This window comes from Canis aureus, chromosome 13 (assembly GCF_053574225.1).
Source record: "Canis aureus isolate CA01 chromosome 13, VMU_Caureus_v.1.0, whole genome shotgun sequence".
Taxonomy (NCBI): Eukaryota; Metazoa; Chordata; class Mammalia; order Carnivora; family Canidae; genus Canis; species Canis aureus.
This window is the reverse complement of record NC_135623.1, coordinates 48339370-48394739: the sequence shown is the minus strand read 5'-3', so window position 1 is coordinate 48394739 and position 55370 is coordinate 48339370. Positions and strand designations below refer to the sequence as shown.

The 55370-nt window shown below is 39.7% G+C and overlaps 1 long non-coding RNA gene across 2 annotated transcripts; it reads left to right on the top strand.

Moving 5' to 3' along the window:
• The first annotated feature begins 1711 nt into the window (after nucleotides 1–1711).
• On the top strand, nucleotides 1712–8985 carry LOC144282450 (uncharacterized). Of its 2 annotated transcripts, XR_013350890.1 has the most exons (4): nucleotides 1712–1868; nucleotides 3824–5372; nucleotides 7845–8199; nucleotides 8811–8985. It is a non-coding gene; the product is annotated as an uncharacterized LOC144282450 (long non-coding RNA). The 2 variants fall into 2 exon arrangements; XR_013350889.1 differs by lacking the exon at nucleotides 8811–8985 and having other exon boundaries at nucleotides 7845–8804.
• The last annotated feature ends 46385 nt before the right edge of the window (nucleotides 8986–55370 follow it).

The window sequence follows — 55370 nt, the reverse complement described above, 5'->3', positions numbered from 1 at the left end:
CCCCCCCCCCGCACCTCCCCCTTGGTAACCATCAGTTTGCTTTCTATAGTTAAGACTCTGTATCTTGGTTTCTCTCTCTCTCTCTCTCTCTCTCTTTCTCTCTCTCTCTTTCTTCCTTTTGTTTTATTTCTTATATTCCACATATGAATGATATCATATGCTATTTATCTTATTTCACTGAGAATTATACTCTCTAGCTTCATCCATATAGTAGCAAATGGCACAATTTCATTCTTTTTATAGCTGAATATATAATATATATTTATATATATATTCCACCTCTTCTTTATCCATTCATCTATTGATCAATGGATACTTTGGCTGCTTCCATAATTTGGGTATTGCAAATAATGTTGCTATAAACATAGAGGTGTATGTATCCTTTTGAATCAGTGTTTTTTTGTATTTTGGGGATAAATACCCAGTAGGCTGATTGCTAGATCATAGGGTAGTTCTTTCACGGTGCAAGAAAATTCTTTTTTCTCCACATCTTCGCCAACACTTGTTTCTTGTGTTTTTTATTTTAGCCGTTTGACAGGTGTGAGGTGCTATCTCATTATAGTTTTGATTTGCATTTGCTTGATGATGAGTGATGTTGAACATCTTTTATGTGTCTGTCAGACATCTGGATGTCTTCTTTGGAGAAATGTCTGTTCATGTCTTCTGCATATTTTTTAATTGGATTCTTTGGGGGTTTTTGGTGTTGAGTTGTGTCATGTCTTTTCTTTTTAAGATTTTATTTATTTATTTTGGCAGACAGAGAGAGACACACAAGCAGGGGGAGGGGCAGAGGTAGAAGCAGAGGCAGAGGGAGAAGTAGACTCCTCGCTGAGCAGGGAGCCTAATAATAGGTGATGGGGGGGGGCTTGATCCCAGGACTCTGGGATCATGACCTGAGCCAAAGACAGACACTGAACCAACTGAGTCACCCAGGTGCCCTAAGTTGTATCATTTCTTTATGTATTTAGGGTAATTACCCTTTATCAGAAATGTCATTTGCAAATATCTTCTCCTATTCAGTAGGTTGCCATTTAATCTTGTTGTTTCCTTTGCTATAAAGGAGCATTTTATTTTGATGTGGTCCCAATAGCTTATTTTTGTTTTCATTTCCCTTGGACTTTAGGCTAATTCTTAATTTCTTTAAGCCTCTGCTTTCTCAACCTTAAAAGTGGGCTCTGATCCATCAATTACTAATATTACAAGGATTGAATGAACCAACTTACGTAAAGTGCCTAAAACAATATGTAAGAGGCAGTCAATAATTTTAACTTCTTCTCCCCTTATTTTATGAATGATTAAGTAAAAGCCCATGAGGTATCAGAGTCTTGCCCAGAATCGGTCATCCAGTGAATGAATGGTAGAACTAAGGCAGAATTTTAAGCCCCAGTGCCCCTTTAATATTGTACAAATTATTACCGTTATTTTTTTTTTAGTTTTTATTTTCATCAACTTAAATATCATCTGTTACAATGTGAGGCTGAAAATGGGACTGACTCAATTCATTTTGTGATTACATAATAATAAATGTCACTAATAGAGGTAAAAATTATGGACTCTAAATTCAGAATTTTGATTCCTAGAACTGACTTTGGGGATTGTGGTGCCAGTGGCCATTTGGATCCCTTCCACAATGTTCACAACACATGAGGAAGCCTTGTTCTCACCCTCACCAGATGTTCCTGGGTCATGAGTGTGGACAATTATTCTTTTATGATGTAACGGTATCACCTGGCACCAGGAATCTCTCCAGGAATTCTCTTGGCCTTCATTGGGACTTATCTCAAAGAGCTCCCAGCAAGGATGCCAAACAGTCTCCCCCTTTTCCACTAGCTACTACTTGGCCAGTCTGGATCAATGCAACATAGTGGGTAAGAACACAGGATTGGAGTTAGCTGTCTGGGTTCAAAGCCAATTCTACCACTTACTTGTTAGGTGACTTGGGCAAGTTACTTACATTCTCTGTGCTTTGGTTTCTCCACTATATAAACTTAATCCCTATGTATAAAGTTTTTAGAAAAGTGGTTGGAACACAGTTAATACAACGTGGTTGTTGTTACTAGTATTATCAGGCTCCCTCCAATGGGTAGGTCTCTCCTGACTTTATAATCTGCAATACCAAAATATTTGTACCTTTCTTCTCTGTTGACTAGCATTTTACAATGCTTAATAGATGTTTTCTACAGGAGGTTCTCCAACTAGCAATTTAAACTCAATGCCTTCAGATTCGTAGAACATGTTAATTACATCTTCAATTATTTTTGAAAGAAGGAGGGCATAAGCAAACAGACAAATCCATTCTTTCATATAAGTCCTGATAATTTGATATTAGAGTGTACATACTTTGGGCAAATGAGTCTAGAACAAAGTGCCAAGATCTTCCTCCATGTGTATATATGGGTACAATTTTATTTTTTCAACCTAGAAACTCGATTTAACTTAATTGGCTGATATGAACAATAGTACAGCATAGGCTTTGGGGTCAGACTGGCTAGGTCTGAATCCCCATTTCATCACTCATTATTTGTTTGACTTGGGGAGACTTTATTAACCTCTTACCTCAGTTTCCTTATCTATAAAATGCAGATAATAATTATACCTAATGGCAGGATTGGTACAAGGATTAAAGGGGTTATTATAAAGCACTTAGCACAGACTCTGGTACATTGGAGTGCTATACACATACACATTATTTAATTACATAAATAAGGGTTAGGTATCATCAGAATGGCACAGACTAACTAGCATGGAATAGAATTATTCCAGTGTGAGACTTTGCCATATAATTCTCACAAGGTTTTCTCCAACAGCAACCATGAAGACCAAAAGATACTTTATCCATTCACCAGGATTACTAAGTCCCTCTTGTGACTTTGTAGGAATGGCTATGGACCCAGTCCTCTTATGTATCTCAGAAAGTCTTCTCTGGCCCTAGCATAAGCACATTGCCAGGCCTCCTAAGTGTAAAGAACATACTGGACTTGAGTATGTTACAATGTAACAGTGATAGCCCATATTTTTCTGCCTCCTGCCCTCATTTGATCACATAGAATAATAATTCCCTATAAATTACCCAAGAAACATCCTAGGGAGTTGCAACACAACACTGTATTTGTGTGTTTCATTGATTTTCTATATAGTTGTTCTATATTGTTTCTATATTGTTGTTCTGTTTTCAATTTCAGTGATTTCTGCACTTAACTTTATTATTTTCTTCCTTCTGCTTTTTTTTTTTTTTGGCTTATTTTGCTCTTCATTATGTAGCTGTCTTAGGAGGGGCCTTAGATTATTAATTTGAAACTTTCCCTCTTCTCTAATGTGTGATTTTAGTACTATAAATGTCCCTTTCAATACCATTTTAACTATGTCCCAGAAGTTATATTATGCTGCATTTTCACTCTTACTCAGTTAAATGTATCTTTAAATTCCCCTCGAGACTTCTTTATAGATTCTTGTTGTTTAGTTTGTGTTTGAGAATTTTGCCAATATATTGATGCATAATTTAAATATGTTGATTTCCTGAAGACAACCCAACCTTTGGAAATCGCGTAAGATGTTTCAAGCACCACCTGCCCAAATAAAACTCAAATACTTCCCTTCCCTTCATACTACACTGGGTCTTTCTGAGTACTCCATGCTCCCTTAGCCAAACTAGAAAATGTAGAGTTGGGTGAAATATCTCACATTTTCTCCTTGCCCCTTGAGCCCCTAATCATGCACAGAATCCTAATAATCATGCTCCTAAGATGTCCTGTAATAGTTTTCCTCTCCCATAGTCAGTATTCTGATCATTCTTTCCATTGTTTGCCTCCCCCTATGTTTTCAGTGGAGATCATATGAAGAACTTGGACTTCTGTTCTACCTAGCAGTAATGAGAGTTCCTACTTCTTCCCATTTGGAAGGTGCCAGAGGAGACCAATGGAAAGTCAGAACCTTCACCACTAACCAGCAGTAAAGAGGACACTTCTATCCATGGTGTCAGTGGAGGAAATACGAGGAACAGTAATAAGACACTCCTACTTCCCCCAGCAAAGAAGAAATCAGTGGAGGCCTAATGGGGAGCCAAAACTTTCATCCCCACCTAGCAGGGACCCTACAGGGGATGAGAAAACTACACAAAGAAATGGTGAAGAATAACTCTAGAATTTGGCAAAAAATGCATAAGTCTACAGATTCAAGAAGTTGAACATAATCTAAACACAATAACCTAAAGAAATTCAGTCCAAAGCACATTATCGTTCACCTTCTGAAAACCAAAGACAAAATATCTTGGATGCAATGAGAGAAAAATGACACATTACCTACAGGGATAAAACAATATGGATGACTATTTCTCTTAGAAACCACAGTGGCCAGAAATGGCACATTTTTCAAGTGATGAAAGAAAAGATGACATTACAACCCTACATGTGTATGTCCTGAACACGGAGCTGCAAAATACAAGAAGAAAATTTGTAGAATAGAAAGGATAGTCAAGTCCACAGTTAGAATTGATTACTTTAACATCCTTCTCTCAACAATGCATAGAACTACACAAAAAATTAGCCATCATCATCAATATTCTGCACTTAACTTCTAATCTAATGGGTATTAACAAAACACTTTAGTCAACAAAGTAGAATACAGATTCTTTCCAGTGTCCACAGAACATCTATCAAGACAGCCCACATCCTGAGCTGTAAAACAAAACTCAACACATTGAAAAGAATTAAAATCATACTGAATGTGCTCTCCAAATATGATGGAATCAAACTGGAAATCAATGACACAAAGATGAGAAAATCTCCAAACACTTGGAAACTAAACAAGAATCTATAAAGAAGTCTCGAGGGGAATTTAAAGATACATTTAACTGAGTAAGAGTGAAAATGTAGCATAATATAACTTCTGGGACACAGCTAAAATGGTATTGAAAGGGACATTTCTAGCACTAAAATCACACATTAGAGAAGAGGGAAAGTTTCAAATTAATAATCTAAGCCCCTCCTAAGACAGCTACATAATGAAGAGCAAAATAAGCCAAAAAAAAAAAAAAAGCAGAAGGAAGAAAATAATAAAGTTAAGTGCAGAAATCACTGAAATTGAGAACAGAACAACAATATAGAAAATCAATGAAACAAAGAGCTGGTTCTTTGAAAAGATCAATAACATTGACAACCCTCCAACAAGACTGACATGATTTGCTAATATTAGGAATGAAAAAGGGGATATTACTACAGACTCTGCAGACATCAAACGGGTAATAAGGATAACCAGGAGCTCTGCATATATACATTTCACAACTTAGATGTAGTGGAATGGACCAAGAAAGGATGTTTTACAAGAATTAACCATAAAAGACACAACTGGTAAAGCCACCAGGATGGCTCAATCAGGTAAGCATCTGTTCTTGGTTTCCATGATCTCAGGGCTGTGAGATCCAGCCCCACACTGGGCTCTGCACTCCGTCCTCCCCCTCTGCTCCCTCCGCACCCCACCTTTCAAATAAATAAATAAATAAATAAATAAATAAATAAATAAATAAATAAAATATTTTTTAAATTAAATTAAACTTAATGAAATTTAAGAACTTTATATTCCCCATAAAACACCATTATAAGAGTGCAGAGAAAGGCCATAAAGAGATTTTATAGTATATATATTTAACAAAGGACTTATATCCAGAATATATAAATAACTCCTTTGAATCAGGAAAAAAGAAATGCAGACAATTGAATAAGACATGGACAAGTGTCTTGAACAGGCTTTTCACAAAGAGGATTCTAAGTGAATGTACACACATGCATCCACACTAAAGACCCTAAAGATCAGTAGTTATCAGAGAAATGCAAATAAAACCACTACTCATCCATCAGAATGTCTAAAATAAAACCTGTGTGGGTCTCCTGGGTGGCTCAGTCAGTTAAACATCCAATACTTGATTTCAGCTCAGGTTGTGACATCAGGGTCATGGGATCGAGCCCCATGTCAGGCTCCGTGCTGAGTGTGGAGCCTGCTTCAGATTCTGTGCCTCCCTCTCCCTCCGCCCTTCCCCCTCCCGTTCGCACTCTCTCTGTCTCTCTCTTTAAAAAATAAAATAAGTGAAAATACCAAGAATAGGAGAGGATTTAGATCATATGAATTCTCAGAAATTAGTGGCAGGAATGTAAACCACTGAAGCCACTTTGAAAAATTGCTTGGCAGCAACTATAAACTGATTATATGCATAAAGCGTGATGTTGTGATTAGTACATTCGCCCCTGAGTATAAGCCTAACAGAAATATGTGTGTATGTAGGCAAAGTAACATGCACAAAGCATTCACAGCAGCATTATTTTTAAAACTGAAAACAGAACACAAGTCCACTAACAAGAAAATGGAGAAACTGTAAGTATTTATAAACAAAATATTATAAAGCAATGAAAGAGATAAATTACTGTGGCAGACACCATGATCAATATCATACACCAAATGTTAAGGGCAAGAAGCCAGCCTCAAAAGAATTTACACTCTATAATTTCATTTAATAAAATTTACAGATGGGCAAAAGTAGAGCCGTGTTTTGTAATTTGTGTAATGTCTTCAGAGAAGCACGAGGGAACCTTCCAGGATACCGGTAATATCCTATCTCTTGCTTGAGGTTGCGGCTACATGGTCGTGTGTACTTTTTAAAATTCATTGATGTGCTCACTTCAGACATGTGTAATTTGCCATGTGTATTTAAACTTCAATGAAATGTTTTGAAAAAATATCAGAATTTGGTCAGCTGGTAGGTGCAGGAAATAAGGAGTAGTTGTAAGTCTGTAGAGTAGGGCAATGGTGAGCCAGCCAACATGAAGGGCGGAGTGGGAAACAATCCTGCTTGGAGGCTCACTGCACGGGTTCCAGAGCTATAAGGTCTTGGTTTGAATACTGGCTCTGTCACTACTTCTAGGAGTTCATGCAAGTTATATGACCTCTCATGCCTCTGTTCCTGCAACTGTAAGAAGGTAATGATAATTGCAGCACTTGCTCTATTCGGAGGGTTAGTGCAATGATGAAATTATTCAATGTTTGTATAGTGCTTAACTTACTGCTTTATAGAAAGTACATTTTACACATGTATTTTTAGAATAAAATGAATATTGAGGGACCCAGTTTAGGAAGGAATTAGGGAATTCAGTCTTGGACAAGTTGAGTTGGAAATATATCTAGATCTCTCTATAGAGATAGCTATGATAGAGGTCATGAGCATAGAGGTGTTAACTGGAGCCCTACAAATGCACGAGAGTCTTCCAGGAAAAGCATATATTAGAACAATTTATGGAAAGAAGATGGAGCAGGAGGCAGAAAAAGTCACCCATGATGTGGAGGAAGAACGGAAAGAGAACTTCAGGGACAGTCAGAAGAGCTCACATTCACGGGAGCCAAGGAAATAAAGCACGTCACATAGGGAGAGGAAAGATATGATTGCATGGTTAGAAGATCCAAGGTTACCTTGGCCAGATTAATATCACCGCATCAGGGGTGGAAGGCAGCTCGGCGGACTCACACAGGAATGGAAAGTGAGCAAGTGGGGAAAGCAGGTGTGACTTAACTCAGGAAAAGCTTGGAAGAGAAAGAGAAAGAAACCGGAGAGAAGTTGGTGTTCGCAGGACACTGAGTGGTGTTCAGGCCGAAGGAAGGAGCAAAACGGCTTGTAAGAGGCTAAGGAGAAGAGGGGGGAGACTGGGGTAGGACTTTCTAGAAGGGCAGGCAGAGACAGGACAGGGCTTGCACTCACCGAACCTCTTCTCACTGATTGGGGGTATCCCCGTCTGACACCCACACTTAGGAAGCTAGCCCACTCATACTCCATGGTGATGGCTTTTTGTGGTTGCTCTTGGCAGCTTTCCCTCGGTGCTTGAACATAAATATCCCTACAGAAGAATATTGATACTTTATGTGGCAGAAGTCAGATCCTAAAGGGAGCAAAGGGAATTGAGGAGATATGGACGACGTGTTTCTGGATCTCTGGAGATGGTTTGCTGTGATGGTTGTCATTTCCTCTCCTGAAGTCACCTCACCAGAACCAGAGCCTGGCCTGGCCCAGAAAGGGAGAAAGAGGATTATCGACCATCATTTCTCACAGGCTTTCTGGGTCTTGAACTCCAATGTAGCCAAAGGGAGGGATGCTGGAGTCATTGGCAAACACCTGATCACCACTGAAGCTCAGAGGCTTTACCAACCAGAAGTGTGGTCAAGGTCTAACTACCAGTTGTTCATTCATTAGAATTATCTAGGGTTAATTGGCTACCTGACCCCATATAGCACAAACTTCGTCGGCATTTTGTTTTTGTTTTTTGTTTTGTTTTTCCCTCTGAAATATTACTTCATCCCTTTTCTGGTCACCACGGAACACTTTTGGTTTTATCTTCTTTCCAGAAAATCATCTTTTCCAACTCTCTGAAGGAACTCTGTTCAAAGTATTATTATAACATAACCAATGGTCCATTCAGAAATGTACAGAAAATATTTGATGGTCAGTATAGGGAACAGAGCTGGGTAAACAGGGAAGGCAGGGTATTTAGAGCAGAGCATTTTTTAAGTCTTTTACTTCCAATTCCAATACAAATAAGGCTATTGGTGTTGTGTTGATAATAATGCTATTTCTACTCTTTTTGAAACCTGGAGGAGTTCACACAAACGGATTTCTTTAGAGTCTTAATGCTTAGCCACATAAGATTTACAATGAGTTTCTATAAATTTTTGACCGTTTGGCATGAAAACCTTCCCAATATATTACATTTCCTTTTCTTGATACCCAGTGTAACTAAATCTCCAGCCTTTTCTTAATAGCTGTTTTGTTTATGCAGGTCTCCACAGATAGAGAGCTGCTGAGATACCTAGGACTGCTTGCTGAGGCACTTAGTGACCTCAGGTGGCCATACTTCCTGCACTGTTGTGGCTACTCTGTATAGGATTTATCTCTTATATACAGCCATGAGAACACAATAAAAACATTTACTCTCATTTTAAACATAATTAAAATTACTCAGTCATCTGGATTTCGAGCCTACAACAGATAAGAAGCTGTGGCTGCCCCAGTGTCTGTTCCTGGCAGCCATCCCATCTAAACCTCTGCTCAAAATCCATGTGGGCTCCATGCAAGGCACCGTGATAAGCACAACAATAAAGGTAGTAGGGTTCTTAGAATTGTGTCATGTTTTATAAAAATGCATCCTGCTTCTTCATTCAGTATACTATTTGATCCTAACAAAGAACCCGGCGAGGAATAAAATAACATTTATTGGGCATCTGCTGTGTACCAGGCATGGTGTGACACTTGTTATATTCATTATTTCATGTATTCACTCAGGAAATTTTCACGGAATGGCTTCCCAGGTAGCCAGGCACTGTTCTAGGCCAGGTAGAACAGTGCCAGGTACTGTTCTAGGCCCAGGGAGTAGTGTAATAAAACAAAATGGCCCAAGTTCCTACCATTGTATAGCTCATATTTTGGTGGAGTGACAGATCGCAATCAACTGATCAAATAAATAAATAAATAAATAAATAAATAAATAAATAAATAAATGGTGCTTCAGGTGGAAGGAGTGCTCCGGAGAAAAATAAAGCACGGAAATAGGTTAGGGATGTGAGGAAGGGGGGATAGCCACCTAGAGAAGGGCAACGGGGAAGGACTCACTGAGGTGGTGCCATCAGAGCAAAGAACTGATAGACATCAGGGAATCATCCAAGTGGATTATCTAAGGAACCAAGCATCCTAGTCAGAGGAAACAAGTGCAAAATCCCTGCAATAGGAATGAGATTTGAGTCCCAGGAGTAACAAGGAGCCAGTATGACAAAATAGAACAAGCAAGAGAAAGAGTAGTAAGAGATGATTATAAAAGGTCACTGACAGGGCTTTGGCTTTTACTCTCAAAAAGAATAAAACATGGGAAGGCTTTTGAGCAGAGGAGGACTTAAGATTTGACTATATTTAAATAGGATCCTAGTGATTGCTGTGATGAGAACAGACACGAGGAGCAAGGATAGAAGCAGAGAAGCTCATTGGGTGGCGTTTTCCTTGATCAGGGTGAGAGATGATGGTAGCATGAACCCAGGGCTGTGGTGAGAATGAGAGGAGGCCAGAGTCAGATGCCCTTTGGAGGTGCAGAGTCAGGGGCTATTGTGGGTGAATAGGATGTGGGAGTTGAGAATCCAGGACCATTCCTGGGTTGGTGGCCTGATCAATGAAAATGACAGTATTGCTATTGATGGAAATGGCAGAGATAATGAGAAGGGAGGAGCAGAATGGAGGAAGGCATAAGATACTTTCACGCATTCAGATGAGAACACAAGGAAACAGTGGGTATACAGGCATTTGGAGGTTTAATTTTTTTCAGGTTGGAGGCAAATGGGAGGAGATTAAATCCACAGTAGGCAGGAAGAAGATAGCTTTGGAGAAAAAAAAAAAACGTGTCGTTTTTTCCTTGAGATAGTTGCTTAGGAGAAGCTGGTGATGAGAGAAGGAAATAATGGCGTAGAAAATACATCAGGAAACTCATCTCAGGTGGCCTCAGACTTCGAGATAAAATAATTGGTAGGTGTCAGGAGCACTATAACCTCTCAGGCAGGGTTTACAAGCCCCTAGCTAATGGGCAAAGCCTGCCACTGCAGACATCACTAGTTAACCACACCCATCACCAGCACCCACTGCAGACATCACTAGTTAACCACAGCACTCTTTCCTGCCCATCCGGGGTGCAGCGTTGATCTCGTCGTCCTTGGTACCATGCTTCCCGGTCCAGGCCAGCGTGGTTTCCCAGTGAAACTAATGGCCGAATCTACTCAAGGGTGAGCTCAAGGGTTTCCCCTCTACTCACTTCATCCTGATAAAGAAGCAGCTGGGATCAGAACCCAGTACACACGGGAGCTGTCATGGGTACAGAGCAAGGTTTCCTGGGTGTGGGCTGCTGTCTGCAGTGGAAAGGTGGGAGGATGGAAGGCTCTTCTCCTCTGTGTTCTCCCTCTTTTGCTCTTTGTTGGAAGGAGGCAGACACATGGCCTCCTCTCTGAAGGCCAATACAGAACTTCTTTTTCAGTATTTTCTTGAAATTTTGCCCGTTCTCAATGGATGTACTTTACGTCCTTGGGCCTATAACAATCCATGGTTAGAAGAGGCAGAGAATTCCTCCGGGCAGTTCAAGAAGGGCATCCCAGAGGAAGAATGTTTTGAGTATTTGTGCACTAGATGGACGGATGAGAAAGGGAACATCTAGACAGGGAAGCCGCACATAAGGCTGCATGCACGGACAGGGTGGATGCAAAGAAGGCCTCGAGGAATGGTGGATGGTGGCCGCCTCACCGATAAGTGAGCTGCAGGGAGTGGTGGAGAGACTGTTATGACACTAGAGGCAGCAAGCAAAACCAGAAAGGTAGGTTGTAGTCGAACTGTGGAAAACACTAAGGCTGTGATCCAGCTGCAGCAACATGCTGTAGCTTTTACAAAGCTGGAGAACATATTTATTCATGGTAAATATGAAGGACTTTGTATACATAACGCATTTCACTCTGCAACCTCCCTGGGAGGCAGGGAGTTGGTGTTCATGTTTTACAGATGAGAAAATGGAGACACAGCAAGGTTATCTGATCCAATGCAACTCACTTAGTAACCGATAGAATTGGAATTTATAACTGAGCCATCGAGCTCTATAGGTTCCTTGGGACAAGCCCCGTGTGGGTTTTATTATTTTTATGACCCCTCCTTCCTGCTGTGAACAAAAACAAACAAACAAACAAACAAACAACCTATCATGGTGCCTGCAATATCTCAGGCATTCAATGATCTATGCTGGTATCAGCCAGAGACTCCTCTGTCTTACCTTCATCCTCCCCACGTCCTTAAAGAGCCTCATTTTATCATGGGGATTGTCAATTCTAGCAAAGTTTGGCTGAGTGCAGAGGAATCACTTGAACTGCAGTCATCACAACAGTCCCATGCAGTAGCCATCATCTGCAGCTGAGGCTCAGAAAGGTGTAAAAGCTCACCCAGAGTCAGTCAGTGCAGGGACCTTGAGGGATCTCCCCGGGGTCTGGCTGTCTCCATCACACACCCCTCACCACCCCCCACCTGTCTCCCTTCCCACCTTGTCCCTGCAGAAATACTCCTGCCTCCGCAGGCCCCAGTGACAGCTTGCTTCCTGATGGTCCCCTGCAGCACAGGATGGATTTGCTAGGCTCTAGCTGGGCTGTTTTGTGCAGTGACCAAGGGCACACATTTTGTTAGACATTCGGTCTGAATGAGGGGCTCAAGCCTTTAGTTTGTGGCTATGGAACAGAGAAAAGCTAACTGACCCAGAAGGGGATTGAACTTGTGACCCAGATTTCAGAGCACCAGGCTCTAACCGCTGGGCTGCAGACACAGCACCTCCAGAGGGAGGTTTTATGGGAGACTTGCCTTGCATTTTAAATCCTGGGCCCTTCTCTCCGATGCCCGCTCCTCAGTGCTGAAGATTAAGAAACTGAGGTTCATGCGAGAGCAGGGTGAGAAGAAAATAAATCATGATTTAAATTCATGCCTCTGGACGCGTAGCTTAGCCCACTGAACCCCTCTCGCTTCATCTCTGCCACCTCCATTCTGTGATTTATTTCAGGCGATGGCCCTCTGTGTATGTGTAAAAATCCCCCTGAATGCTTTCCCCTGAGGGCAGTCAATGCGTCTCTCTGAAGTTTAGCGCCAATGCTGATGTGTGCAAAGGGATGAAAAACGTACATTTTCAAGTTTCCCCAAAGCTCGGAGCCAAAAGAAAAAAAAAAGAAGAAAGAGAAAAAAAGTTGTCCATTCCCCTTTTTCAGCCCTCGCACTTCAAATGCTAATGAAAAGTGTGTTGTCTTGGGCCCTGAATAGGTCTAAAATGCTCTGGTTTGGAAGTATTTGCATACCCTCCTGAATGGGGAGGCAGCCAGCAGACGGGATTAGCGCTACACATCAACTCCTCCAAAAAGGAGCTGACAGGGCTGAAGAAAATAGAGTGTAGGCAAAAGCCCAACTGGAAGGTGAGGGGGGGATGTATCTTCTCTGGAGACTCATCCTTTCCTTCTTTCTCCCTCAACAAATACATACATACATACAAACAATACACAGAGGAGGTGTAAAGTAAAGGAATTTGCACCAAAAAAGTGTGTGTGGGGGGTGGGGGTGGGGGTGGGGAAGAGAATCATAACCTGTCACTCAAAAACCACTAGCAACTTTTTAATTTTGCAATTCAGCAACATGCATGCAATTTCTATTTCTAATTACCTGTTCTTTTCTTGAGGATAAGTTGACCTCTGGCCGTACGCACGCAGTCTTTCACAAGCTGGCACTGTTCTGCATTTTCCATGTTCATTTTATATCACACAATTGTTCTTTCCCCCATCTTTGGAGCTCCGTAAAGTGCTATTTTTATTGGCTGCTTAATCTTCCTTTGTTGTGTAACACTACTCTTCCTTAGTTACACGAGGTGTCTTCATGCTTACAGCCCTTGATTCTGATGGGTTACATCCTGACAATAAATCCTTCTAAGGTTTGTTCAAGCCCAAATGGCACGAATGTCTTCATAATTTTTCTGTTTTATCAATTGGTGGATTACTGACTTTCCCAGTTTCCCTTCAAACATACAATTAGTTTGAATGATAATTTTTGACCAATGTTTCAGTTTCTATGATCTTAACTTTTCAGATACTTTAGCATCCCTGAGTTGGTATCTTTTACTATCAATATCTTTAATATCTGTTTCTTTAATCACTAACAAGAATTAAAATGTTTTCACTTGTTTGTTTCCTATTTGTATTTTCCCTTGGAGGAATTATCTGTTCTTTGCTCATTTATCAAACGGAATGTGGACTTCTATAACCTTGAATAGGTCTTTGCAAGTATCAATATGAGCACTTCAGATGCAGATATATTGTTCTAGTCTGTTCTTTATTCTTGTTTTGTTCTTTAGCATGGTATAAGTGCATTCAAATCTCTATATTTTCAAACTGATCTATTTTGTCGTGTGTGGTTCCAATAAATATTTTGTGTGGAATTCTGAGCTTCTAAATGCAAGACAATGTACCAACTTAATATGAAGATGAAGGTGGAGGAAGTACTGAAGGGCACTAGTCAGCTATGAGCTAAGAACTAAAAGAAGCATGTTTCCAGGCTTGATAGCCTGGATTCTGTGGCATACCTGCCCCTCCTGCCTCTTCATCCTTTTGTGGAGCCCAGGGATCACCAGCCAGTGGACAATTGCAGGGCAGTCTGATTTAAGCTCTTAGGGAATCTTGCTTTCCAGGCACAGATGCCAAGGACTCATTTCTCTGGCCACTCTTTTGTTGAAATAAAAATTCGTGCAAAAGAAATTAACTATATTGCAACTAAAAAATTATTTCTTGTTACTAGTGAACCACAGATTAATTCATTAAAAATACTTTATCTTATAATGCCTAAAATAAAAGCCATCAGCTTGCATGAAAAATGCATTAGATTTATGACAACCTTTTGCCATTAGATCCTTAGAGGTGAATCGAAAAAACATCAAACTCTAAGAAGCAGATGGTTTAGGCATCTTCCTTTTGAGTGTTAGAGTTAAATTTTCTATCAGGGAAGCTGAGATGATACCAAAAAATTCCTTTTCCTCCTTACAAAAAATGACATACCTGGTTGTATTAAAGTAACATTATGCACGATGGAGACACTTAACAGGGAATTTTTAAATCTTTGTCCCAAAGAGATCTTTAAAAGCAAGACAACTATACATATAAGTCTATTAATATGCAGGTGCAACTCTTCTTTTTAAAAAAGGACTTATTTAAAGCCTTTCTACAACTATTAATTTGTGATTTTGTTTAATAATGCACATCATGCTCTATAATAGCCTCATTTTCGAAATTTTTTAAAGAAGTTTTTTTTTTTTTTAAGGAATCTTTTTTGTTTCCTTGTTGAAGCTCTTAAAACTTTGAGCCAAGTAGGGCTATGAACTTTGAGCCAAGAAGGGATATAAAATGAAAAATAATGCAAAGATTTTTTAAAATAAAGCTCTATCTACCTATCTACCTATGTATCATCTACTTGTCAAGTGTGTGCACATTACCACACATTCATTGAGCACCTAATAAGCCCAGTGTTTTCAAGGACACAAACAGATATCTCTTGTGCTCACAAAAATAAAAAGATAAATCACAATAAACACTAGCATATGCTACATACCAAATTAGTGGCAAAGGCGAGAGATGTACAACGGTGATAATCAAAATGTAGCCCACGGGCTCATGCCAGCCCCCAGAATGTTCTGGTCCGAGGTGATATAAATGCAGAAATTGAGAATATGCATTTAGAAACTTTCATAGAAATTTGACAGAGTGATATTATGTTTGTTGAACCCCATAATTATGTATCTGGCCTTGTACTTTGTATGGATTTGCTTTGTTAAAACCCCTTTATTCTAGTTGTTTATTTGTATTATATTTTGCAAAAAAAGACATGTATGAATGATAATCTTAAAAGCAAGCCTGGTCATTCACCCTGAACAACACTGAGACAGAATGTACACATTTACACAATGGCTCAGCATTCTGTCTGTAGTAGAAAACCCTACGGAAGAGCATGCATACTTTGTCAGAAAAGGAAGTTCTTCTGCTGAAACCATATCTTTTCTGCCTCGGAGCTTTCCTCTACCTTCATGTCTTTTAAGGCGGTTATCTTTCAAGATAATTATTATCACCATTCAGTTCTGAAGTTTAATACCAAGAGTAAAAGTCACATTTCCTGCTAAACAGCAAATATCCTGATGAAGTCCCAATAGTTTATTTTTTGCTTTTGTTTCCCTTGTCTCAGAAGACCTATGGCCCATCTTAACGAGATTACTGCCTATGTTCTCCTCTAGGATTTTAATGATTTTACATCTTACATGTAGGCCCTTAGTTCATTTTCAATTCATTTTTCTGTATGGTGTAAGAATGGTCCAGTGTCATTCTTCTGCATGTTGCTGGACAGTTTTTCTAACAGAAAGACTATCTTTCTCCCACTGGATATTCTTTCTTGCTTTGTCTAAGATTAAATAACTATGTACTTGTGGGTTCATTTCTAGTTTTCTATTCTGTTCTATTGATCTATGTGTCTGTTTTTGTGTCAGCACCATATTGCCTTGATCATGAAAGCTTTGTAATGTAACTTGAAGTCCAGAATTGTGATATCTCCAGCTTTGCTTCTTTTTCCAGTTTGCTTTGTCTATTTGGGGTCTTTTGTGGTTCCATACAAATTTTAGGATTGTTTATTTCAGGTCTGTGAAAAATACTGTTGATATTTTGATAGGGATTGCATTAAATGTGTAGCGCTAGCATAGACATTTTAACGTTTGTTCTTTTGATCCATGAGCATGGAATGTCTTTCCATTTCTTTGTGTCATCTTCAATTTCTTTCATCAGCCTTTTATAGTTTTCAGAATATAGGTCATTCACCTATAGGTATCTTATGGGGTTTGGTGCAATTGCAAAGGGGATTGAGTCTTTGATGTCTCTTTCCGCTGCTTCATTACTGGTGTATAGAAATGCAACAGGGGTGCCTGAGTGGCTCAGTCATTTAAGCGTCTGACTCCTGGTTTGGGCTCAGGTCATGATGTCAGGGTCCTGGGATGGAGCCCTATGTTAGGCTCCACACTCAGAGGGAAGTCTGCTTGAGGATTCTCTCTCCTTCTGCCCCTCTCCCTGCTCATGCTCTCTCTCTTTCACAGAAATAAATGATGAATGAATGAACGAATAAGTAAGTAAGTAAATAAATAATGAATAATAAATAAATAAATAAATCTTTTTTAAAAAAGGAAATGCAACAGATTTCTGTACACTGATTTTGTATCCTATGAGTTTATTGAATTCATCTATCAGTTCTAGCAGCTTATTGACAGTCTTTTTGGTTTTCTATATAGAGAATCATATCATTTGCAAATAGTGCAAGTTTTACTTCTTCCTTGTCAGTTGGATGGCTTTTATTTCTTTCTGTTGTCTGATTGCTGAGACTAGGACTTCCAGTACTTTGTTAGATAACAGTGACAAGGGCAGCCTGGGTGGCTCAGTGGTTTAGTGCCGCCTTCAGCCCAGGGCCTGATCCCAGAGATCCGGAATCGAGTCCCATGTCAGTCTCCCTGCATGGAGCCTGCTTCTCCCTCTGCCTATGTCTCTACCTCTCTCTCTGTGTGCCTCTCTCATGAATAATTAAATAAAATCCTTAAAAAAAAAAAAGATAACAGTGACGAGGCTCGACATCCCTGTCTTGTTCCTGACCATAGAAGAAACACTCTCAGTTTTTCCTTATTGAGGGTAATATTAGCTGTGGCTTTTTTGTACATGGCCTTTATTATGTTGGGGTATGTTCCCTCTAAACCTATTTTGTTGAGAGTTTTTATCATGGATGGATGTTGTACTTTGTCAAATATTTTTCCTGCACCCATTGAAAGGACCTGACAGTTCTTATCCTTTCTTTTATTAATGGCATGTGCCATGTTGATTCATTTGTGAATATTGAACCACCCTTGCAACTCAGGAATAAATCACATTTGATGGTGGTGAATGATTCTTTTAATGTATTGTTGGATTTGGTTTGCTAGTGTTTTATTGAGGATTTTTGCACCCATATTCATCAGAGATACTGACCTATAGTTCTCTTTCTTAATAGAGTTTTTTTTTTTTTTTAATCTGGTTTTGTTATCAGGGTAATGCTGGCCTCATAGAATGAATCTGGAAGTTTTCTTTCCTTTTCTGTTTTTTAGAATAGATTGAGAAAAATAGGTATTAACTCTTCTTTAAATATTTGGTAGAATTCACCTGTGAGGTCATATGGCCCTGGACCTTTTTTTTGGAAGACTTTTTATTACTGATTCAATTTCTTTGCTGGTTATTGGTCTGTTCAAACTTTTCTATTTTATCAAAATAAAAAGCTTCTGGATAATGAAGGAAACAATCAATAAAACTAAAAGGAAACCTACTGAATTGGAGAAGATATTTACAAATGATATATTTGATAAAGGGTTAGTATCCAAGATACATAAAGAACATATAAAATTCAACACCAGAGATGCCTGGGTGGCTCTGTAGTTGAGCATCTGCCTTTGGCTCAAGGCATGATCCCACAGTTCCGGGATCGAGTCTTTCATTGGGCTTCCCTGAATGGAGCCTGCTTCTCCCTCTGCCTGTGTCTTTGCCTCTCTCTGTGTGTCTCTTATGAATAAATAAATAAAATATTAAAAATAATAATAAAATTAAAAAGTAAAAAATAAATAAAATAAAATTCAACACCAAAAAAACAGATAATCTAATTAAAAACTAGCAGAAGACATGAAAAGACATTTCTCCAAAGTAGACATACACATGGCCAATGGAAGCATGAAAAGATGTTCAACATGACTCATCATCAGAGAAATACAAATCAAAACTATAATGAGATATCACTTCACACCTGTCAGAATGGCTAAAATCGACACCAGAAAGAACAGATGTTGGTGAGAATGTGGAGAAAGGGGAGCCCTCCTGCACTGTTGGTGGGAATGCAGACAAGTACAGCCACTGTGCATGGAGTTAGAAGGTATTATGCTAAGGGAAATAGTCAGAGAAAGACAAATACCATACGATCTTACTATATGTGGAAGGTAAGAAACAAAACTAACAAGCTCAGGGCAAAAGAAGAGAGAGAGAGAGAGAGAGAAATCAAGACACAGACTCTTAACTATAGAGAGCAAACTTTTGGTTACCAGAGGGAATATGAAGTGAGGAGATGGGTTGAATAGGTGATGGGAGTAAGGAGGGCACTTGTGATGAGCACTGGGTGTTGTATGCTAAGTGTTGAATCACTATATTGCACACATGAAACTAATATTACACTGTATGTTAACTAACTGGAATTTTTTTAAAAACCTAAAGAGAAACACGTGAGTATCTTATAAAAAAACCTCAAGGAAAGGAAAGCTAAAAGAATGCTGGAAGAAAAATTTAAAAGATAACCTGTCAAAGTGTGTTCTATCATTTTTCCAACTTATCGGGGTACAGAAATCACTCAAAGGGCAAATTCCCATTTTCATATTTGCCTGACAAGTTCCTATAGAGTTAAGGAAAATGAATGATTAAAGGCTTATACCTTTATAAGGTAAAGATACATATATGTGTATATACATAGATTTTTATATGTTAAGTATTATATATTGTTTTATATATTATTTAGTATCATATATTATATGTTATATAGTTATTATGGTACATGTATAATATTTTATAATACATGGGTGGTATATAATAAAAGTATAATTAATTATAGAATTTTATAGACTGTTAATATTGACATAAGCATAGATTTATGAAAACTTAGAACTGAAGGAGACCTTCAAGGTTATGTCAAAGTATTTTCCAAAATATGTTACATGGAAGTATTGTGAATGGTCCTACAGAAGGAAAAAAGCTTCTGAGCTTAAATAAATTTGGATAGTTTTGAGTTAAATCCAGTTGCTACTGCTGAATTTCTCAGAGTCTTTAGTAACATTTTGTGAACAAAGGGTCTCTGCACTTTTGTTTTGCACTGAGTCTCACAGATTATGCAGCCAGTCCTGCTAGGAAGGCTGACCCTTGAAGGGAACTTTTGCACAAAATCCTGAGGGAGGTAAGAAGAAGGCTGTGAAACTAAGGGGGGCAGAGGGAAAAGCATATGCAAAACCTCCGAATGGGAACACGCCCAGTGTGCTCTGGGCACAGCAAGGGGGATGGAAAAAATGAACAAATTGGAGAGGAGAAGTAGCTGAAGTCACCTTGGTTTGAGGTGGGGAAGAGGGGCTGAGCCGACAGAAGGGCCCTGAAAGGCCACTATGAGGATCTTTAGCTTTTCTCTGTGTGAGAAGGAAACACAGCACAGGAAGGTTTTGAGCAGAGATGCAACATGATCTGATTGACCTTTAAGTAAGACCATCTTGGCTATAAGGTTGAACCACCAGAAGTGTGAGGGTGGGGAATGGTCAGGAAGAACATGGAAGCCAAGGCTAGGAGACCACGCTGGAGGCACTGCACTGGTCTAAGCAAGAGACGGTGGTGGCCCAGAGGAGCCACAAGCCATCCCAAATGCTGAGTGGCTGGCTGGGATGTCAGAGAGCGTCCAGGTGACCACAGGAGTTTGGGTTTGCAGCGACAGAAGAGAATTGCCAATAATCAGGAATCAGTTTTAAGGGTTCTATTTGGACATATTAGCTTAGAAATACAGAGTGTCCACCTGGATATAAACCTAAGGGCTCAGGAGATGGCGTGACTGGAAAATGTAAATTCCAAAGTCGTCAATTTATGGATTGTATTTAAAGCCATGGGATTGGATGACATTCCCAAGGAGGGGGATGGATCAGGACAAGTAGAGCCCAGACTGGAGCCTTGGGAAATGTGAAAAGTGAGGTGACCAGGGAGATGAGAACATACTTGCAAAGAAGGCTAACAATTTTTGGCAATATCAAGAATTAGGATCATTTCAATCATCCTTATCCTTTTCTGATACCCATAATATTGGTAAAAACCTACCTGGTAAAAGTTTCATGGCATGATTTAGGAATCTAGAACAATCTATGGTCCACAGTAAGGTTCAATGACTTATGACAATTTATTATTCATATTTAAGGATTGCTCTTTTTATTTCACCAATGAGGAAACAGGTTTAGTGATTTCCAAGCAGGTGTAGCTGATAACTGACAGAATCAGAATCACATCCAAGTCCTTTTGTCTCCAAAAATCTGTGCTTTTTCTGTTGCTTGCCCTAGGTGACTTTGCTCCCAAATAGTCTTACCTGTGCCAACCAGGAAATAAAATCTAAAACTCACAAGCGCCTATCACTTGTGGAGCACTTTAATGTCCAAGAAACAGATTGGAACAAGAGCGGCTACACAACCATTCAGTACAGTTGTCAAAATGACCTGGGTGGATGTGGGTGGGCTCTTTCAGGTGTATGGTTTCGGTGTGGGATTTGGGGGATTTTTAGCATTGGTGATTAATAGTTACCAACTCACCAGAAGACATGAGCTGTTGGTCAAAGCTCCTTTTTGGGGAGTGCTCGTCTGTATTTGTTTTCAGCTTTATGAAGATATGATTGATAAGTAAACATTGTCTGCATTTAAAGTGTACAGTGAGACTTTTTGGTACAAGGAAGGTATATCATTGTAGAGAAAGCTTACATTCTATCAAGGATTTTCCCTGGGCAGGGAAAAAAGAATTTTTCTCATTTCACCTTCTCTCTCTTCATTCCTTTATTCTCTTCATTCCTTCATTCTCTTCACTCATTCATTCATTCTCTTCATTCCTTCATTGCTCCATTTCTTTCTTCCTCATTCATTCATTCATTCATTCATTCATTCTCTTCATTCCTTCATTGCTCCATTTCTTTCTTCTATTCTCTCTGTTCCTTCCTCCCTCCTTCCCTCCACTATTTCTTCTTTCCTTTCTTCTTCCTTCCTTTCTCCCTCCCTCCCTCCACTATTCCTTCTTTCCTTTCTCCTTCCTTCCTTCCTTCCTTCCTTGTCTCTTCTTCCTCTCTTGCAGAGAGGACTTGGGTTCGGATCCAAAGCAGCTCTACACAAGGTTATGAAGAACTGCAGGGCCACTCACTTCAGTGTTTATACAGAGAAATAACCCTGCCAGAAGTAGCAGATGGTGAAGTTTCTGGTGTTTCTTTGCCTGGTCAACTTCCACCCTGACGTGAACAAGATGGCTTTACTTCTACTTCCCTACAGACCCCTCTTATACCCCCTACTCTGTTATACAGATTTCCTCACAATGCAAAAGTAGAGCATTTCCCTGGAATCTTTTATAAGCTGAAATGCTATAAGGGAAAGAAGGAATTACCACTAGTTTATATGGAAAAAAAAATTGAGCTTTTCCTAGCCCTCCAAAATAACCTCTCTCAGGCTTTTCTTATATTTTAGGACACATCTTGCTGAGGAATAAATGAGTTGAGATAAGAGGCACGGTTCATGGAGGCCTGAATGCTGAGATGCTATGGGTAGTTCCCAGGGCAGGAGGCTGACCCGGCCTTTTGCACCGCGCCTGTCACAGCTTGCCGCAACGCAAATGCTGAATGGTATCTTCCCTCTTCATCTCGTTTCATAAAAGCAAAAATCGCCTTTGGACTTAATTCGGTTAGTAAACAGGCACTAATGTAGGTCCTTCCTGAAAGCCAAGGGGCATAAGGCAAACTCGCAAAAAGCAAAGGATACCTATGTCACAATTCATCTACTTCTATGATGCGTATGCCACCGGAGCGAATCAGCTGAAGGCTTGGGACTCGGTGTTTCAAGAATGAAAAGCCTTGTTGGAAAAGACAGTGAGGAGTCCAAGAAATGAGTAATGCAGTGGAGTGATTGCGAGGGTGGAGTCTGGACACAGAGTGCACAGGATCCAACTTGGTCTGGCACTTACCAGCTTCACAACCAGAGACAAATCGTTGAACCTCCCCGAGGCTCTATTTCCACGTCTCTAAAAAAGAGGGATAATAGAACCTCTTCCTCGGGGTTGTTAGGAGGCCTACATATGTAGCAATTAATACATGTGGCATGTGATCCTGATCCCGCTTCCCGAAGCACTTTGTCCAGAGGTCTGCAGGGCAAATTCCTTTATCTCCTCCAAGAATCTGGATATCATCTTTCCAGTGAGCTAAACCCAGACCACCTTATTTCAATCACAATACCCTCGACACCATCCTCGGACCCCTGAGTCCTCTGTTCCAATTTTACTATTTTTATAGCACGTATCATTTTCCACCATACTATATAATTTGCTTGTTCATTACGTGCTCCTTACTAAGCTGGAAATTCAATATTTGGGACTTAAGGAGATTCTAGTTTAAAACAGCTGCGTCTGATTACATGTTTGGCACTTACTGGAGTGTGACATTAGCATGTAATGACTGAGGTTGGCTTCGTTCAAAATAAGTCCTTGAACACTAAACCTGCACAATATCTGTTCCTGAAAAGCTAAAGGGATTCTTCCCCCAGAGACCTGTGTGCAGAATGATATACAGATGTTAGTCTCAGACACTCCAGCAAGGCTGCCTCTTCTGGACATGGCTCCGTACGACCTGTATAACAACATAAACTCTGGAAAGAACATAAGAAACAAATACCTGAAGGCACTGGAAAGCATCCTCACACACACAAAGGCAAAGTCTGGAAAGGGAGTGACTATTGGAAAAAGGAAATGTCGTTGGGTGGGTTCCTATTCTTATGACTGCCCATGGTTTACTGGCCTGAAAACCTAGAGGATAGATTTGAGAGCAATTACAGAAGAAGGGAGGTTCCCTGGGTGAATGGGACAGAGAGACACAGCCATAAATCCTGTATATAAATTTTGCTTAAATCCCTGGCTGATCTCAAACCACACATGGATAGCGAAGGGGCAAACTCCTAAGGGCTCATTTATGGAAAAAAAAAAAAGAACTGAATTAAAATTTCAGCTACTGCTCACTGCAGGGAGACCAAAGTTTGCAGATGAGTTCACTGAAATTAACTGTTTGATAAGACAAACGAACAAAAATCAATACTCTTTATAGGAGCATAGCGCTATCCAGAGTTCAGACATTGCATCATCTACGATTTACAGGATACAACCCAAAATTATTTGACATTTAAAAAAGGACATTGTAAAAAAAAATAAAATAAAATAAAAAAATAAAAAAAATAAAAAAGGACATTGTGACTCATAGTGAAGAGACAGCCAAAGGAGAATGACTTTGAGATAATGCAGAATTTGGAATTATCGGACAACAATTTTAAATCATCTGTGATCCTCATAACCGATTAAAGACAGAAAATATCAGCAGAAAAATAGAAATCACAAAATTCAAATGGGAATCATATGACTAAAAAAGGTAATGTAAGCAATAAGAAGCCACTGGGTAGATTGAAGATGAAAAATAGTTAATTCAAAAATAAATCAATAGAGATACTCTAATACAAAGAACGGTGATTTTAAAAAAAGCAGGTCTGATTTCTCTCAGGGATGATTCTTGTTTTTGTTTGTATGTTTGTGGACTGGACTGTGGCCCTACCCCATGGAACTCTGTTACAAGGACCCTTCAGAAGCCATGGGATGACTGATGCTGGGGGGTTTACCCTCGGGGGCTCTCAGGCCACTGAATGAGGCTGGAGCCAGTTCACAGGCCGTGTTAGGATCCACAGCCTGGATGCACTTCCACATGCCCATTGCTCAGTGCACACAGGTAGGTGTGACTCCCGAGTCCCTTGGCCTATGGTGCTGGTGATGGCATCACGTCCCATGGGGCTGCAGCTGAGTCTTCAGGGGGTGGGGTGGTTTCTAGGTCTGTAGCCAGAGTCACAGTTGGTGAGTCAGCAACGTGGCTGTGGGCCTATGTTCCCAGGATGGTTCTTGTCATCTTAGACTACGCCAGGATTTCACCATCTTAAATGTGAATCCCAAAGGTCCCTCAAAGGTTCTTTGTCCATGGATAGAGGCCACGTTAGTATTGTTTAAAGGGGGGCATCTTATTAGGCCATCTTATTGTCCTCATTCTCTGCAACCTTGGTTTCTTGATCTAGCCTTTTCTATGGTATATTCCTTAGGTTTTCCCACAGAAACAGAATGAGTAGAATGTGTATATACACAGAAGGAGATTTACTGTAAGAAATTGGCTCATACAATCATGAAAGATGACAAGCATAAATCTTCAGTGTGAGTCAGGAAGCTTGAAACCCAGGAGAGTTGATGGTGCCGGTGAAATCTACATCAGTCTAATGGAGAATTCCTTCTTGGTGGGGAAGCTGGTCTTTTTGTTCTATTTGGACCTTCAACTGATTGGATGAGGCCCACCCACATTACATAGGCTGATTGGGTTGCTCAAAATTCACCAATTTAAATGTCAGTCCCCTCCAAAACATCATGCAGGTTGACACATCAAAATATATGACAACCTGTATCTTCATTTTTCAGAGTCTTAGTGTCACCTGGTAACAACACTTGCATTATCCCCATGTCTGACACCAGAGGAAGGGAAGAAACTCTGGGGCTAGGTTCTTATTAAGTCGTAACTCTCTTTTCATTGATGTTAGTTATACAAAATGACCGCCCTAAGATGGTTATGGCCACACTGACAAAATCAAATGGAGATTTAAGGTATTATCGGATCAATCTTATCAATTTCAGCAGCCTGTTTAGTAAATTAGAGTAAGAAGAAAATCATCTTTTTTCTCAAAGTTGTGTCTTGGTTTACATAGTTCCTGTCACAGCTTTGCTTGATGGATATACCCATTTTTTTTAAGCCATAGATTTTATTAGCTGGATAGCGTCATAATTTTGTAGCTTTAGCCACCATTTTTACTAGGAAGAACATTTTCAGGGGTTAGATAATTCTTTCTAGAGTACACAAGGCCAAAATTGAATCTTGTATTTTACTGTGTGAGATCAAAATTTATATGGAAGAGATCTATACATTACTCTTCATACTGTGCAAGTTGTTGATTTTGTTTGCTTTTCTTCATAATCTTCCTAAAGCTTGTTCCCCCTCACTCCATAAGTAATCTGCCTGGATTTGAGATACGTTAATTTAGTGAAAGGTATACTTTCTTTCATGAGAGCATCTGACACACTCACTTGGAGTGGCCCAAAGCCGATGTGTTGTTGACCCTGCTGTGGTGTAATCTGACTCATTTATCAGTTTTTGCTTAGGAGGACCTGGAGGAGAGCTAATTTAGAGACTGGATTATCTCTGGCCCTCAGAGCCAGATGGCAAGTTCCTGTGAAGGTGGGAAATGTTGCTTCCAGGCATTAATGGAAAATAATCTCCACACCTGCCACAGCCTCTAGAGAAGACTGATAAAACCAGAACATTCTCCATCCCTCCCCCCAACCCATGGCCCCAAACAAACACTCTGCAGCCTGAATCAACTCCAGCATGAAATGTAGACGTTATCAGTCCCTTTGCTTACAAGTCCCATTTGACCCAAACTCTCTCAAACAGTGACTCTACACTTTCAAACAGAAAATTCGGGTTAGCTATCACTTTCCATCCAGGTGCTTAAGTAAGTCTTTTCTTCTTGTTGTTGTTGTTATGAAATAGCGTGGTCAAAGGCAGGGAAGGATGAAGAATGGGGAAAACACTCATATGTTGGTTTACAGGAGTATTATTAAAGAGAAGGAATTACTTTGCTTCAAAGGAAGAGATTTACAATACCTGTATAATGTTTCTAAAAGGGATAATGAAAGGTTTGACCAGAGTCCTACTTCTTGCACTGATGGGTTTTTTGACCTGTGTATGCATATTCACACACACACACACACACACACACACACACCTTTGTAATATGTGGATTCTATATATTTTGCCTGCCCCTTGGGGTTGTTTTTTTTTTAAGATTTTATTTATTTATTCATGAGAGACACACAGAGAGAGATCACCAGAGATACAGGCAGAGGGAGAAGCAGGCTTCATGCAGGAAGCCTGATATGGGTCACCAGAGACACAGGCAGAGGGAGAAGCAGGCTTCATGAAGGAAGCCTGATATGGGACTTGATCCCGGGTCTCCAAGATCAGGCCCTGGCCTGAAGGTGGCGCTAAACCGCTGAGCCACCTGGGCTGCCCTCCCTTGGGGTTGTTAAAGAGTGATTCAGGGATGCCTGAGGGGCTCAAAGCATTTGGCTCAGGGTGTGATCCCAGGTGTCAGATTGAGTCCCACATGGGGCTCCCCATAAGGAGTCTACTTCTCCCTCTGTTTATTTCTCTGCCTCTTTGTCTGTGTCTCTCATGAACAAATAAAATCTTTAAAAAAATAATGATTTATTCATTTTCTCACTTAATAACTATGTTTGCTGGGAGGGATGAAAACATGGAGAAGACATGGTCTAGTTTCTGAAGGAGCCCATCTTCAAAAAATGATTAAATCATGTGATAATATGGATAGTAACTCAAATTATTTAAGAAAGTTGTTATTGCATTAATATGTTTTCATAAACAGGGGCCTTTTATTTTCATCTAGAAATGCCAAATATGGGCATATTCAGAATTCTTGGATCCAGATGGTTTATAGTAACATGTTGAGTTGACATTTATTCAGAGTTTTTCATGGTTCTATCCACAGCATCTTATCACTTTTAACACTAATGTTTCTTTTTGTGCTCCTTTGGCTTTTTTAAATTAATAACAAAAACTTGGTGGAAGCATGGGAGAATGTGGGCTTTCAAGCTAGCCAGACGTGCCATTGACTCTTGGTTTCAGCAATGAGTCACTGGGTGACCTTGAGAAAATCACATAGACTCTCTGACCTTTATTGTCCTTATCTATTGAATGGGGAGAACAATCTTTAACTCTCAAAGTGTTTTTTATAAGACTTATTTATGATTCTGGTTCTTAAAAACACTCAAGAGGATAAGTGGTTCCATAAATGATGAAAATAAATGGTGGTCTGATTTTGCTTCATAAAAAACCTGGTTATTATAACATGACAAATCAATTGAAGACCTCAGACAAAATCATACCTTTCTAAATCCAACTCTAGGGAATCATCTCAAGAAGACCTTTAAAAAAATTTTTAGGATTTATTTATTTATTTGAGAAAGAGAGAGACAGTAAGCAGGGAAAGAGACAGAGGAAGAGGGGGAGGATCTTAAGCAGACTCCCCACTAAGTGATGAGCCCAATGTAGGGTTCAATCCCAGAGCTCCGAGATCATGACCTGAGCTGAGATCAAGAGTTGGACAATTAATGGGCTGAGTGACCCAGGTGGCTTAATTTTTTTTATTTGAATTTTAGTTAGTTAACATATATTCAGTGTTGGGTTTAAAAATTTTTTAAATGTCATCTATGAAAGCCCTAAGAGATTTTTGTCATAATAAATAAAGACGTCTAGGAAGTCATTCATATGACATCTTTCTCAGCCTGCGAGGGCAAAACAAAATTTTATAAATCCAACAAGGGGATGAGGACATCAGGCTGCTGCTATTTTTTTTCCTTCCAAGGATAGCTCTTAATCAGAGTGCATTCTCCATTCAAAATAATCTGTGAAGACTGGCATGAAAATGCAGATTCCTAATTGAACAAAGACAATTATTTCCAGATTGAAGTACAGTGGTGAATAGCTCTGTGCTCCAATTATCGTCAGACTTTTATTTCAAATGGGAGGCTGAAATCACAGATGAGTTAGCCTTAATTGGGAGAAATGGCTGCAATTGTACTTTTAATACCCTACTGTAACATCGTCTATGTAGGTCACCTTTTCTCATGTATACATGACAGTGCCCTGTTTGTGTCCATTTGGGGCCACAAGCTGTAATGGCGAAAGGGATAGCCTTCCCTCAGACAAAGGTAAAAGCACACAAAAGTTAAGCAGAGACATAAAACTGTAAAGCTTTTAAATAAAGGAATTGAAGATTACATTATTTTTAAAGCGATGTGTAAGATCACAGACTAATGTGAAAACCTAACTCAAGATGTATTAGTTCAAGCAACATTTTCTTTGACCCTGGCTTTTCTTTCATAATATATCCACTTAAAAACTATCAGAGGGTAGCCCAGCCATGAATATATGGTCCGCTCAAATTAGGGCAGGTCTAACAGATGAAGAAAAGATTATTGAAAAAAAAATAAGAATATGCAAAATCTGTGCTTCTCAGACAACCCATGAGCACTCTAGGAGTGTCTGCTGAATGGCTGAGTCAGAAGTGCTGATGGATTGGGAGAGATGAAGGTACAGAAACGTTGTTATCCGTGATTCCTCCCCTTACGCTCTTTTCTCACTCCAGCCAATTACTCTCAACTCAAGTACTCTAGCCAGTTGGGTACTCTTCTTTCAGCCAGCCAGATACTCTAGCCACATCACCAACTATCATGAATCATTTGCACTTGTGTAGATATTCCCAGTTTTCTTTTTTTCTTTTTCTTTTTTATTTATGATAGTCACAAACACACACACACACACACAGAGAGAGAGAGAGAGAAAGAGAGGCAGAGACATAGGCAGAGGGAGAAGCAGGCTCCATGCACCGGGAGCCCGACGTGGGATTCGATCCCGGGTCTCCAGGACCACGCCCTGGGCCAAAGGCAGGCGCCAAGCCGCTGCGCCACCCAGGGATCCCTATTCCCAGTTTTCGAAGGGATTTTATGAACTGCATTTTATTTGACCCTCATCCTTCCAAGCTAGGTGTGGTAGATATTATCACCTCTTTATATGAATGAAGAAACAGGCCCCATCCTGGCTTAGGGTTACAGAAAGAATAAGCTTAGAGCTGGAATTAGGACCTAGCCTTTGATTAATGCTAACTAACCCAAGATGTAACATGTCACTGGAGGAATTGCAAATGACTTCAACACCTTGGCCTGGGGACCACAACGTGGTCCATTTATCAGGTCATAGAAACAACAATAAGAACTCCTGAGCTAAAAAAAAAAAAAAAAAAAAAAAGAACTCCTGAGCTGTCTGTTGTCTTATTGCCTTAAGGTTTACAATTAGCAAGATATTTATGGTTATTCCCATTTTGCAGATGTGGTAACTGGGACACACAAAGGATAAGCAACTCTTCTAAAGTTGTACAATATTTAAGTGCTGGAGCCAGACCCCGAGCCAGACCCCAACCCAGACTCACCAAACTAGGTTTTTATTTCTATCCCTTCTGCTGCTATTCATGAATATATTCATCATTCAACAAAAGTCACAGCAGCAGACAAAATAGAACCAAATCCCTCATAGGGATTTCCCCCCAATAAATCTCTTACACTTTATTAATTATTTAAAGATTTTATTTTATTTTATAGAAAGAGAGTGGAGTGAAGGGCAGAGGGAGAAGGAGAGAAACTCAAGCAGACTCCATGCTGAGTGCAGAGCCCAATGAGGGGCTTAATTCTATGACCCTGAGATCATGACCTGAGCTGAAACCAAGAGCCAGACGTTTAACCAACCAAGCCACCCAGGTACCCTTCTCTTGCACTTTAAATTCCAAGTAGCATCTTCTTCTCAGGGGACTTAAACTACATGTATGACCTCTCATATCAGCCCTAAACTTCAGTGGTTCTGTCTTTCTCTCTGCTGAGGTTCTTTGAGCCCCAAATAGCCAATTGTTTACTCTAGCCAATTGCAAATATGATATGACTAATAATAATCATTAATATAAGTTGATCTCTTAACACGTGCCCAAAACTGTGCTACATGCTTTGTTTTCAATCTTTATTACAACCTAATGAGGAATGTACTATTTTATGTATGAGAAACTTTGTTTAGAAAGAGTAATGGATTTATCCAAATTCAAACAGCTGGTAAATGAAGGGACCTACCATTGAAGTTCATCAGCCCAAGTATAGAATCTAAACTTTTATTACTGTATCATCTCCGGACAGGGTCTTCCAACTACTCTGACCCATTGGCTTCATGCTTCTCGGCTACTTGATGCCACTCTTCAATATTAACAAAAGATTTTGACCGAACTTGTCTTTGGCATTCAGCGAGAAATTGGGGTACCCTCTTTATGGTTAGACTTCCAACCAACTTCCCAGGGTCACACAATTCCACTTCTCTAGGAGAGAACTGTTCTTATTTCTCTGCAAATATTAGCCTGATGCCTGGCTAGTGTCTTCGTTACCATATTTCATCATTAATTTTTTATTAATTTTAAGTAACAACTGTTTTATAAAATATCATGGGGTATAGGAAAAAGCACTAGATTGAGATCAGAATATTTGAGTTCTAGTTCCAATTCTAACACCAATATAATTCAAGACGTTTTCAGCTACAAATCACAAAACTCCAATTGAGCTAGCCAAAGCAAAGAAAGGTTTGCTGTCTAAACAGGAAAGTTCATAGGGTGGCTCTAATTTCATACAAGACTGTCCAGAGATTAAAATAACAGCACTGGGACTCTCTCTCTCTCTCTGGGCATCGATCACCTCTGCCTGCTACTGTTTTGGCTTTATTCTTTGGTAGACCCTCCCTTTAACTCTATGCTATATTTTCCTTAACACTGGAGATCACAAAAGAAGAGAAACTGTCTCTCAATGTTCATATAAATCCCCAAATAAGGGGATTTGCCCTTTTTGGGCAGGTGCTTAACCATGAACCAGTCACTGGGCTCAGGATAATGATGTATTTTCTCATGGACCGGCCAGAGACATGAGTGCATCTTTGCAGTGGGGAGGAAAGGACCAAGTGATGAGGCAACCTGTCAGTAGGAAACATTTCTTTCTGCAACAAAAATGCGGATGCTGGGCAAGCAAATGTAACAATAAGTCTGTCCCACAACCCACAAGGTGTTCTGAATATAATACACACCCATGCTCCTCCACAAGACAGGCATCATCAAACCTCATCTATTTGCCACATTCAGCTCAAAGTCCCAAACTTCTGGGTATAAAGCAGTCTTCTTCATCAGGTCCAGATGGGGTTTGGAGAGCTCTCAAGTTGTGAACATGTGGGGACGTTGGGGAAAAGGACCCACATAGGGAGGGCATGGAAGAGGAGTGACTTATGCATCTCTGCCATCTTGATGTTCCTGAGTCATATCCTTTTACAATAAACTGGTGATCTAGTAAGTTAAATATTTCTTTGAATTCTGTGAGCTGCTCTAGTGGGAGAACCTCTAATCTAGTTGGCCAATCAGAAGCACAGGCTTGTGACTGGCATCTGAAGTTGGGGTGGGGCTGAGGCAGCCTTGTAGGGACTGAACCCTTAACTTTAGAATGTATTGCTATATCCAGGTAGATAGTATCAGAATTCAGTTGACTTGTAAGATCCCTAGCTGGTGTCAGAGCACTGCTTGTTATATGTGTGGTCCCCCTCCCCCATACTGGAATTGGGTCCAGAAACCCAATTTAGTTGGTATCAGTGCAGTGGGATTTGCTAGAATGGCCCTGCCTGACCCACAGAAACATGTTATTTGTGAAGAGAAAAGATGATAGAATGGAGAATGAGGAAATCTGTGATTCCTGAGTGAGCGCATGGTCACCCATGGTGTTGAGCAGCAGCTGTGCTACAATCAGTTGCTAAAGGTAAGAGTTACCAATGGACTTTACCTATGGATCCACCTCCTAGGACTGTTTCCCTTCATGCGTGAGGAAACACAAACTATTGAGAAAAAAGCAAATATTCTATCCTTTAGTTCCTGTTATCCATAACAGCTAAATTAAAAGAAAAAGCTTGGTTGGACCCTGATGTTGGACCAAGCTCAGATTTCAGTGAATCTGAGCTTTGGCCACTAGTCTCAAAACTGCCCACCCAAAGTAAAAATGAGGCAGGTATACAGAAAATACCTCTAAGATCTCTGGTTACCGAGAAAGTAATAATGTGGGCAAAGGGCAAAACAAAGAAACTATGGAAACCAGAATTTTTGAGTGAAGGAGCTGTTCTATTTTAGGGATTGTTAATATTAACTTCCCAAGGAACTTTTCCTGATGTGGATTCTGAGGGTAAGTAACCTGGGAGCTGTGTCTTTGGTTTTGAATGTTGCAGAGTGGAGGAGCATGTTTGGGCTGATGCAGGACCCACAGCTCACAGATGGCTACATGTGGTTCAGACATGCAGGAGGTTGTTCCTGAAGGAACAGCCAGTCTGGTGGACTGGCTAAAAGCTCCTGGAGGGGCACCCAGGGGGCTCAGTCAGTTAAGCATCTGTCTTCAGCTTAGGTCATGATCTTGGGGTCCTGGGATCAAGCCCCATGTTAGGCTCCCTGCTGAGCGGGGAGTCTGCTTCAACCTCCGGGGATTCTGCTTCTACCTCTCCCTCTCCTCCTGCTCATGGGCTCTCTCTCTCTTTCTCTCTCTCTCTCTCAATAAATAAATAAATAATAATAATAATAATAAGCCACTGTAAGGTCTGTTTGTCTGAGAAGGAAGGCTGTCCTTCTCCCCCATGAATGCCAAGTGGAACATACCCGATGGAGCAGCTGATATGCTTCATAGGCAAGCCATGTGGGACTGGCTTTATAATGACCAGGATATTACCCACTGAATATGCCTGCAACTCTGGTCCTGGGGAATGCCCCTTTCACCTGTGCACCCCACATAACCTTATTGGGGTAAAACCAAAAAAAAAAAAAAACTACTCAGGAAGCCTTAACCAATTCGGTGCCTCAGCATCCCCTCCTGTGTCTTACAGATGCTAATGAGAACATTGGGCTAATTAACAAACGAATGGGGAACAGTCTGAAAGTGGAAACTTTTAAAAGGTTATTAAGAAATAAAGGTAGATAAATCAAATATTGATAGAATCAAAACAAAGAGGAAACAGAAAGGGGAGTCACATGACGCATCCCAGCAAGTGGAAATCTTTAGATGGTTATTTAAAAATGGGATAAATAAGACAGACCTTGATGGGGTTAAAGCAAAGCTTTAAAATCAGCACCAACTAAGGTTAGGAGTCCCAAAGGGACCCCCAATCCAGATTCTCCAACCTTAAAGGGCCTCTAGCAAGTCCTCTATACTTACCTCTGTTTGGAGAAATTTTAAAAGCCAGAAAGGAGAGATTACTGTGAGAAACCTGACCAGCAACTGAACAAAGGTTGGGCAGGTTAACCAAGTTAAAAGTGGACAAAAGGACCGGAGTCCCTTGGCTCACCCTCTCACTGGGGACCCACTGAGTAAAATGGTGAGGGATGGAGAAGAGAAGTTTCCAGGGCTCCTTGATATGAGAATCCTTTGAATTGTGGTAATAAAACCACTGGTGAAGTTCTGACTTATGCACAGTGAGATTGAGAGAATATGGAAATGTTGGTAAGATTATAAAAGTTGGAGTATTTAAACAGTCTCTGTGTAAAGAAGTTTTTATCTGATAGTCTTATGGGAATGGTCATTATATCTCAGTGCAGGACATGTCCTCTATTCAGTGTTGTCAAACAGAAGACATGGAAAGCTGTACATGCTAATGGGAGCAGTAAGTCTGCCGGAGCCCTCACAGTGTGACTAGAAACTGAGTGCTGGCAGGTACAAGTTCTCTGTGTGCTAACCTTATGTGGAGCCTAGCATGGGGTTTTGGCGAAAGCTGTGGTCACTTCCCAGCAATGACTGCTAGCTCTTTAGACTAGACAGTTACCATTTGAGGGACATTTCCCACCTTGCTACCAGAAGTTAATTGAAGATACTCCAATGACTGAAGCACATAAAATGATCTTAAAACCTGAAATAGTCATTATATCTAGGATGATATCAGAGAAGCACTCTAATAGGGATTATAGTGCCCAGCAAGTTTCTTATAAAATGGAAATGATTTTTCCAAGATCATGATGCCTGGGGATGACAAGGAATTACTCTTGAGCAGGGAGCCTCATCTCCCCTAGAACTGTCTTTGAAACTGCCTGAGGTGCTGCTGGATTCTATCATCAGCTGGGCAGTGTCCTAAAACATCTTTCAATCAACAAAGAACTGCTTGGCTTTTGAACAGCAGTTCCAAGGTAAGTAGACGACATGCTGTTTGGACTCCGGAGAGGGGAAAATGGCTGGAGATGGAGTTGTCACCAATGGTCAATGATTTAATCAGTCATGCCTATGACATGAAGCCTCCATAACAATCTAAAAGGACGGGTTTGGAGAGCTTCTGGGTTGGTAAACACATGGAGATCTGGAGAGTAGTGCATACAGAGAGGGCATGAAAGCTCTACCTTCTGCCCATACTTGTCTTATGCATCTTTTCCATCTGGCTGGTCTGAGCTTTTATGGTAAGTTGATAATTCAGTGAGTAAAAAAAGCTTCAAGGGAGTCTGAGAAATATAGTTTCTAGCTTTCCAGCCTCTATGTTATCAGGAAGTACAGAGCATAGGGTTGAGATGGATGCTGAGGGCCAATTCACTGTTAATGCCAGAGACGGTTATTAATAACCTAGGATTAAAATGAAATCTTTCTACTACTTTCATGTTTTCCCTAGATAAGTCTATGGAATAATTTCCCAATTGGGTTTGTGCAACACTATTCTGCAGATAGTTATGCCATTAAAATACATCTGGGCAGCTCTAATTTATCCTAAGTAAAAACATGCTTCTTTACTACAGGACTTCTTGTGGGTCTTTGATATGTGTGTAGATTATCTATTACCACAATAATGTTAGTAACTCACTTCATAACTTGTGGTTTAAAACAATACCATTTATTATTGCTCTTAAGGCTACCACGTGGCTAGATGCTGCTGCAGATCTTGGCTAGACTTGCTCATGTATCTGGGAATTGGCTGGTTGTTGACTTCTCTTAGCATGGCCTCCGCCATGATGACAACATCAACTTGGTCTGCTCTTCATATTGCATCCTCTAGCATGTTAGCTGGGAGAGAAAGTCAAGAAGCAAACACAGAGTGGAAAAGCACAGCACTTTGAGTCCGCTAACACGCTGTTGTCCAAAGTGAGTCCCTTAGCCAAAAAAAAGGATGGAACAAGGGGCAAGGGAATGTACTCTACCTTTTGATGAAAGGACCTACAAAGATCTCTTGTAAAGGACATGGATGTAGGGACAGCTGAATATTTGGGGGCATGAATGTAAGCACTCTATCATGATATGCTAATATGCATTGTACTTCTTTAAAGGAGGGATAATACCTAAAGCGTTTTCCAAACTTATTTGACTAGGGAATACTCTAGTCTATCATGGGAGAAATCTCCTGGGAACAACATTTCGGAAAAACAAAAGTATTGCAAAGTTACCTTGTATCTATCTATCTATCTATCTATCTATCTATCTATCTATCTATCATATCCTTCTCCGCAAACACATATCTACATTTTAAGAAAAACAAGAGAGACACCTGGGTGGCTCAGCGGTTGAGCATCTGCCTTCGGCTCAGGGCATGACCCCGGGGTCCTGGGATCAAGCCCCACATAGGGCTTTTTTGCCTGCTTCTCCCTCTGTCTATATCTCTGTCTCTGTCTCTGTCTCTCTCTCTCTTTCTCCCTCTGTCATGAATAAATAAATAAAATCTTAAAAGAAAAAGAAAAAAAAGGAAAAACTTTCCCTTAATTGATATATTCTTTGGACTTGGAGGGTACAATGCTGGGGAGCCACCCTATATGCTACCAAGAGGTCGCAGACATTCTAGGTGAAAGGCATTTCCTATAATGAAGGGTTAAATCAAAAGAGCAGAGATGGTTTAGACCAGGAAATAAAGTATCTAGCATAGAGGCATGTTATGGGTTGAATTGTGTTCCCCCAAAAAAGATAGTTGGAGTCCTAGCTCCCAGTACCTAAGAATGTGACTTGTATTTGGAAAGGGTGTTTACTGAGGTAACTGGGTTAAAATGAAATCATTAGAATGTGCAGTAACCCATTATGGTGTCCTTATAAGAAGAAGAAATTTGGACAAACACAAATATAGGGAGAATGCCAGGTAAACATGAATATGGCCATCTACAAGTCAAGGAGAAAGGCCTGAAACGGGTTCTTTTCTAACAGCCCTCGGAATAAACTGACACCTCGATTTCAGACTTCTAGTCTCCAGAATGGAGATAATAATTTTCTTTTGGCTAAGCACCCAGTTTGCAGGGCTTTGTTACAGCAGCTTTAGAAAAATAATACAGGGTGTCTGATGTTTTGGCTTGTCTATCCTCCATTCCTCTCCTGTGGTTCTTTTGGGAAACTTCTCCTCTACCTCTCTCAGTCTGGCTCTTATTCAATCCACAGCTCCAGGAGTTAGCCCAGTCACTTAGGGTGTCCACAGGGATTGGTTAGTGAAAGTAGGCCAGGATTTTTGCTGAAATCCTTATCAGGAGCTTATAGGATGTAGGACTGGAGCTAGTAGTGGCCACCTTGCTAGCATGAGGGGATGACCTTCTGGAGGGTCTAGCCAATGGAGAGAAAAGCCAACTAAGAAGATGGGGACAAAAAGAGTTCTGATAATATGTGATTTGAGCACCTGAATACAACTATTCCTGAAGCTGTATATTCTTCTATTTTTCCATATATGACCAACAGCTTCTGTTTTCTTTGGATTTTTTTTTCACTAGCAACTGAAAGAGTTATGATGTAATGCCTCTTGACTTACTCTAGTCACATTTTTCTTCGTTTCCTAATCCCATCCTGATTCTCCATCCAGGACATCCTCCCCTTTGCACCTGTGAAGAAACTTCAGTACAGAGGTGAGAGTTAAGAAGGCTTTATATACTTCCTATCTTCCTTAGTCTCCATGAAACATAAAAGAAAACATAATCCTAATCTGCCCTTCTGTAGACTCCCCTCTTCCCTACATCCATCCAACACATTTAAGCACACATTCACCTTCAGTTAGAGGAAATTTTGCTTTAAAGTATCAAAAACACTTTGAAGGAAGGAAATGAGAAAAATCCAGTCTTCATTAATTTTATCACTCATTGCTAAGTAATATCAAGTGAATAATTAAAATTGAGAATGGAATACCAAAAATGAATGAAAGTGAACAAGATTAACTAAAGACCTTGCGTTCCCAAATATGCTTCATTCTTTTAGAGTGAAAATGTTAATTTGAAAATAAAGGTTGTATAAATAGAATGCATATGTAATTTTACTTTTGATCATGAAATAAAATCTATCAGGCAGGAGGTAGAACTAAAATATACTGAGCTGTCTGTGGTCCTGAAAATAGTTATTAAAAACATGGATACTTTTCATTATTTATATTTATTACAAGTAATAATGAGACATTTTTCAATAAAGAAAGAATGATTTTTAAAGATTTCTGAGTACAGGCAGGTAGTTTAATCTCCTCTTCATTGACTTTACTCCTAATCAGATAAATTAATGGAGCAAATTGTCTTTCTTATTTTGGCAGATAGTTTTACATTACAATAATGTACAACTACAAAATAATAATAAATACAAACAGGGAAAAACCCCATTAAGCAGGAACTAAAATACCTAATCTTCTTAGTCTTAATTATGTTTTTCTTGAAAAGAAAACATCCAACTCTTATCAAAACTTGAATATTGCCATATAATCTTCTTTGTTAGATTTTTTCTTTCTAATATTTATAAGCAAGAGCCTTTTCACAATTATGTTGTTTCTTTTTATCGTGAATACTTGAACAAATAAATGTAGTTCTATATTCTTGATGCTCTCTCTATTTGCAGCACATGCTAGAGTTTGGTTTATGTTTTGGGTTTTGTTTTGTTTTTTGTTTGGGGTGTTTTTTGTTTTTACTGTCAAAGTTAGAGGAAAAAATATTTCTGTTTTTTTTTTTTTTTTCTGTTAAAGTTAGAGGGAAAAGAAATCTTGGTCCTTGGGATTACTGTAACATGGCTTTCCATAGGGTGGAGGGCAGAAGTATGTCTGTGAAGAAGGTATTACCCACTCAGATTATGTGAGGAAAGCTGAATTTCATAGCATTGTATAATAAATTAACATTGTATAATAAATAAGTGATGGGATCCAAACTTAACACTGTCTGGCTTCATGTCTATGGTTAACCTTCCTCAGTCTTCCTGCTAATTTACCAATATACTATGCTCTTGCTTCCTTTGTACTTTATGGTTATTTTCCATCATTGTAAGGACATGTTTTATCTCTACAGCCAGATGGTAAGCCCCTAAAGACCTCAACTCCTGTTGCATCTTCCTTGATAAAGATAATCCATGCAGCCCGTGGTTCAAGGCATAGGCCGTGCAATTGGTTAGGCCAGATTTCAAAGTGTAGAATCCAAGACTCCTCTGAGCCTCAGTTTCCTCATTTGTAAAATAAAATGAGAGTACTTGTTTGTATACATGTATATAAAGACTTTAGCAAAGCATCTAATGCATCATAATGTTCAATAAATGTTAGCTTTCATATATGTTGTATATATGTAAGATATATAGATGGATGGACACAGCAGTGGATGCTTTGCATACAGCTTGAGTTCTTAGTCAACAAATAAGCAAACAAAAAAGGAGATTCTTTTTGGGGCACTGGTGAAGGTACATTATATGATAATCTAGATGCTCAAGTAATATCAAATGCCAATAAAAGAAAGTATAATATAATAGTTCCCCTGGTTCCCAGTAAGGACTCAATATGTTTTTGTTGAACTTGACTTAAATGTTGGTTTGTATCCACACACTTCTCTTTGACTCATCTGTGCCCTCTCTGGTTGATTTCTTTTATTCCTATGAGTCAACAGTTATTTTTATGTGCATTTATAAATCCTGCCAGGTTATCTTCCTGAGAGCTCTGGATCTGCATATTTAACCGCCTAATGGACTTTTCTGTGTCCTCAGGTCAGCATGTCACAAAGTGAGACCATTATCATTCTCCTCCCTCCCCTTGTACTTGTACCCATTCCTTATCACAGCGAATGAGGCTTCAGCTGACTTACTAGAAACCTTGATTCTTCCTTACCCTTATGTCCAATCTGCTCCCAACTGCTATTAATACTACCTTTAGAATATCTCTCCCTTTTCTCTACTCAAATCTACCACTCCACTGCTCTCCCAGTTAAGATCTTCATTATTTCTTTTCTGTTAACCCTCCCTACTTTCTTCAATCCATCCTCCCTCCAACCCCAAAATGATCTTTGTCACATAAAAACCTTATCATGTCATCCCACCGCTCACGATCCCCTTCCTCCAGGTAAGACTCTAACCTCTTTAGTTTGTCTTGACATTTAGAGGGGTTAAGAAATAGTACCCTGTTCTCTACTCAGTTGAAAGGAACCAAAAACAGAGATAAAAATAACAACTTTTTAAAATGAAAATAGAGTCAAAGAACCAGACTTAGGCCTGGGGGAAGTGATAGCTTCCTAATACTATATTACTAAACTAGATCTCCTACAGGAGGACTTCCACGAATGTCATCGCCCTTTATGGAGAGACTCCTTTAATACTGTGGCCAATCATAAGGGTTGCTGTATACAGGATAGAGGAGAAATTGAGCTGAACTCCCTGCTTCTGAGCAGGACTGAGTGAGAAGCAGAGAGACCTGGAGTGTAATGCTGGTAGAGGGCTCCCCCAGGGAAACTGAAGCCAGAAGCAATGAGGTTCCTTCCCATCCTGCCATCCTCAAGAGCAGACATATAGACAAAGCCCTTTATGTTGCCATCACTGATGACTTGGATGCCTCCCAGCCCAGCTCTGTTTCTCTGACTTCCGTACCCTGAGGCCATTCTTGCTAAAGGACTTGCAAGACCCTGAACACACCAAGCCTTCTCCTGCTTCCATACCTTTGTAGTATTCTCCTCTAGGTCTTGGTCTAGAAGAATTTTCTTTGCTATTCATCCTTCAGGTCACAGGCACCTCCTCTAGAAGTCTTCCTTCCTCACACTGTCAGAGCCCTTCTCTGGTACTCCCATCGTATATTGTACATCATGCCCATCCACCTGTCACTTGGTCTGGGAATCTCTCCCTTGCAAAATTAGAAGATGTTTGAGGACAGAGAATCTTTGAATTCCCAGGACCTAGGACAGCGCTTGACATACAGAGTAACTTTGAATAAGTATGTAGTGGACCTCCATTATTTTGCCTTTTCAGCAACCCATTCTCCTTTCTTATGGAAAGAACAGCTTGACTTTCCTAGGGAGAGCTGACACCCTCCTTCCCTGCCCCATACAGGAGCCCAACAGCCCCAGGCTGAACCTTGAAGGAAGGATGGAAGGAAAGAAGGAAGGTAGAAGATTAGGAGAGAAGGAGCACTTTAGGTTAGTACTCTGATCAGAGCCCCAGGGATAGCCAGAAAGAGTCACTTAGCAGAGCTACAGACAGGGAGCTGTGAACCCTGGGGTCTGGAGGCCTCCTACCTTCTCTAGTAAAAGGCTCTATATTTAAATGGCTGCTTCCTCCCCTGGACCATTTTGGTACATCTATTATTGGCTCCCATTTAGTGTCTGTTTATCTAAATATGCTTTCAACTAGAACATAATTCTTTTGATTATCAGTTGATGCTGCGACACAGTAGGAATACAGATAATTGTCACTGTGCACATTCTGCTAGAAATATAAAATTATTCTCTTTAGAGCCATTGAGTAGGGTGCTGGAGCACAGACGTTATGCAGTGCAGGCACGTGGGATCTGTAGAGCGCTAATTTGTTGGCTCCTGTGCCTTCCTCCCTGGGCTGTCATCTGAGCCTCCCCAGGAGCTCGAGCCAAGCACAACTCCCCGGGATCCTGCGGTTCCTTCAGCTGCGAGGACAGAGGAGCTCAGTCCCCGCTCTCAGAAGCTTGGGCTTCCTTCAAGGTTATCTGGGGCCAGAGGGGCCAAGCGGCCGGAGGGGCGGGGGGCGGGGCGGGGGCAGACCCCAGACCCGCGTGCCCGCCACCGCCTTTCTGGCGCTGCCTGAACCAGGAGACACCATCGGAGCTGTGAGGGGGGTGGGGGGCAGCTGCACAGCCTCAAGCAGGAGCCGCCCGCACTGGGTGTTCAGAGCGAGGACTGGGCGGCAGTTTCTTCCGGTTCCATCCCTCCGCACCTCACCCCTACTCCTCACCTGCTCCATCCCCGCGCCCGCCCCACGGATAACGGCTCTACCTCCAGCCCACAGCTCCCCACCCCAAGCAAGCTGCCTCTTCATTTACAAGCAGCATCACTAATTGCTTTTTAGGGTCCCTTTTCTGCTCTCTGTTCAAAATTCACGGGGCGTTCCCTAGCCCCTTTTATGCTACTTTTCTGAACCTTTTCAGCCTCTTTTACAAACTTAGCACTTTCTGTGCCTCTTTTAGTCTTTGCGAGAAGAAAGAGACTTGAGAGGGTTTTTTTTTTTTTTTTTTGGCAGTAAAGCTCCTTCTCCCGTACCCTTTCCCCCGCCCTCTCCCCACCCCCGTCCCCCACCACCACCACCAAAAGCACACGCATTGGCCCTCCTCCCACTGAATGGGGCTTTGTGCAGGGAATTTCCGGAACATAGCCCAGTGCCCAGGCCTCTGTGTGAGGAGAGGAGGGGCCCAGCCGGGCAAGGAGACCCTTAAGCCCACCCCATTACCACGGTCACTGTTTGCCCTGGATTCTTTAAAAGGCCTATTGTTGCCGGTTGCCAGGTATTCCTTAGCAACACTTAAGCCAAGCTGCCTACCCTATTTAGGCCCAAAACTTTTCAATGGCCTCCAAAACCCGTGCTTGTCAGCAGTGCAGACCGCTCCTCAAACAGCCTCTGAGGGGAGGGAGAAGCCACACCATCCCCCAGCCGTCTCTGCCTTTCAAATATCTGTGTTTGAGGCAGCTTGAGGGCTTCTTGTCATTTGCCTAGGATCAGCAGGCCAAACAATTGCAATTAAAATTTCTCTCCAACCCTGGCATCTCCTTTCTCCCTCCTGCCCCCACCCCACTTGCAGACAGATCTCTAACTTAATATTCGGCTGGGACTGGGTTTCATCATTTTCTGCAAAGACCTCCTGACTTTTCTTCTCAACCATTTTAAAGGAAATTGCTTTATTATTTTAGGAGAGTTTTGGTGAGCTCGCATGCAAGGTTTTATACTCCTCCCCATCTCTGGTGAAGAGGAAAATAATAGAATCACAGAGTCTGTATTCTAGAAGGAATCTTAATGATGTCCACAGATGAGGGTCTGGAGGCCCGATTTGGAAATTGGCTTGCTCAGGTCACAGAGATATTTAGCAACAGATGGGGCTCTGGAGCTCAAGGTCCCTGGCCCCCAATCCTGTACTATTGCCCACTACACAGCTCCAAGTAACACAAGAAGCAGACTAGCTGAATAAGAAAAACATAGTCTGTGCATCTCAAAACTTGAAAGTGGGAGGAAAGCAGATTCTGATTTCAGAGGAGTGTATCCTGTATTCTTAGCACTCCTTCCTTTCCAGAAGAAGCATGAATTTGCCCCAGTCCAGTGAGGAGCATCCTTGGAAACATGTGAGGTTTATTTGCTACCTACTCTCTGTAGAGATCTGAGGCATCTCTCCCAGGTCCTGAATTCGATGAAGTTCCATGTCACTGCACTGCTGACAACATGATAGCCGTTCAGTTGCTTCACGTGAGCCCTACCACCCCACATTTGCCTTTTGACAGAAACTGAATGACTTGCTCAAAGCCAGACAGCATTTAGAATGAAATCCAGCTCCTCCACCTGCCCTGCATTCCCCTGCATGCTCAGGTCTATCTGATCTCTCACTTCACCTTCTACCTCTCCCTAGTGACTCAGTTTATTCCAGCTGCATCTACCTACTCTCTGTCCCTGCACAGAACAAGCTCACTCTTGCCTCAAGATTGTCCTTACTCTTCTCTCTGCCTCCAGATCTTGGTGGAGCCAATCCTTCTTACCTTTCAAGACTCTGCTCCTATGTTCTTGCCTCAGGGAGATCATCTCTGTTCAGACTTTATTAGCTTAACTTTTCCTGTTGTTCTTTTTAAAATCCTTTATAACAGGCATTATTATACATTTTTACAATGGATTATTTGCAATAAAATATCTATTGCATTTATCTTCATCACTATTATTTACAGACATTTGGAGCTTATTCATTATCTGTTCCATTTCTGAACATAAACTGTATGAGAACTCTATGCCGTGTTTATCATTATGCTTCTGGGGTCTAGAGCAGTTCCTGGAGCATAGAAGTTTCTAAAAAAAATAGATTTAAGGTATAAATAAGTGCATGAATGTGCTCATGAGTGGAAGACAGGAAAATTAGAACACAAGTCTCCTTTACTCCCACTATTATATCCTTTTGTTTGGGGCACTGTGAGGATAAGGGAAGGAAGGGCATAAGTTTTTAGGCACTTCCTTATAACCCAGTGTAACATTTTAAAACACTATTATTATTTTTGTTCCTCTAAGGAGCCTTTTTGGACACTTTTCTTGCCTAATTGGCCTCCATGAAATTATCAAAGATTTCTTGTATATTTATTTGTGTACTGTAGTCCTTTTTTTTTTACTGTAGTCTTTTGAAAGGCTACAGAACATTGTAATGTCTAAGATTGTCCCACCCCAAGAACCAATGTTGCCTCCTTTTTTTGTAAAGATTTTATTTATTTATTCATGAGAGACACGGAGAGAGAGAGACACAGACACAGGCAGAGGGAGAAGTAGGCTCCATGCAAGGAGCCCAACATAGGACTGGATCCGGGGGCCTCCAGGATCACACCCGGGGCTGAAGGTGGTGCCAAACTGCAGAGCCACTGGGACTGCCCCCCATGTTGCCTCCTTGAGAGTGATATCAGCTCCTCTGAGAATGCATGTTATAATCAGGACAGTCACTCAGGGTAAAAGCGTACAGATTTCTGATGGCACTATAAAACCAGAGAATGAATTCTTTCCCCAGTGGAAATGGAAGAGAGATGTCTCAGAGCTTGGATGTGGAAGGATCCTAAACCTAGAAGATGAGAAGAATGGGCCAAAAAGATGGTGGATGTGTTAACTTTAGGCTTCCAGCCCAGCCTTCATATTACATACCTCACAAAGGTTTGGTGTTTTTTTTTAAGACCTCTGGAAAAACCCTTTCAGCTTAGGTAAATGTGGTGTTAAACCACTAATTGTTAACTCTTGCCTCTTCTTATTCAGCTTTTAATCAAATTATACAAAAGCTTTCAAATGTTCTTGGTTTCCAAAACCAGGGTGAGGATGAGGTCACATTCTAAAATGTGACCTTGTAAGTCAAAATTTTAAACTTTTATTGCTGGCTACAGGTCCACAAAATAAATTCTTCATTAAAAAAATAATCAGCACTTCCTCCTGAAAACACCTGTAAATTAAGGGCAGACATAATTTTTATTTGGTATTTTCATTGATGCATTTATTATTTCAATAAATGTTCATTTAATCCTTCCTATATATCTACAAAGCTATGTTCTTTTCACAGCTTATACATGAGTACCAGATACTAGGGAATAGAGTCTACTCTTTGTTGACTGTACAATTAAAGACATAATCATTATGTGGCCTCTCATATTGATTGCCTATGCATAGAGTTCTTAATAATGTTACGTGGATTCCATTATCTCCTTAGTAGAAAACTTAGAAGTCTATTCCCAGTTTAGTGGACATCTACTTTGTTGCCTGCCTGGCATCCTTCCTTTCTGTCTCGTAGTTATAGTAACCTCCTCTTGAGAGGGGAACTAAGCTCCCTTTTCCATGTGGTTCTGGAACTACTGCAATTCAGAGAGTGCTTCTCCATACGTGGTTGGAAGAGGATAACCTAGTCACAGATAATCCTTGGTCAGTTGATTGCCCAGAGATGGAGCACATGGCCCCAAAGTAACTGAGAAAGGCCTTTCTGTGGATACTTCTACTTTTTAAAGATAGGAAGTCCCAAGTTACACCTTCAAAACCCATGCTTCTACATCTTCTTGCTGAGAGAAGGAAGAGACTAGTTCTAGAAACTGAAAGTACCTAGGGGTTTTGGAGGGTGCTGTTACTCACTCCTGCCACGTTGAAAAAAGAATGAAACCAGAGGGCAGGAGAGCCTCAGTTCCAAAAAGGAAGTTGAAGGGCTACATTCCTGAAAATCCAGTCCGGATTTGGACCTAAGAGTCAAGCCAGGAGTTTAGAGATGATTATGGGAGGCTTAGGAGAGCAAAGAAATCAGAAACTGGCAAATGGGGCCTGGGTGATCGTACCCTATACAATTTGGTCTTTCTGTTGACTTCATAGGCCAGCAAGGTCAATCTAGTGACTGGCAGGTTTACAGAGCTCAAGATGGAAGATTCTTAGAGGATTTTAATTCCTTTTTAGACATTTCTTGATCCATTGACTTCTCAGAAACATTTATTATACAGGTATCTTCCTTCCTCTTTCTGCACAGTGATATTCCCAGATTTTTATACCAAGTCCTTCTCTTTCCTCATTCCACCAAACTTCCCTCCTCTCCCTGTGGTAGCCTGAACAATGCCCCTCCTCCAAAGATATCCGACACCCTAATCCTTGGAATCAGTGCAATTGTTACCTTACAGAACAAATGGGATTCTGCAGAGGTGATTAAGTTAAATATCTTGAAATGAGAGGATTAGGGTTACCTGGGTGATGCAGTTGGTGAAGCCTCTAACTCTTGGTTTTGACTCAGGTGGTAATCTCAGGGTTGAGAGATCAAGCCCTGCATCGGACTCTGCACTCAGCATGGTGTCTGCTTAAGACTCTCTCTCCCTCTGCCTCTCTACACCTCCTAAAATAAATAAATAAATAAATAAATAAATAAATAAATAAATACATACATACATACATACATACATATATACATACATACATATATACATACGTGCATACTTTTTAAAAAAGAAATGAGAGGATTATCCTGGATTATCTAGATTGGAAGACAGGTCAGATTCAGAGAAGAAGATATGACAGCAGAAACAGGTTGGTGACCCACTTTGAAAGTAGAGGAAGGGGCCATGAGTTAAAGAGGCTTCTAGAAGCTGGAAAGGGTAAGGAAGCAAAATCTTCCCCTGGAGCCTCGAGAAGGAACATAGCCCTGCTAACACTTTGATTTCAGTCCTGAAAACTCGTTTTAGGCTTCTGAAGGATAATACGTTGGTGTGGTTTTTTTGTTTTTTTGTTTTAATACACAAATCCATTTTATTTTTATAGAGATTATATAGCAACCAACACCAGAAAAGCAATTTCTTTTAAGGATAGCATTCACAGTAGTTCCAAGAACATTTAGAGAAAATTTAAGAAATAGAAAAATCTCTACATTGAAAATTATAATATTACAATATATTCAAAACAATCACAGTATCAGTATATGCTTCATTATCAAAGCTGACAAGTACAGCATGACAAACTGGAAAAAATAGAGAAGAAATTTGAAGCATTTATATTATTATTTTTATTTTAAAGTTCAGAATCTAGAGCAAAAGCTGTTGAACTGCAAGAAATCTTTTTATGGGGGTGGAGGAAGAGGGTAAAAATCCCACTCCTTAGGTCTTTTCTCTGAGAACTGGGCTTTATTGGAATCTAAAGGGAGGCACAGAATCTGAGTGAATGAACCCAGGTGATGATGAGAGGACAGGGATTAGCTATCCCTGAGCAAATTGCAAGTTTCTGAACAAAATAAATGTTGTCATTGTTTTAAGCCACTAAGTTTTAGGATGATTTGTAATCAAAGAAATCAAAGAAACAAGTTTATTTAATTTTCACAATAACAATTTGAAGTAGGTGCTTACCAGTACCTCAGTATTCTATTTTACCAAGAGGAAACAGAAACAGTGAAGTTAAGTACTATCAAATGTCCGTTGGTGTGGTTTTTAAGTCCCCATGTTTGTGGTCCTTTCTGATAGCAGCAGTAGGAAGCTAATAATTTTCTAACGATTCCCAGATCCATTCCATTCTGAACCACTTCTTGGGCTCCAGTAGTCATTTGTACCTGACGACTTGGATATCTCCATTTTCACATTTTCCAGGTACTTTAAAGTCAACACATGAAGATCTACTCCCATTCTTGCTCCTCTATCTGTGCACTGAATCATGTTAGCACCATCACCACCTACCTGAGAGAAGCTCATTCAGGAAGCTTAAAGCAGTCTCTTGCTCTTCTTTTATTCCTTCTTTTCAATGAAACATTGTTCTATCATGTTCTCTATGAGTATTTATAACTCCCAAATACCTTAGTTCAGATCTCTGAAATGTATATTATCCTGACAACCACTAACTGCCTCCTTGCCCCCGGTCTCTCCCCAAGAAATCATACTTAGCAATGCCCGTAAGGTTATCTTTGATAACTGAGCATGTCATGATCCTATCTGAGATGTTAATTGGCTATATGACTTAAGCCAGTACATCTATAAAGTAAAGCCTGAACTTGTTACACATTCAAATATCTTCAGCATCTTGTTCTGCCCATTTGAACCTCATTCCTTATCACTCTTTCCTCATCAAACACATACATGCACACACACTGTAATCATAGTAGACCACACACAATTCACCATTTAATAAAAATATGCACTTTTCTGTATCTCACATGCTCTTTACCCCCACTCTTTTTTGTCAGCAAACTTCTAATCTTTCACTGCCAATTTCAGTGCCACGCTAACCCCAACTGCTCCATATTCCCAGCCAGAATGAAGGGTCCTTTCGGTGATCCCAAACCATTTAGTGCATGCTCTGTTGTGGCATTTATCCCATCGAGTCATGGTCTTTCCTTTATACACTTGTGTTTTCCCCACTAAAAGGTGAGTTCCTCAGTACAGGGGCTGTGTCTCATTTCATCTCCCTAGTCTTAACACCTAAATCCCAATGTGCTGCGTTACCAGCCCTGTCCATGTGAGGGACCAAAGGAGTGAAATGGACCAGCAGTGGGCTTGTTTCTTATTTCTGGAAAGCATGACGGCTGACATAAAATCATAAAATCGAGGAATAACAGGTAAAGCAAAGGAACCCCGTTTCTCTGCACAACAATAAGGCTTTCTGACCCCACGGCAAGAGGTACTTCGCAAGTTATGAGACCATTAGGTACACATTTGTTCCTCGATTTGGGCTTAGGGTTTACTAACACTACAAATTAATGTATGCCCTTCAGAGATATATTTATGTCCTTAATGAGATGGATTGATGTTTACATGCAAAATGTTAAAGAGAATAAATAGATGTGACTAATTTTTCACTGATGAGATCTCAACAGAGACTAGACCTGGAAGTTTCCTGCAATTTTCTGTACAACTTGGAGCCCCAAACCCACCTTAGTCCACCTTCTTTGGCAGAGCTGAGGATGTGAAAAGTCATCAATATTTGTCCTTATAATTCCCCATCTTATACATACCTCATCTAGAATGTGACTTAAACAGAATAATACCAAATTGAGGAAACATTATAAAAAGGGGGGATGTCAGATATTAGGATCCCTTCTAGAGAGTAGAGTAGAAGTTCACATTAAGGAGGTTAGGAAAAATAGGTTCTTTGGGAGAAAATAAAAACAGAAAATAGGATACCCAAATTAAAATCTTGGGATGTGTCCACTTTTAAATGACTCTAAAACCATGCCTAGCACCTAGTAAATGTCAAACAAATAGTTTTTGAATTTCAAAAGTAAAGGAGTTAGCGTTTTATATGCTTTCTCTTGGTCTCTGGAAAAGTCATAATTATCATACAGCTTTTAGATTTCCCCTTCCAACATTATAATTTTCCCTAATTACTCCTCAACTATTTATTAAGGGAAGCCATAATCACTGCTGCAGCTTGTGTGGAGCAGTGCTGGGAGGTTAAAGGGGCAGGGCAGTTAGGGAGGAGAGCAGTCTTCCCTCATCCATTTCTCTGTGCTGTTCCACAGTAAATCAAATGGTGACCCAGGTGGAATTGGAAGTGATAGAAAATAGGACACTGAAAAGCAAATTCCAAAGCTCAGTTTTGGAGAAACATAAAAGGAGAAATTCCACTGTTCCAACTGCATACTCAAAGATGGCCCTAGAAAGGCGGGTAAGGGGAGTGGTAGATTAAATAGAACAGGGCATCAGAGTTGGCTGGTACTGGCTTACAAGAGCCAGTTGCTAAATTTTCCTACATTGTGTGAGCCAGTTTTTAAACACAGTCATTATTAAACACTCAATAAATTTAAACAAAATTAATTATATTAAAAAAAGATAATGATATCCAAAATTCAACACATCCCATTTTACTCCATCTTATTATTATCTGTGTTCTTGAAGTCATTTGCGTCTTTTGTAGCTGAATCTGTATGATGAAAATATTGTGTAACAGTGTGTTGCTATTCATCTCTTTTCAATTCTGTGTTCAGTGATGTCATTTTGATTGTTTGGAATCAGCTGGGGCAGAATTTTCCATCAAGATAATGGCAAAAAAGTTATCAGTCAGGGTACATTTTCCCCTCTCTAGAGCTGGTTGTTAAATATTTTTCAGTATACTCCCAGTGAATCCTGGCTGCAGGGCTATAGAAACATTTACTGGGGTAGTTACTATGAATGAGAGAAAGGTTAACTCATTTTATTAAAACCACAATGTGTTAAGTCACTAACACATACTTTTAGTAAGTGATGGCATTTAATAATCTTCTATAATAACCCAATAATATTGTCTCCCTTTTCATAAACAAGGAAACTGAGATTCAGAGAAGTTTTCTAAAAAGTTCCCATTGTCACTCAGCTACTTACTGCCTTTGGTTGCCAGAAGAGACACAAAGAAATTATAGTTGGTCCTTGAACTATAGGATGTTAAGCTTTAAATAAGGAGTCAACACATATGAATGGAAAACATTTAGTCTAAACTTAACTTTTATCCCCAAATGAATGTTGAGAGGTGAAAATTACAATGCCTTAGGTAATGAAAAGCACTGATAGGAATAATAGCAGACTGGACAATGAAGATTATTTAAATGGAGGCCAGCAATAGAAACTGTCTAAAATGAAATTAGAGGGGAAAAAAACTTTAAAAAGTGAATAGCACATCAATGAGCAGTGAGACAATATGTTTATGTCTATGTATGTATAATTAGAGTCCCCAAATTGCAGTGTCTAGAAAAATAATATTTAAATAAATAATGGCCAACTTTTTCTAAATTTGAAGAAAACTACAAAGTCAAAATTCTAGAATCTCAACAAGTCCCTAGTCAAGAAACATGAAGAAAGTTTATACTAAGGCACAGCATGATCAAATTGCTTAAAATCAATTATGAGAAGAAAATCTTAAAATCAGAGAAAAAAAGAAATGTTGTGTACAGAGGAACAAATATAAGAATTCCATCAGATACCTTATCAGAGAGGAACAGAAGTGAGAAGATAATGAGACAACATCAATATAAAACTAAGCAACAACAATGAGGACAACAAAACCCTGCCAACATAGTAGACTTCTGTACTAGGTAAAAATACTGTTCTGAAACAAAGATGAAATAAAGAATTTTTCAGACATACAAATATGGAAAAATGTTATCACCATGTAAAAAAAGTTAAAAGAAATACTACAGGAAGGACAATGATATCAGATAAAAATCTGAATTTACCTAAGGAATTAAGAACATCAGAAATGGTAGTTATGAGGGAAGAATAAATACATTGAAAGGGTTCCAGAGGTCTTATGTATTGGGTTTTTCTTTCTTCAGCCACTGGGCCAGGTTGTGAAACTATGATCAGGCTATGTACATACATGTCTCCACAACTTGAACTGCCACTAACATGTGTGTAAAGCACCTCCTAATAAGAAAACCAAAAATCTATTCATCATGGAGTTCTCTTATAATGAGCTGGTCACATAAATCCTAGTTTTGTGGCTGACCAGGCTTAACCATTGAAACTCCCAGATCCAATGAAAAGACACTGAAATCAATCAGAAATTCAATCATTATTACTAAAAATTACTGACAATCTGATTTACTCTGTTACGAAACAACTCATTCAATGTTGCAAAATATGATTAGCTAAGAGTTAATAGCTCTGGAGACAAGCATGGGGCCAATCCAGACCAGCTGAGATTAATCTACTTTATATAGTCCTATCAAAGAAATTGAATTTGTAGTTAGGAAATATTTTGTGAACAGAAAACTCTGAATCCAGATGGTTTCACTCATACCAAATATTTAAGAAGAAAATAATTCTTATTCTACCCAAAATCTTCCAGGAAAGTGAAAATAAAAGAGAAAGTAATATTTTCCAACTCTTTTTTTTTTTTTTTAGGCCAGCATTACTTTGATATCAAAATCAGACAAAGACATTACTAGAAAACTGCAGACCGGCATCTCCAAAATATATAGACGATAAATGTACCATGACTAAGTGGGATTTATCCCAGAAATGCTGAGTTAGTTTAATACCTTAAAATTTATCAATGTAATTCACCATATTAATAGACTAAAACCAAATATATATATATATATATATTATATGTATAATAATCTCATTTGATGGAAAAAGCATTTGGCAAAATTTAACGTTCATTCCTGATTAATTTTTCTTTTGAAAAATTCTCAGAAAACTAGAGGAAGAAGAAGTTCTTAAACTTGATAAATGTCATCTATGAAACACTCAACTAATGACATACTTAATAAGGAAAAACTAGATGCATTTCCACTAAGAACAGGAAAAAAGGTGCTTTATTCAATACTATGCTGGAGGTTCTAGCAAATGCAATAAGTTAAGAAGAAAAGAATGATACCTAGGTTAGGAAGGATAAAGTAAAACTGCTATTATTTGAAGATGACATAATCATCAGTAAAGAAAATTATTGCGGGAAATTAAATGGAATTTGCAATATAGAAACTAGAGCTAAAAGGTTGTGGAACATAAGATCAGAATACAGAAACCAATTTTATTTCCACGTACAATCAATGGATGATTAGAAATTGAAATTGTACAAAATCAACACCATCTGCAATCCTATAAAAACTGTATTAACAGAGTGAAAAATAGAATAAAAAATATTGAGGAGAACTCAGAGACCTGTGGAACAATAACAAAAGATCCAACATTTATATCATTACAGCACCAGAAGGAAGGAGAAAAAGAGGGACCTGAAAGAGGTTGTGAAGGAACAACACTGAAAATGTCCTAAATCTGGTAAAAGACACAAAGCTACAAATCCAAGAAGCTGAGTGAACTCCAAAGAGAATAATCCTAAAGAATTCCATGCTAAGGCACAACATAATTTAACTTTGAAAAACTAAAGACAAAGAAAAAATTTTGAAATGACATATTATCTATAGGAAATAGAATTTGAATTATTAATTTGAATCAACAATGGATTTCTCATCTGAAACCACTGGAGCCAAAAGGAAGTGGCACAACATTTTTCAAGTGTCAACTTGAATTCAAAGAACTGTCAACTATGAATTCTGAATTCTAGAATAGCTAAAATAATCTCAATAAAGAAGAATTAAGTAGAGATAACCACTCTACCCAAGAGTAATTCTCACTATTTATCTACAGCAATCAGGAAAGTGTGGTACTGATGGGTCAGTACATAGATAAATGGAACAGATGAGAGAACGCAGAAATAGATTCACATATATATGCCTGACTAATTTTTGACAAAAGGTGCAAAAGCAACACAAGGTAGAAAAGATAGCTTTTTGACAAATGGTGCTAGAGCAATTAGATGTCCATAGCAATAAGCACAAACCTCAACCCATACCTCACACTTCGTAGAATAATTAAGTCAAAACAGACCATGAGCTTAAACATAAATTGTAAAACTAATAAAAAACTTAGAATAAAAATAAGAGAAAATCTTTGTGACCTAGAGCTAGGCTAAGAGTTCTTAGATCTGTAAAAGGAAAGGTTAACAAATCAAATTGTGACAAAATTTAGACATTTTTTACTCTAGAAAGCCTATGTGAAGGTGAAGAAGAGGAAAAAATAACCTGAGCTTGGGAGAAAATCTTTGCCTGATAAGAGATAATTATCTAGAATATATAAGGATCTTCTGAAACTCAACAGTAAAGAAAATGTTGAATGAGGAAGCAAGAGATGTGAGTAGACACTTTAGACAAAAGGATATGTATATGGCAAATAAGCCTGCGAAAAAATATAATGAGGTATCCCTACATATCTATTAGAATAGCTAAAATCTAAAATAGTTAAGACACCAGACAATGGTAAGCATGTGGAGAAACTGGGTAAGTCGTGCATTACTTGTGGGAATACATGATACAGCCACTCAAGAAAGGAATTTTTCTAATTCCTTTCTAATAAAGCTAAACACTCAATTGCCACACAATCCAGCAATTGCACTCTTGGTGATTTACCCCCCACCCTCCCCGAGAAATAAAAACCTTCTTATTTACACACATACACACAATTATATACAGATGTTCATAGTAGCTTTATTAGTAACAGTCAAGACCTGAAATAAGATGACAAGTTCTTCAACAGGTGAATGGTTAAGCAAAGTGTGATGCAGACACACTATGGAGTGCAACTCAGCAACAAAGAGAAATCTACTGATACACAGAACAATGTGGACAAACCTTCAGGGATGTGTACAGATTGGGGAAAAAAAGAAAGCCAAGCCCAGAAGATGAGATACTATGTAATTGCATGTATATAACTTCTTTAATAATTACGAAATTGGGAAGCCTGGGTGGCTCAGCGGTTGAGTGTCTGCCTTTGGCTCAGGGTGTGATCCTGGGAACCAGGATCGAGTCCCACATCAGGCTCCTTGCAGGAAGCCTGCCTCTTCCTCTGCCTATGTTTCTGCCTATCTCTGTGTCTCTCATGAATAAATAAAAACTATTCAAAAATAATTACAAAATTGTACAAATGAAGGAACAATTAGTAGATACCAGGGATTTGGGATGTAGGGGAAGGGGAGGGTCTATAAAGGGCAACAGGAGAGGTTCTGGCGGTGACCTAACTAATCCATCTCTAGTGTGGCAGTGGATACAAAGCCCTACACATGTGGTAAGATTGCAAAGAAGGAAATACACACAGAGAATTGAAGATAAGCATGCTCATGAATAAGTAAGTATATTAAACAAGATTGTTGGATGGCATCAATGTCAACATCCTGGTTGTGATATTATACTACAGTTTTGCAAAAGATTATCGCTTATGGAAACTGGGAAGAGTGTACATGGGATATCTATGATTTTTTACAACCACGAATGAATCTACCGTTATCTCAGTAAAAAAAATTGATTAAAAATAAAACAAAATCCTACACCGACCTTACAATCCAGCCATTCTACTTGTAGGGATTCACTCAAGAGAAATGAAAGAGCTTGTCACGCAAAGACTTTTACATTAATATTTATATTAGTAATCGTCAAAATCTGTTAACAACTCAAATGCCCATCAACGGGTGAATGGATAAACAAAATATGTTTCATCCCTACAATGAGAAACTACTCAGAATTTAAAAAGAATGGGCTATTGATATACACAGCAACATGATGAATCTCAAAATAATGATACCGAGCCAAAGAACCCAAATAAATGAATATATGCTGTATGTTTCCATTTCAAGAAAATTCTAGAAAATGTGAACTAGTCTATACTGACAGAGAGCGGATCAGTTGTTGCCTGGGGGTGGAAGGTAGAGGAAAGAGGGATGACGTAAAGGCCGCAGGAAAGTTTTCTAAGTGGTAGATGTGTTCATTATCTTAACTGTTATGGCGGTTCCTGGCTGCACAGATACATCAAGCTTATCATATTATCTACATTACACACATGTAATGTACTGTATATCAATTATTCCTCAATAAAGCTTTTTTAAAAATGCTTTAGGAAAAAGGAAGTAAAAAAGAGGTGATTATCTCCATTAGCCTAATAACAGGCTCAGAGAGATTGCCCTCAGAGTTCGTAGCTAGTAAATATTGAATTCTGGATTCCAAGCAGTCTTTTTTTTTTTTTTCCAAGCAAAGTCTTATTCCAAAATCTATATTATTTCCATTACACCTTACTGAACGGCAAGACGTGTGTGTCAGCTGTCACCACAATAAACTTGCATAATGAACCACCTCCAAACTAAGCATATACCCTCGCTTGTTCCTGGGCAGGTCAGCTGGAGGTCTGCTGATCTCCGTGGAATTCAACGGGGCTTGATTCCGAGGTGCCGGTTACATGTGGGTATGCTCCACGGACCTACCAACATCCTGGGACCGGCGAGCAACCTACATCACGTCATTTTCTTGGCAGAGTCAGAAGTGCAGGCATGCAAAGCCCAGCTGCTTATGG